The following is a 72089-nucleotide window of genomic DNA, read 5'->3' on the forward strand; positions in this document are numbered from 1 at the left end:
TGCTTTGTGTTAGGATTGTACCAGTCATTCCGCTGGTCCAAAATTGGATGTCCACACACATGACTTTGACTTAAATGACGATTTGACGTTCGATTTTACATGTACCCGAGGATCTGAAGAACTTTACGTCATACAAACTCAAGGAAACAAAAACTCAATGTCATCTAGAAGGACTCTTTATTTTGTTTTATATTGTTTTATTTTCAAAGGGCCCATTTATTTTGTATGTTAGTGTATGTATTATGTTCACATATACAATTTCCTAACTAAAGTTAGAGTAACTTTACCCTTGTTGTATGTGTTGCTTATTGCATCTGAACTCTGCTCCTCATGAACCGAGAGCGAGGTGTACTTACCAGGAGTGGGTTACACAGGGCTAGCTACCGACCCATACCTTCTGCCTCCTGATGTGTTTACGGAGGTGTGCAGGCATATGCCCACAACCTTAATGAAAAAAGAGACAAATGCCCACAACTTTATTTCATAATATTTTATTAGCAACAAAAGTAACAAAATTAGATACATGGTTAGGGTTAGGGGTTAGTATTTGCATGCTTCATTAAGTTCCCCCATTGGAATAATGCTTTTGGCGACTATCTAACAAAGTTCATGTTGCCGAGCAGCTGAACTGGGGGAAATTGCTCTACGCGCCTCAGTCCAAAAAACAAACATTTAAACAAGACTCCTTTATTTGGTATCACAAAAATTCTTCAGGGATCCAAGCATTATAAACATCTTGCGATTCTGTTCATTGGCATTAAGTTAATCCATGACAAAAATATACTTAAAAGGACAAAACAAAGCCGTCAGCAAAAAGTGAGCTTCCACCCATCACCCACTTGCCACCTAAAGTGAACCAGTGATGCATATCACGAACTGCTACCGTCACCAACACCACATGATCCAATTAAAATACGTCATTACATAGCTGCTATGTCACCGTGCCTGCATCAGTCTCCTATAAATGCCATTCTACAAACTGTGGGCATTTGTCTCTTTTTCATTAAGGTTGTGGGCATTTGTCTTGTGGGCATTTGTCATGGAATCGTTTACGGATCTAGCAAAATCTTCCAGTTTAATGCACACGATCTGTACCATTCTGTTATAAATGGAGCATCCGCATACACAGGTGCTGATCTAAAAGCACACAAAAGTTTGGATGATCCCAGTTCTTAGTCTCAGGTTAGATTACCCAGTCGCTGTACAGCGCTCACGGCAGAGGAATGTACTCATAATGGTAAAGGAAAGATACAGCTAACGTTAGCTAGCTAGATGTGTAGGTTTTTAACATGTTTCCCCCAGCATGCCATCCAAACTCAAATAGACTGGAACCAAAAGCAGCTCTAATTAACTAACATTGTGTAATAATGTTAGTGTCTGTCATCAGTATCCTACAGTATTAGCTCTGTTGTTGAAGTGTCTGCCTTTCTACTATCTACACACTATAATATGTACCGTTCCACTACTAGAACAGATGGAACAGCATCAGGACAATAACAGTATTTCATAGAACATAGTGTAGCTGGTAAAAAACAAAAAACAAAGGCCACCACTACAACAGAGCTAATATTGTAGGCTACTTATGACAGCCACTGGAACAGAGTGGTTCGTAGTAGTTAACCCAGTCTACCACCTAGCTAGCATTTGGTGGAGCTAATATGCTATGGACAGAAACAGAGCCTGCTCTATCTGTAATATCAGGTCCATCATATCCAGGCTCTGTCTGGAACCAGCTGAAACAGGGGTGTCTGTGAAGAAGGATGGAACTGATGTGTGCGACCACAATATGTGTAAAGCAGGGTTAAAAAATGAGAACGTTCAGATCAAATTTGATATTAGCCGGTTTGCTGCCCAGTGTGCAGTCCAGCACCTCCGCCGTCCGTCTTGGCGCTCATTTGCGGCGCGAACAGAGCATGACGTAACGTGCAAAGGGTCAATAGGGACAAACAAACTCTGTCATGAAGATAAAGAAAAAAGAGAAAAAACAGAGTGTAAGTCCCGCCCCTTCTGCTGTGCCACAGTGGGACATTACGAGTGGAGGTCCATGGTGAGACAAATAATTTGATGCAGTTTGAATTTTGTCACTATTTACACATAGAAAGTTTGTCAGTGCAAATGATAATTTTACAAGTCAAGAAATTCAGAGTTTATTGTAAAGATAGTAAAGTAAATAAAAGTAAATGTGTGACTAGTTCAGTGGACTGCATGTTTCACCAACACCAAAACTTTACCTCATTCTTCAAGAGCGAGGTGAAAATGTATTAACAGGTGAAAGTCATTGAAGTGTACCTGTACTACGCATGCTTACGACATTAATTGTTCTTTGTTTATTATTATAAGCAAGAGAGGCACAAATTCAGTAAAAAAAAAAAAAAAAAAAATCACCATAAATGCACCACACTGGACCTTTTTATTATGTGAAATACATGCAGGGGCAGAGCCTATGGGGAGCAGCCATCGCTGGCCAAAAGTGACCGACCTGTCATTGTTTCTGGGTGATGAGTGCGAGTAAACGAGCAGCTGTAAGTGAGCCAGATTGAGTGGAAAGTGCACATTTGCACTTGTTTTTTGTGCAGCCGTAAGCTTTGCACTCTACCATTGTCCTAAAGATGTGACCAGTGACCAGTCCATCACAGCCCAGGTAAGTGCATAGAACGAGTCTGCATCATTATTGGAGCTGGAACAGCCTGCGAAGGAGGAAAAATGTCTCTGACTATGTCTGACAGATGGAGCAGTTACTCGGTACTCACTTGAACTTGACAACGGGCTATAATGTAAGTTACCTGATGAAACCGTTATTATACATGATTTTTTGAAATAGCTAGCAATGAACATTCACTACAGGTACCCTGTAAATCAAATCAAGTCTGGTCATGTTGAATCTGCAGAGACATCATCAACTCTGAGCAGATCGTGGACAGAGACAGTTATGATGACATCATCTCTGACTTTCTGGTGTGTAGTTTTTACATTTATGTATTTTCAAAGCAGAGGCAACTTCTCAAAGACTGCAAGGGAAGCTCACCTTCCCCTAAAATTACGAAATGCACTGATACTGGTTAATCCTAATTGGTGTGAATGTGAGAGTGATTGATTGTCTCTATACACAGTTCAGTTTAATACTGTCGCGCAATCTGCTGTGAAATCGAGAGAGAAACCACTACAAAATTACCTGTTCATTTTTTGCACTGTAAATATAACAGTCATTGTACTTCCTTGTTTCAATTTGACATAATTTCAGTGTTTTCTTGTTTAGTTCATACGATAAGGTCACTGACCATTTTCTTGAAAAGGAACGGAGGGTCGAATTTATGTTTAAATAACTTGAAATTTTATTTTTTGAAGTAAGCTGACAATGAGCTTCCCCTCTCTGAAAGACGAGCAGCTGCCACTGTTTCAAAGTCTGGAAATACATTAAACTGGTTGTTATATATGGAACTGTCGGTTGTGGTGGAGTAGTGGCGTAGCAGTTTGCACTTCCTCCTCACAGCTACGAGATGTTGTGGATTTCAGGCCTTTATGTTGAGTTCCCTATTCTCTCCACACTGTACAGGTTCTTTTGTGTCCCCTGCCATAAAAAATAAATAAAAAATAAACAAGACCAAGGTGCTGATGAAGATCTGGAGCTGGTCCTGATGCAAATCAAAGTCCAATGCTAGTGCTGAATGTTTTAGGATGGGTAAAATTAAGAGATTGAATTTCCCTACTTTTATATCTGACAGCTTTATGATGAGTATATAATCATAAGGAAATCACAAACCGGAGCTACTCTTCAACATGTGTTTATTTTAGCTGTTCGGCATTTTTCAATAGACATCACAACATCCGGTTCTCCCATCATACATTGCCCTTATAGTTACGGCCAGCAATAATGTCCAAAATACCTAACACCTACAGACATAATAAAGTGTGTTAACCTTTAACCTTTGGTAGTTTAACAGTTTTACCACAAACTGCAACATCATATTTGCAAATGATGGCGTTATTAAAAAGGAATAAAAAGATTACGCTTTCAGTACTGTCGATAAGTTATCTTGGTATAGGAGGGGAAGGAAACGATTATAGGAAAGTACACAAGAAGTTGAAATTATAAAAAATAATCTTTTAATATAAACTACATATTCAGTGCACATAGAACATGTAAAATCATAATCTTTACAATTTGATTTAAACATAAGGTAAGCATGTTTAAACAATTAACATAGTCACATGAGTTAATATCTTAATTAGTTAAATTGGTTGGCATAAATAGAGCTGTAAATAAATTATGAGCCTTTGTTCTCTGCCTCCAGTTGAGCAGGTTGTCATATTCTACCCCCAGTGGACTTCTACTTGCATCTGTGAATAAAAGAGGAAACGTTTAGAGAAGTGAAATATACATATATGTATATTCACTGCAGATTTATGAACGTTTAGGAATGAATTGGAAACCAGTATTTCCACAAGGTTATAATAGTTTTGGATTTTTCATTATAGTTAAGCTTTAATTAGTTTTGACTTTTTTTTTCTCTAATTCAGTTAGTTTTAATTAGTTTCAGAGCAGGTTTGCTAGTTTTATTAGTTTTCATTATTTTCTAAATGCTTAGTTTTAGTTTAGTTTTAGTTTCTTTATATCTTTTTTCTTCCTCGTCATTGTATTTAAATAAATCCCAGACAGGACTCTGCTGCTTTCTCCCAACTTTAGTCTCCATGTTTCCAGAAGATGACTAAACGACATGTGACGACAAGTGATGGATCGTTAAATATCATATGGTGCCGCTAGCTAAAATTTCTTGAGGGAAATAAATCAATTTCATATCAATCCGACACTGACAAAGATGAAAACGAAGGGAATTTAATCCATAATTTTTATAAGTTTTAATTAGTTTTATAAGTACACAATTACAGTTTCAGTTAGTCATTGTTTTATTCTTTTAGTTCTAATTTTTATTTATTACAGTTAACGAAAATGTTTTTTCAATTCTAGTTTTCGTCATTTCGTTAGTTTTCATTAACGATAATAACCTTGATTTTCTGCTATTGAAAAACTTAAAAACTTGAAACTTCTTTTTAGCATTGGATTCTTTTACTTTAAGTCCTCTCACTGCTCCTAATACCCTGTATCTAGCAAATAACGTTAAGTGCAATAAAAACATTTCACCTCAATTTGGGGTTTCTTGATAATTATATGAAAATCTAAAGGGCATAAATAAGTACGATGATGTATTAGGACCACATAAGAAAATAAAAACACTTGTCACTATGAGAATAAAGACAGAAAATACTGAGATATGAGAATAAAGTCGAGAATAAAAAGAGTCGTCATTTTACGAGAATTAAGTTGTAATATGAGAATAATGTCATATTTCAAGAATAAAACACTAGTATTATGAGAATAATGTCGTAATTTAAAAACAGATGGGAAAAATATAATTTACGAGAATAAAGTCGTACCCACTTGTCGCATAATCGAGAGCTTGAAACATTTTGTGAGGTTATACTTTCATTTGGGGTTAACGCAAGGTGAAATACTGAGCCTATTAGCCCCGCCCACCATCAGTGCAAACCCTCTCTGCATAGCTCCACTGATAGCTCTGCAGCTGACCCCTTCACTCAGTTCCTCTTCTGCTGAAGAGGTAATTGGCTCCAAATCCATTCGGTTGTTATGATGAAACAAACCCAAACGTGTGCAAACTTGCTTCAAAGTCCTTCAACTAATGCTAATGTGCTGACGGTGGGCTAATAGGCTCAGTATTTGGCCGTGCATAAACCACAAATAACTTCACAAAATGTTCCAAGTTCATTATGTAACGAGTGGGTATGACTTTATTCTCGTAAATTATGATATTTTTCCTGCCTGTTTTTAAATTACAGCATTATTCTCGTAATATTATGGCTTTATTTTCGAAATATGACAACATTATTCTCATAATATTATGACTTAATTCTTGTAAAATTATGACCGTTTTTGTATTCGACTTAATTGTCATAAAATTACCAGTTTTATGTTTTTATATTCTCGCAGTGACAAGTGTTTTTATTTTCTTATGTGGCCCTAATACACTGTCGTAAATAAGGATTTCAGTGGATGACAATTTTTTTTTGTTTAGTTTAATGTCACAGGTCAAGTATAAATGAGAAAAATGTAGTGTCATTTGCAAAAACATGATAATTACAGTATATTAACCCTTTCATGCATGAATTATGAGAACCTTAGTCGAGATTTTTTTCCTGAGTGTTTTTATTCCTCTTTAGGCATGAAAAAACAATGCAATTGTTTTTTTTTAATAAACCCTTTTTTTTATGAAGGTAGATTTATTTCTTTATTGTTTTAACTAAAAAAAAAAAAATCAATAAAACAGTTGTTTGAATGAAAATAAATTTACAATCCAAAAAGTTGCATTTGAACATTTTTTTTCCTTGACTGAAGTGATTTTTTTTTTTTTTTAAAGCAATAAAGAAATAAATCTACCTTCATAATTTTTTGTGGTGTTCCAAAAATGTCCACTCTGCTGGACACCATATGTTTAATTTTTGAATATCAGAAAGTGATATACAAAATCAAAATATTTTTAATGCAGCTAATCTGATGTTTTCCCGCATTTTATCATATTCCCAATTTTTTATTAGCAATTGATTTACACTCAAACATGTCACTGCAGATCAGGTTTATCAAGAACAGGAATGTTACAGTCATGGTATGAATGTCAGTGTATGAGATGGTGCACAAGTGTCCACTGTGTTGGCTGATATGGAACTAAAACAACAAAACCCATAAAAATACAAGAGAACAGCTGGAGAAGAACTGTCCACTGTAGTGACCAGTATGCATGAAAGGGTTAAAGTGTCTCACCTGCAGGAGGTCGGATCAAACCGTTGGTGCTTTTGGGTACAGATGGAGGAGTTGAGGTGACAGCGATGGATCGGCCTCGGTTGGGAAGTTGGTTCAGGTCTAGGAAGGCAGTCACAGCGCTCCACATCTATCTCACAGTCGGGCAACCATGAATTGATTGGAAACTCTAAGATGGAGACAATAATAGTGTACACAACATATGACATACACAACTCTAGGAAAAATGAAGATGCAATGGGCAAGAATATTTTTTGGGTATTTTTTTTTTTTTTAGAAACCACTAACAATATTTTTTCCTCGCCCAAAAAAAAAAAAAATTATTACCATTTGGAGCAGGGGTGTAACACGCATTTTATTCCAATGTGATCTAAAATGGGCTGGACCAATAAAATAATAACCTATAAATAATACATTCTAATTATACATTCTTATTTATCAAATTAGAACAAATTATGATGTGTTATGTATTAGAATCATAATTAAAAAGTAGCACATTTTCCTCTTTGCTTTTTTGTGTGAAAGTGAAATTACATTATGAAAATGTGAACCAGAACAACTATGCACATCATGAAATATTGTAAAATAAGGGGAATTTCAATATTATCTCAGCTTATTATTAACACAGTTTACAGATCGCAGTGGAGCTACAAATGCAGAAAACAGTAATTAACAAGTAATATATTGTTAAAATTGGATATATTCTCAAGACATTTCATGTGGTTCCTATTTGTTCAGGTTATTCACATTTTATTGTGACAGCATAATTTGGAAATGTAAATAATTTCATACTGTGATTTACATCTTTTTTTTCACATTACACCAAGGAGTAAAGTTGGAGTTGTCATTATTTATAGGTTATTATGCTATTATTTCACTTGATATCACACTGAGTTGTATGTTGCCCCTGAACACCCTTGACTGTTAATGTTTTCAGTATAATTTTTGTACTTTCCAAATTCATCCCACAGGCCACAGTGGAGTGGCTAGTTTTGACCCCCAGGCCTTATGTTTGACATCGCTGATATAGAGCGTTTATTGGCATAAAATGTAGTGTACAGACTGTGAATTCATGCACGTCAGTATCTCTGATATTGTAGGGTTTTTGAAGAGTCCCTTCTCTGTGTTTGTACATGTCCAACTCCATATCCCAATGTCAGTAACTCACATAAGACGTTACCCTGGTATTGAGAAGCCTGGACACTGAGGGATTACAATTCAGGTGCTAAACTGCATAACAGAAACATGGCAGCATCTCACTATTGGAGTGATGAAGACTCACTGTTTGGTTGTGCAAAAATGGAATACCAGACTATGTTGTGCTGCAGGAGATAATACCTCTAATACCTAATATCACCATAATCTTTAAATTTAGAATTACATTTTAAAATCTAGCAAACTAAAATAAAATTAATTTAAGGTCAATGCTCATTATTCATTTTCCAAAGCCACAGGGAGCCGCGGCAGAGGAATGAAACACCCACATGCAGCTCCGGAGCCACTTGGTAGGTTATATAAAAATAGGACCAATGCTCCTGTAGCTTACCGGCCAAATTAAAAGCTTTGGGAAATGTATCCAGATGCCATTTATTCTCACCCAGTTCTGTGTATTTATTCTATTACAGAAATAGCCCATGTTTTGCTCATATTCCAATCAGATCTGTAAAAGATTCAAATTCCAACTTGATATCATTGATACTTCCTAATTTTTTGGATCAATCCACTTCCTGTCTCTTATAATGGGAACATTTTTCAAAGTGGCACCAAATCCAGAATCAAATCCAGATGGAAATAATGTCAATCCCTTGTGCTGACATCATCATACAGAAGCTGTATACCAAGTTTGAAGTCAATCAGAACTGGAGTTTGGGAGAAGAAGACGATTGAAATGTTTTCCCCATAAGAGCCCATGTTAAATTTTGCGTCAGTTCCAGATCCAGAAGAAGATCCTGATCAGCATGTGGACATTATGTTTGGGTCATCTCCCCATCAGGGCTGGACTGTAGAAATTTGCACTGGATATCATTTATATTTACTGAGTTATTGTATCCATCCACTTCCTCTCTGTTATAATGGGGACATTTTTCAAAGTGGCACCAAATCCAGAATCGGATACGGATCCAAATAATTTCACTAACTTTTGTTGACATCGTCATAAAGAAGCTGTATACCAAGTTTGAAGTCAATCGGAATAGTAGTTTTGGAGAAGAAGACGATTGAAATTTTTGTAACGGACGACAGATGACTCATGACGACAGTAGCTTATGGCCTGTCAGCCGGTAAGCTAAAAATGGGGTTGACAGGAGGGTCCATCAGTACTCCTCAAGATTCCGTGGTCAGCAGAGAGATTTTTCATTTTAATGGCTACGACACAGACAACACGCTGAGCTTTTGTTGGTATAGGTTATCTATAAGTAAAGAAACATTCTATGTAAGCTACTGTACGTATACACTCAAATACAAAAAAAACCAAAAAAGTTTAGCTTATCCCATCGTTGTAGAGAAAAATTGATATGTCAACATACGCTGCCTAAATTGTCAAGGCATGACAGCGCCTTTAGGACCCATGGTTAGAATAAAGAAATTTGTTAAAATAACTGCACAAAAATACAAAACATGAGCACAACACAAGAGATGCTTTCATGGCAAGGTAACCATATGAAGTGAACAAGTGAGATGCAGGATGCTAGCGGATGTTATGTCCATGTATCGTCACATATCTGAGGCTCACTCATAAATCGGCTTTTGGCTCACAACTCAAAGCAAAAAATCAACCCAGCGACGGCTCATAACTGGAAAACCTCGTAAGTTAGTGCACTTGTAAGTCAAGGTACCACTGTACTTGACAGATTGGTGAAAAATGTGGGAACCTGAGTAATTAATGTCAATGTTAACGAACACTGGTCACCCCCCATTATTATTTTGTTTAATTGTTTTATTTATATACAGTAGCAGCTATCATATTTTAGGCATATTTTTGGGCACACTAATATACAGGGGTTGGACAAAATAATGGAAACACCTTCACCTCAAGATGATAATGCCCTAATCCATACAGCTAGAACTGTTAAAGAATGGCATGAGGAACATTCTAATGAAGTTGAGCATCTCGTATGGCCGGCACAGTCCCCAGACCTCAACATTATTGAGCATTTATGGTCAGTTTTAGAGATTCAAGTAAGACGTCGATTTCCACCGCCATCGTCTCTAAAAGAGTTGGAGGGTATTCTAACTGAAGAATGGCTTAAAATTCCTTTGGAAACAATTCACAAGTTGTATGAATCAATACCTCAGAGATTTGAGGCTGTAATTGCCGCAAAAGGCGGACCTACACCATATTAAATTATATTTTGTTGATGTTTTAAGGTGTTTCCATTATTTTGTCCAACCCCTGTAGTTTGATACAGGCATCGTAGGGGCGGTAGTCCCGAGGGGGTCCTCAGGTGGGACAGGAAGAGAAGCATTGGAGTTAGCAGAAAAAAATGTCTGTATGTGTAATGTGCTGCACGGAAGTAAGTCAAACTTTTTGGAAAAACTCATGCATGCCTGGAACTCAGTTTGTGTCCGAGTGTGCAACAAGAAGCATCAGACAGTATCAAAGTGTAGATGTCAGGTTACCCAACATAAACAGTGCAACTCCAGAAACATAACAAAGTGAATTAATATTATATCGCAGTCACTGAATACCACCATGATAACCGTCTAACATCAGTCCATGAAGCATATCTTAGACCTCGAGGACATGTTTATTTGTGGCTGACTGTAGATGAATAGCAGTAAGACAAATCCAAAACAAGATGTTGGCATTTTGTGCTAAGTCTACTATAAACCAAAGTGACTCCATTTCCTGTACTCGAAGTAACATTAATGTAAGGCAGCATCTGTACTGAAAAGTCAGAAGCAGGATAAACCTCATAATCAAGACACTAGTGTGCATGTGAACGCAGAAAGATTACAGAAATCAAGCTGTCATGCATTCATCTTTCACAGCATATAACATGCACCTGGTGTGGAGGAGGGATAGTGTATGCATCTGTCTGCTGAGCAATCCCAAATCAACCCACTGGCACAAAGTCTCCTGGAGTCTTGCACCTCTGAGAGCTGGCCCATTGGAGAGCAGCTGCAAATATACAAGATGGATTAGATCAGAATTGAAAAATATTGCTGCCAAATCCAGCTGAGAAATAAGGCTGACTGACTCACCTACTGCTCCTATGAGGCTGAGCATTACGGCGTATTATAGCTGGCTCCATGCACCTGCACTCAGTGTGATTAGCTATTTTTATTAGCACAGGTTCAGGCACAAAGTTGAATGGAATCACACTAAGAACCTGAAATGCAAAAAAAAAAAAAAAAGAAAGAAAAAGAAAACAGGCAATCAGATAAAACAGTCAAAATGGTACCGCCCTCATATAATCAGAGGGATGGTGACACTCACAGTTTTATTGACATAAACAGTCGTCGTGTTTCGACAGGTGACTCCCTCTTGGTTACAGCAGCCACTGCACCTGTCGACCAAGGTAAAGGAACAGGTGAGAAACGAGCTGATCCTCCAAGTCAAGGATCCTTCTTTATTAGACAATCACTTCCTTCGTCCACCAGACTAGAGTCCTTCCTACTGGTTAATACCCTCATGAACAGACCAGTCTAGTGAGGCTCCACCCTGACTCAGTGGATCACACACATACACACATGGATTTAGTGGAAAACTAATCAAAGTGTACCTGTACTGGTAGGGATGGGAATCGAGAACTGGTTCTTTTTGAGAACCGGTTCCCCGTAGCTCGATTCCTTGGAATCCTTTGCCTGCCTGCTTAACGATTCTGCTTATCGATTCCGCCTTCGTTGTGCATGTGCAATGACGTCACATGTACGCTGCATTGTTTTGGTCAGAACGTGGCCAACATGGCGTTGAGGCAGAAACGGTCTAAAAAGACGACACCAGGTCCACTGGAACACTGTCAAAGCTTCCATGTCTTCAAAAGGGTGGAATCCCTCCAGTATCCTCAAACATTTGTCCACAGCATGTGAATCATTTACAGGAATGTCACATATTTGATATGCTACCCAGTGGCACTTGTGAATGTAGCGGCAGAGTGAACACCGGGCCGGTTCCGGTGTGGGCAACAAACGTCGTAACTCCTCAAACACAAGTTTCCGAAGGTAAGAAGGGAAAGGAAATGAGGTGCACAACAACGAGAGACAAGCCGAGCTGAGTTGAACCGGTTCCACATAGTAGAAATGCAGCAATAGAGGAATTAGTAAAGAGTCTTTAGTTTCACTTTCACTACACCACCCCCCCGAACCGGGCCCAGCGTCATCTGTTATTATTATTTGTACATACCGTATATGTTATATTTTCTGTGCAGAGATGGAAATATAAGACAGTTAATGCAAACACACCCGTTTGTACTCCTTTATTCCCTCACCCAGTGAGAATCGATAAGGAATCGGATCGATAAGCAATATGGATAATGGAATCGGAATCGTTAAATTCTTTAGGATTCCCATCCCTATGCACTGGTCATGCTTCTGACATTATTTGTGCTTGTGTATTACTTACAAGCAAGAGAGGCACAAAATTAAAAAAAAAAAAAAAAAAAAGTCATAAATGTACCACATTGGACTTATTTACGTGAATTACATGCGTAAACCCCCTCTTGATGCCTTAAGAGACATGCAAGCTCCCATAGGATTTACTGTCATTGCTAGCAAGCCTGCTATAAATGAATGGGTTCAAGGACTGTAACAGTAAACAGCTTGGGGGTTTACATTATTTATTGCTGGATAATTTATATTATCAGTCAGCTTATTCAACATAGCAATCTGACTTACACTAAAGGTAGGGCTCGACAATTAATTGAAAAATAATCGTAATCTACATTCATATCTGTTTATCAATGATCTTGCACATGACTATTATGTTATTATATTTAGCCAAGGGCTAGATTCCTAACCCTAACCCTAGGGTTAGACTCAGCCTTGTCCAGTCAATTAAACATGAAATTGAGTTGAAATTTCATTGTCCAAGCCTAACTAAAGGCAAATTCCTCCCAGGTCGATAAAAATATCTATGTATTTTTATTTTATCCTTACATAAATATTCCATTATACAAATTAAAACTATGTAGGCTATATGACCACTCTACACCACCTCTTACTTATTGTCCACTATATTTACAAAAAACATTATCATGTCTTTTTCCTTTTAACCTACATCAGACAGAAGGGCTGTGGCAGGGTGTGGCTTCTTAACTGGTTTGTCCTCTCTCAATTTTGGTCTAGTCTGCATTCGATTTCTGTGAGGTAGAAGAGACCTAATTGATTTAGAGGAACAGGAGATTTTTTTTTTTCAACAAACAGCTTTTTTCAAGGCTTTCTAACATGGCTTTTGTGTGTGTGTGTTATTTGTTTGGAGAAAAGCGGTTGTCTGAGGTGTCCAGCTGATTCTCTCCAAAACAGTGGTGCGCAGGTCTATGGGTTTTTCCTGAAGATAGTGGAAGAATTTAGAGAACTGGATGAAAAGCCTGTGAAAATAGATTTCAAAGGCTGTAGCACAGTTAAGAGTTTTCTGGAAAACAAAGCCAAATGCCACAAGCAAGCTATTCAGTCGGTGTCTTCTCCAGAAAAATATGGATGGACCAAAGCAGATAATTCTTGGACACCTTTAGGGACGCTTTTACCAGAGGCGGCAAAAGTATTTGGAGAACCTCTTAAATGTGGCTGCAAAACTGAGCTTCTCCGCTCTCAGAGGTGCAAATACAAGAAGGCAGGGTTGCCGTACACAGCATTATGCCACTGTGCTGGAGCATGAGGGTAGATACTTTTTATGGTTTGATAAGGTTTGTTTGAGGTGCATGAGGTCTTCTTTGAGACAGATGGCATATAGGTAGCCATTTCATGTTCCTTTTCTTTTATAAGGTGCTGTCAATTACCTGTCAATTATATAAGCCGCCATTTTGAATTTTATAAATCTCACTTCCTGTTTGAGATTTTTGGGACTCATTTTCCAGCATGTCTTAGGGCCACCCAAAGAGTATACACACCAATTTTCATGCTTTTATGAGGTGGTTTTTGGTGCATTTTGAATCAGCCGTCAATTGTATGGGCGGCCATTAAGAATGTCTTCAAAAACTCACTTCCTGTTTGAAATTTTTTGGGCACCCCTTCTAGGATGTCTTAGGATCACCCAAGGAAAATCTGTACCAAATTTCACACTTTTATCCATCGTGTAATGATTTTTCCACTTAATTCACTCTATTATTGGACATTTTGAAAAGTAGAAGAAAAATTTAGGGTTTTTTGTTATTTAGCTATTTTTATTTCACGAGTTTCTCCCTAGCCACTACCGGTTCTTTACCACTCTAAAAAGGTGCAAGTTTAAGGAAGTTTTTAGATTATACAGATCAAAACTGACAAATAAAACAACAATGCCAGTACAGGAAGTACAAGTATATATATTTTTTCTTTACTGTTTTTAGTTATATTCATATTCGACCTATATTTGACCATATTTAACCTGTACACTGAATGCCAACAAGATATTGTTTTGTTCTTTTCCATCGTAGTGTAAAGTTAAACTTATTCATGCATAAATCCTTGGACCCTGGTAGGTGTAGTATATGGACTGGAACCTTTAAGTTTTCTGAGTGAACAAAAGTGATTGGAATGGTGTCCAAATATTCACCAACTGCCCGGTGAAGCCAAATTAGAGAGGAGTTTTGTCTACATGGGTTTACATCCCCTCTCAGATTCATTTGCCATTTTTAATATTTCAGCCTGGGATTATACTTGAAATACTTGAAATATTAGAAACTTGATATTTTTTGCTGGAATGTGACATTTTGTGTTATGTTTAGTTCACATGAAAACTAAACCTGTCCTTTAAAAGCCATTCAGTGGCTTTAATTTAACAAACTAGAGTTCTTTCTCTGGTTCAAGTTCAATTTATACTGGTTTTTAGTTGATTATTTGCAAATTTATGCTTTGCTTCAAAACTGGAGACAGGATATTAAATTGTATCTGATTTATATGACAGTGTTTTATATTTTCCACAGTTCCCTGAAAGCCTCACAATTGTTTTACACTTAGTTTTCAACAGATGAAGCATTTGGAACGTTGACCCGTTTTGTCTTACAAACCTGTGGATGGACACACAAGGAGGTTTGAAAAACATGGAGGGGTCAGTGCCCAGTTCTTTGGCCACATCCACACAGGTCTCCCTGGGCATACACTGTGTCCGCTGCCACTCTTCATCTATGGCTAAACAAGAGACACACAGCCTTACAACCACACACAGTTAGAGCAGAATACAATACAATACACTACAATACAATACAATAGCCTTTGTTGTTATTATGCATGCAATGAAGTCAAGAGTGCAACTCCAGTCAGTGCAACAATATGAATTAAAAATCCAATACGTCAGAAAATAAGAATAGAGCACATGTAAAATGGCAGAAACTAAGAAATAAATTAAGAAAATAAAATATAAAATTTTACAAACAGCAAAATAATAATAGAACTAAAGTAGAATAAAATAAAAATAGCCATAAAATATGAAAAGGCACAATATTAACAATATCAACAGTATGTATATCTGTGAACTAGTCTAAAAATAGTGCAGACTCATTCACAGATGTACACTATATTTATAGTAAGACTGGTAAGAGTATTGTGTAGCATGTGTTGTAGAAAACCTTTCAGTATCTCCAGGCTGTAGGACTCAGCGGCGTAGCGTGTAGAACGGTGTGATCCGGCTGAGGGGGGAGGGGACAGGGTCTCAGTCTGGGTCTCTGGCTGCTGCAGCCTCAGACGACACTTCCACAGCTTCCAGTCTGGAAAGTCGGCGAGTCGCAGCAGCTCGTCCAGGCTGGAGGCGGCCCTCACCTTCCTCCCCCACTGTTTCATCACCTGCCAGACAAATACGCTCAGTTACTGTTTCATGTTCACATTAGATTAGATTAGATTAGATTAGATTAGATTCATCTTTATGGTCATTGTTGTTTGTTGTTGTTTTTAACCCTTTCATGCATAGTGGTCACTACAGTGGACAGCTGTTCAAAGCTGTTCTCTTATATATTTATGGATTTTGTTGTTTCAGTTCCATATCAGCCAACACAGTGGATACACTTATGCATCATCCCATACACTGTAATTCACACCATTACTGTAAATTTGCTGATCTAGATAAACCTGATCTGCAGAAGCTTGTTTGAGTGTAAAAAAAAAAAAAAGAAAAAAAAAAGGGTAATTGTTATTAGACTGTGATTAACTAGTTTGTTTTTTAACGAGACAGGTTGTTTTTGTTTGTTTTGTTTTGCAAATTATCTCCATGCAGGTATGCTAAAATGTGAAAAAAAAACATCAGATTAGCAGCATTAAAAATGGTTTTTATTTCATAGTTTTCATGCAGTATATCAGTAAATACATGTTTCTTTGCTTCTTCAGCTGAGTGGACATTTTTGCAACTCCATGAAAAATAGGCTCATAAAAATTTTCCTTTTTTTTTCATGCCTAAAGAGGAATAAAATCACTCAGGAAAAATATCTTGATTAAGGTTCTCATAATTAATGCATGAAAGGGTTAAATTGTTACTGTGGCAGAAACAATTGCCCCCCAATAACGGTCTTGAATCTTGAATTCTGGTTTACACATGCTCAAGTACAAGGTAACGAAATGCAGTTCAGCATCCAGCCAGAAGTGCAATCAGTAGATAGTATGTGCATAAATATACATGATAGATTTTTGGGGTGCTATAAATATACTATATGGATTATTATACACATATGTACTGAAACTAACATGTGTAAGATGAAAGCAACTTATGAGTCCTGTGACTTTCTGATGAAGTGTTTTGAGTGAAGTGTCTTTGGAAGCACTGCCATGAATCTGTCATATAAGGACATTTTCTGATGCTTTTATATTTAACCTCCTCAGACCCAGCTATGGGTTTTCTGTCCACATTTGTGGACAAGAGTTTCACAACTTTATACAAAAAAAGAAAAGAAAACTGTCCACCACAAAGGACATTCCATAAAAATGTTAAAAACTGCATCTGAAAAAACTGTTGCATCAGGATGTTTCCAATATAGGCACTTATTTAATAAAAAACAAAAAAAGCTTATACTTTGCTGACATTTCCTGGGTCTTAGGAGGTTAAAGGACTGTATGGTAATATTTTAATGGAATAGTCCATCTACAGAGAGTTCACAGAGGATATGTGGCATTTCATTTACCTAATCTGCCATCTGTCTTGCCTAATACACACAATTTTGTAAATAATTAACATGCATTTTGTTTTGAGCATTGTTCTGAATAACAGAAACTATCCTCAACTGTCCATTTGCCTAACTTGTAGTTTGACTTTAATAATCATTAGTAAACCTTTGCATAGAAAGAAAGCTGAATTAACCCATAAAGACCCGAACAACCACTGGTGACCAACAGCATCTACAGATATAAACTGTTTAATACCTGTTGATCCACTTATCCTATCAATACAGTCCATGTAAATAATTGGTGTAAAATACAGTTTGTCATCTTTTCATGGTCATCAGATATGACCCATTTGGACGTTCAGAGGCTCCGTAGTGAACGTGGAAACACCATGTGATTGATTCACCAGTAAAACCCATAGAGTTGGATCAATGACAGTGGATGGAAACACTTGTTTTTGCATTCAGTTATTGATATGTTTGATGAAAATGTCACTTTTTCCTCTGTTTTCTGTTTTGATAATAACACTGAATTCACAATTTATCAGAAAATATTTACTTAATATCAGAAAATACATGATTTATAGTGAAAAATGCAAAACACAGAGGATAGTATTATAATAAATGGTGACAAATCACTTAAGAAAGGTTAAATAGAGAGAAAAATTCATTTGGGAACTGACATAAAAGTAACACTGGGTCCTTATTGGTTAAGATAATGTCACAAGTATCAGCATTATACCGCTGTCACTGTGAGCATGACAGCATTAGCATTTAGCCTAAAATGCCATATACCATAAAATACCATATACAGTAGTCTGTGTCTGAATCCAACAGATACATTGATTGTATGTATAACAATTTCAAGTGGTTTTTGAACACTTTTCCTGATGTTTCATATAATCACTCCTAATTTTTAATTGAAAATGTATGGATTTATATACAAGAAAGATGCCATGCTGGCAGACTTAAGGCCCCAGTATCTTAATGCTCCTCCTACACAACCTGATTGAATGATAATGTGGTTTTAAGAAAAGACAGCGACACTATCAGCTCACAGAAACTCATGTAGAAAGTTTGAGGTGTAAGTACATACGTCTAAATGCGGTAGATACAGCCTCAGCAGTTCTAGAAGTAAAGCTATGATGCAGCTGTACCAGACACCACAACGCACACCTGTCCCTTTACCACATAAACGTCTGTCACTGACATAAAAAGGACAAAATGCCACAACATCTAACATACTGTTTGTGTCTTACATGAAAGAACTCATGTTTACAGCTGTGCTTTTGCTTTAGCTGGATGCAATTTTAATAGACTTTAAAGATCCAAGGGGTGTAATCCGTCTGAACAGGAAAGGGGAGGGGGAGAGGATTTCCCAAACTCATTTTTGAGAAAAGCCAAAGCCTGATACTGACTGGTAGGTCTACAGTGAAGCTGGGCTGAAGGATAGTCATGCACTTGTCTCCACAATGTTTGCTTTATGTCCTCTGGACTCTCTAAGCTTTCTGATGTGTTCAATGTGTTACAGAACAAAGGGTGGGGCAGATTGGATGACTGACTGCTTCCACTTAAATCAGAGAAACAACAACAGAAAACAGGGAGGTTTCCCCTCCACAATTTACCAGGGAATAGACCCACTAATGGGAAACAGAAAGGAGAGTCAGCAACATGTCATATAAATGGGAGGTAAAGACAGAGGAGCGTAGAAGAGAATTAATGAAGGTGGTGATGGATGATAATGAGAGAATCAGAAAAGTGCAACTTTAAAAGCCTGGGAGTAATGGAGTTGAGCATTTTATTACCTGTGACGTACAATTTCTCTTACAGTCATTTACAATTTTAGGTTGAGCTAAGTTAGGTTATAGTGGACTGAACAAAATGTGCACATGCGTCAAATGGTCAAGAGTAACGATGTAAAAAAAAAAAAAAAAAAAAAAAAAACAGGAAAGAGGCAACATGCAACCACAGTAAACAGAAATATCCACCCCTAAAGAATAGAAATAAATGAGTTGCTTTTTTTTATTTGTAAATGTTAATAATTGTTAGTAAAAGGGAGAGCAAAGTCTACCCTCACAGATCACATACACAAACTCACAACAACCTTCAAAAACCTTCTCTGTTTAAATATCAGACAGAAGCAGCACTTGCAGACATAAAGGTTCATGCTACACTTACTCTACTTCCTCCCTCTCTGTGCATGCTGTGGCCCACGTTTATCCAGCTCAGCTCCACCACCAGAGTCACCAAGCAGCAGATTCTGCACAGAGTCCGTTTCATCGTCATCATCTTCTCTTGGCTCTGCAGTTTCTGAGTAGATCTCAGCCGTATGAACTTGTCTTTTTTTTTTTTTTTTTTTTTTTTTTTTTACTGCTGGGAGAAACTACTTACAGCTTCTCTGACTCAGTTTCCCAGACCAGCTGAGCACTTCAGACCACACACACTCAGTCCTCTCAGAGCAGGTATGTGCAACGCAAACTCTTGATCTTCCAGCTGTGCGCAAGTGTATGTGTGTGAGAGAGTCAGACGTAACCTGTCACAGCAACCCAGACGCCCGCGAGCCAAATGGAGAAGCTTTAAAAGATACACCTCTGACCGCTGCAGCTTTGATGCAAAGGTGTCCAATTAATGAGCAAAGCAACCAGTAGTAAAATAGTTGAAATCTGCCTAAAAAATACTAGAAAAAAAAAACAACTACAGATTCCACTCAAGATGCCTTATCAGTACACTCATTTACCCCAACAACTGAAAGCATGTTATTTATTTCTGGGCTTTATACTACCCTTTGTTTTCTTCTTTATAACCCCACCTACTTGTGGCTTCCCTAAAAACGCAAATTTCAGTGGTTACAATGCATGTCACTCTTCTGTTCTTCAGTTCCTACTGTGGTTGTCCATGTAAAAAGGCCCTGAGGCGCAAGAGTAGCCTCACAATGACTTCCTCTAACTTGAGAACAAATGCTGGGTAATATTCTGTGAGAGGCAGATGCGCTCTAACTGTCCTTCTGTCTGTCCCACTGCTGCTGGTCCGGCCTCCTCTTTAATTTCTTGTGTGTTCCCGTCTTCCTTTTGAACGTCTGCCTGTCTGTCTGTTAAGTAATCACGTCCCCTCACTCTTAAATCCCCTATCAGTGTCTCTTCCTCTGGAGCTGCCAAACTGCACACAGCCAAGGAGCAGTAACATGTGTTTTAAATGTGATCCAGACCTCTGTAACGTGTGAGGGGAAATAAGGCGCCAGCACCACCCCATCCCACCGACACCCCACCCACTTGTCCGTCCAGGCCCATTTAACTCTGTACTAGGAAGGAAAAATGGAATAATATTTAGAACTGGCCTGCAAATAATGCACAGCAGGTTGGACAAGTCCAAAGCAACCATTATAATAATTAAGAAAAGGTAAATAATATGTTAACATTTACAATCCGGGTTATGTGTTACCAAGCCACTATAAACTAATCATTTGTAAAACCTTCCTACTATTAAATATTCTTCCCAACAACAACTGAAAACAACACACAACACTGTTTCTGTTATAGCCATACTAAAAAGCTAAAGGAAAATGTGATAAAGGTTCAATTTTACAAGGGGGGTGGAGAGCAGTTCGAAGCAAATTTTAACTCAAATCTATATTTTACAAAGGAAAATGGGTGAACTACAGGCAGCGTAAACAAAAGGCCATGTTGTTCACTCCCACATAAAACACTTGGAAAGGTAACAAAGACGGAGCTGGAAAGTAGTAAAAGTTATGTTAAGACATCCATGTTTTGTAAAGGTTAAAAATGCGTGTTCACATACATTAGTTTACAAATTTTCCATACTGATAATAGCAAATGTCACTAGAAAGGTCATACAAACACTTCCAATAGCTGGAGGAGTTAGTTCATCAGATAGGAGCTCTGATCTCCATTTTATTGCCCTTTGAATGTAATTTTTGCTGCTCTGTTGTTGCTGATAGCTGGTTGGAACTCTTTTTCACATGTCGTTATAAATGGACCTGAAGGTAGGAATAGCACACATAGGTATGATGTGATAGGTGGTAAAAAAAAAAAAAGTATTGCGTCAAGAATTTTGCCGTAACTTTAACCTGCAAGGAGGGAATATCACTTAATATGATTATATGTAGTATTTAACCCTACAACATCAAACGCATCATATTTGATTCATGAGTTTTGAAACCCTCTACATGATCAATGTGATATATATATATATATATATATATATATATATATATATATATATATATATATTTTTTTTTTTTTTTTTTTTTTTTTTTTTTTTAATTGAAAAACCAGATGTATACAATTAAATACATGCAATACACAGATAATCCACCAGGGGGAGGAGTTTGTTCTCCAGAGGCCTTTCCAGTGACACTACAAGGTTGTCATTAATGAGGAAGGAGGCAGAACTTTGCCAATTTTAAAAATAGGACCAATGGCCCTGTATCTTACCGGCCAAATTAAAAGCTTTGGGAAATGTATCTAGATGCCATTTATTCTCACCCAGTTCTGTGTATTTATTCTTTACAGAAATAGCCCATGTTTTGCTCATATTCCAATCAGATCTGTAAAAAAAAATCAAATTCCAACTTGATAGCATTGATACTGATTTATTGGATCAATCCACTTCCTATCTGTTATAAAGGGAACATTTTTCAAAGTCGCACCAAATCCAGAATCAGATCCAGATGGAAATAATGTCAATCCCTTGTATTGACATCATCATACAGAAGCTGTATACCAAGTTTGGAGTCAATCAGAACTGGAGTTTCGGAGAAAAAGACAATTGAAATGTTTTCCCCATAAGAGCCCGTGTTAAATTTTCCGTCAGTTCCAGATCCAGAAGAAGATCGTGATCAGCATGTGGACATTATGTTTGGGTCATCTCCCCATCAGGGCTGGACTGGAGACATTTATTCTGGATATCATTTATATTTACTGAGTTATTGCATCCATCCACTTCCTATCTCTTATAACGGGGAAATTTTTCAAAGTTGCACCAAGTCCAGAATCAGATCCAGATCCAAATAATTTCACTAACTTTTGTTGACATCATCATAAAGAAGCTGTATACCAAGTTTGAAGCCAATCGGAATTGTAGTTTCGGAGAAGAAGACGACTGAAATTCTTGTAACGGACGACGTACGACAACGACGGACACCACATGACGACAATAGCTTACAGCCTGTCGGCCGGTAAGCTAAAAAGGAATTATCAATTTGTTAGACATGCTTGTGTTATATTATGTTTTTGTTTGTTCAGAAATAATAATATTTGAGCATTGAGACCTGATGTATCAAATATGATACAAAATTGAAACTCAGAAGGACCAATAAAGGCTCCAGTTTCAAAGAACTGGAATTTTCAGTCAGTGATTTAATGATTCAGGCTTTACAGGGTTAAGTACAAATGAGCATTTTAATTACTTTTTGTACTTGAATAATCAAGTCATTTTTTTAGTCGATAAGTTCCAGTGTCATTGTAACTTATATGCCCCGCTCCTAAACCAAAAAACAAATAAACCACCCAAAAAAACACAGACCAGCCAGTAGTACTCCGGCTGAAACAGTGCCATAAACATTAAATCTGCATCTCTATGAAATAAAACATAAATTACCTACTGCCTCAAATGAAAATTAGCCAACTCTTAATGGGAAAATCCATATTTACCCACATCTGATTTATGGTATCAAGTTTTCTCCTTCCATCAAGATAATCCAGATGTCTTCCAATCTGCACATGCACTGTCAGCTGATAGTTTACATTATAGCTCTGTTAGCTTAGCTTTGTTTTTAAACAGAAAACAGCCACAGTAAAACCACAAATCACCTCCGTTTTCTGTGTGGTTTGTGTTGTCAGTAGCTGCAATAAAGATCTGTTTGGAACCTCCAAACAAGGTCAGAACTGGGGATCAACAAACGATGAACTCAGCAAAGATAATCACATCACACAATAGCTTTTATACAGTGGTGTCGTCCAGGGTATACAGAGTAGTTATTTTTCAGTCATCATTGCGTATACCCACTTCGAAATCCCCCCGATGTGCACCGTTCAGTCGTATCTGAGCCAAATTGCTCCTTTTTTTCTCCTAGGATGGTGAAGCCATGACCCGCCCTACTCTGCCTCTAATTGGCTAGTACTCGCTGCCTTCACTGATTAGATTGGTTAACTTTATGCATGAGGACTGATGGGCCAATCATAGGAAGAGTAGGGCGGGTCAAACCCCACAGGTGCCAGTTCCACCCCGGTTGATTGACAGGTCATCGCACGTCTCATTGAAAGATGCGCGATTATTGGAAATGCAAACAAGAAAGGCAGAATAAAAATCTTTGAAGTGAGTGACACATATCGAGAGAACCTACTTTCATGGAATACAGAATTCTGAGATAAGTTTTGAGGTGGTTTCCATATGAGTCACTGTTTTAAACTACTGGTCATATGACTGCACATTTAGAGGAGAAGAGATTTGGTCACCAATACTTGAACCATGTGAGTAGGCTAATATTATGAAAGGCTAATGTTTACCTATGTTTGCCTCATCATGAATCCATTTACATTCATGCAGCTGTTTGTGTGACCAGTAATACCTCCAAACTGCTCCCGATCAAATCATGACAATTTTATAACAATGAGCAAATACATACAGTATCATTTTTGGGTAAACTAAATACAGTAGTCTTACATGTCACTGTTTCTAAAACAGGGCTTTTTTTCTGGACTACTTAAAAAAAAGGCAAAACTTTAGCGTATACCCACTTCTCCAGGGACCACTACACCACTGCTTTTATACCTTCATAAGCCTCATAATCCAACTCACCTGTGCACAAGAAATACTGCAATTTCACCATTCTTCTCATTTATAGCTGTGTCCAGTGGTGAAAACAACACCACTACTTCTAGGTTTTATCACTTTGTCACTTTTGTTTGACTCTATAAGTTGTTTATAACAGCCTCTCCTCCTCATGTCGGCCTTGGTGTTATTTTTCATTCCAGCAGACTGACTCACTACTCCCTCTAGTGGCCACATACATTCACAGTGACACACTGACTCACGGCTGTGAATAAATTCAGTTTCCTAATGTCTGATCTCTTGTTTCTAAACACTGTAATGATACTTTTAATACATTTTATAGTGTTTTATTTTTTTAATGACCTATCATGCCGTACCACAGAGCTAATCGATTCAATACAGAATTTGAAACTTCTGAGCCCTGAACTTATGATAAGTCTGTGAAGTGGATTGACTGCATCCTTTTACTTGTCATATATCATGTCTGAGTCTGCGTGTCCTATTAAAACTCTGGAAACATTATTAAGAAACAAATGGTGCATTTTTGTCACATGGAATTTGACAATCCTGAGTATTTTTAACATTTTGACCCTTAATATCAATCGCCATTTGAAAAATACTTCAGTTTTCTGTCCTCACCATGACCCAGATAAATTATAATGTCTTAAAAGTAGAGGCTGCACTATCTATAAAAACTCCAAAAACACAGATGAATACAATGAGAGTTAAATGTTGTGAGCCAAGCAGGAAATATCTGGGCTGGCAACAAAAACAAAAAAGGAAGGATAAGAAGAACATGTAATAAATAGTGAACTCTAAAATATGTGGACATTTAAATATTTTTGGCTTCCACACGGGGGCGTGACAGAAGAAGTTTTGGAACCACACATGCAGTTACTGAAAACTTAAATCTCTTGCTTTGTTTTCAACCTCAACACAATCCCCATCTTAATTTTCTGCTGTTCCTTGAAGTCCAACTCATGGTCATTTTGATTCAAACACCATCCCTCATTCATATTATTTTATTTTAACCCATGAAGACCCAAACAGCCACTGCTGACCAAAACCATCTACTGATGTAAACTGTTTAATATCTGTTGATCCACTAATTCTATCAATACATGTCAATAATTGGTGTAAAACACAGTTCATCATCTTTTCATGGTCATCAGATATGACCAAGCCCGGATTAACCATATGGGCAACTGGGCAATTGCCCGGGGGCCCGCGACCTCTGAAGGGCCCTGGGTAGCTCGGGCATAACAAAAATGTCTGGTTATCTTTTGCTTATAAATGAAACTGTCCGCAAAAAGTGTTCTTAAATAAATACTGGATACTTTGGAAATGGTTTCTTATTTATTTTTTGTGAAAATGAAGGACACTTCCCTCTCTTTCTAATGTAGTGGATCAATTTTAGATTATACTGATGCTAATGTGTTTTGTTTTCATATCATCATATGCAAGTTGAGTGGCCTTGACAAGAGGCTATAGTGGTGCACTTATAGTTCTACGAGCATTTACACATTTGTACATCAAAATGCATTTGATGATAGTTAGATATTGAAGTATGGGGTATATTTACATATATTCCTGGAATTTATTCTGTATTTTGCCAGATTATAGGGATTCTGGGGTTGTGATGATGGGGCCCTTGAATATTGTTGCCCAGGGTACAATGACGTGTTAATCTGGCCCTGGATATGACCCATTTGGACGTTCAGAGGCTCCGTAGTTACCGTGGAAACACATCTTCTACAACATTCGATTCAACAGTAAAACCCATGGAGTTGGATCAGTGACAGCGGATGGAGACACTGGGTTTACGTTCATGATATATTTGACTAAAAAAGTTATTTTTTCTTCCGTTTTCTCTGTTTGATATAACTTTTGAGTTTACTGTGAGTTTTAATGAACATCTAAATTAAACAGGAAAGTAAATATAGGAAAATACATGATTTACAGTGAAAAATGCAAAATACAGAGAATAATATAATAAATGGGGATAAATCACTTAAGGCAGGTTAAATAAAGAGAAAAATAAATTTGGAAACTGCCTCAAAAGTAGCACTGGTTCTTTATGGGTTAATTTGAACGGCTAATGTTCTCTCTTCTGTTTCACTGTAATTGGACAAGGCTGCATGACAATCCCACAGCACTCTTTAACATCAACTCTGATCATTTTCAGTAATACACCGCATATGATACTGTGTCATCTGCTGTATAACATACACTCAGGCCCATGAGTGTTTGGACACTGACACAAACTTTGCAGTTTTTCTCTGTACATCACAGTGGATTTAATATGAAACATTCAGGATGTGGTTGAAGCGTGGACTAATTCAATGGGTTTAGAAAAATATGGAATTAACATCCAGCTGAGTCCAGATCACACTTGAAGAGGCAGATCTGTCATTATTAACGTCTATAATCAAGAGACGCCAACAAGGTGCAAACTGGTCACATTCAACAACAGGAGGGACAGATTTGAATCTGCCAGAAAACGTCTACAAACAGCCTTCCCAGATCTGGGCAAAGATACAGCGCACAGATGACACACAGACTAAGTTGGACCAGAGTGATGGGAAAAGTGTGGAGGAGGAGTGGAACAGCTCCTGATCCAGACCAGACCAGGTCATGTGTCCAACATGGTGGACAGTGTTTATGTCATGGACATGTGTGTCTGCCAGTGGAACTGAGTCACTGGTGTTTATTGATGATGTGACTGATGATAGAAGGAACAGGATGGACTCTGAAGGATACAGGTCTGTCCTCTGCTCAGATTCAGACAAATGTGAAACACTCATAGGACAGTGCATCACATGACAGATGGATAATGACTGAAAACACACTGGAAAAACAACCCCAGAGCTTTAGAAGGAAAAGAAATGGGGTGTTGTTCAGTACCGAAGTCGGTCACCTGATCTCTGAGGGGTTAGGATTAAATAAATTCATACTTCTTCGTGCTCCTTTTCGACCATGCAAAATTCAGACTTGTATGTGCTTGGAGATAGACTCTGTCCATTTGAAGGTTTTATTTTTTATTTTTTATTTTTTTGCATGTTCGAAATAAATAAATAAATCAAATCAAATCTCAGCCCAGTGGAGCAGCGTTAAAATTACTGAAGACTAAACTGAGGCACAACGACCCACAACCCAACAACTACTAAAGGCAGCTGTAGTGAAGGCCTGGAAAAGCATCTCCAGGAGGAAACCCACTGTTTGGTGATGTCCATGGGTTCAGAGTTCACTGACTGTAAAGGATTTTCATCTAAATACTAACCCATAAAGACCCAGTGTGACTTTTGTGGCACTTCCCAAGTAAATTTTCTCTAAATTTAACCTTTCTTAAGTGATTAATCATCATGTATTGGAATAATATTCTCCTTATTTTGTGTTTTTTCAGTGAAGATCGTGTATTTTCCTCTATTTAATTCACTGATCATGTAGATGTTCCAAAAAAGCTCACAATCAATTCAATGGTTGTTAAACAGAAAAAAACTGAAGAACAACTGAGGTTTTTTTGTTTTTTTTATCATTAACTGAACATAAACCAAGTGTGTCCATCTACTGTCATGTATCAAACTCCATGGGTTTTACTGGTGAATCAATGTTGTAGAAGATGACAGTGTTTCCACGTTCACTATGAATGTCCAAATGGGTCAAATCTGATGACCATGACAAGATGAAAAACTGTATTTTAAACCAATTATTTAATTAATTCAACAATGTATGGATAGGATTAATAAAACAACAGATATTAAACATTTGATATCAGTAGATACTTTTAATCAGCAGTGGATGTTTGGGTCTTTATGGGTTAAAAACAATCTTCATATTTATGACAACCTTAATTTGACCAACTTTGGAGTATTTTTGATTACTCTGAAAATTAAGGGTTTGTTTAAAATGGTTAATACGATATTTTTTCATAAACATTTTAAATTAAAGCTGAAAATTCACACTTTAATCATATTAAATAATACCTACAGTCCTGTCTGTATCATTGTGAATCAATATATGACTCATGTATACAGTTGATTATAACTCAACTATACAGGAGTGCATTCACTTATTTGATTCATTTCTGTTTTTGAGGTTTGTGACGTTTGGCTTCTATTCATTTAATACTGGAACAAACTGGATTGCTTTTATTGTCACGTTCAGAAAGAAACAACACAATAAACATGTTATTCAAAATGATCCATTAGGTTTGTGGGTTGCGAGCTCTTTTTGATGTACTCTTGAAAGCAAACGAGAATCTATGACCTCTGGGAGTATTGGTTTCTTGACGGGAAAATAAAACGAACGCTTGATGACCAGTGGAAACTGAGAAGGAAGTAACATTATTGTGGACGTTTAGTTTTCTGCCCAAAACCACCTTAAGTACACTTTATGAGCTTACATGTACCTCAGTATTCATGACATTTACAAGGCTCAACACATCGTGATTCTGTCTGATATGAGTAACAAAATAAAGCCATGCAAAGTTCACACATTTTGACATTTTGTTCGCACGCTGCACTTAACTGTCTCGAACGCTAAACTCTGAAAAAGCCTTTCCACTTCCACTTGTGGTGAATGCATTCATCAAAACCAGCTGGTCCTGATTTGGCCAGACTACATGTAGAGCTGGAGACTTTAGATTCACATAACTTCTTTAATCTTAGCAACCATTTTCATCCTCTCATGTCATCAGAACATCTTAGAGCAATTATAACTGGTATGATCCTACAGAGCAACGACAGAGCATAATCAAATCATAATGAAATTTTGTGAAAAAAATATTAGGGGGAATTCTGACTACAAACAGAGGATTTCTATGAACCAGCAAAGCCTTTGTAAATGAGGGTTTTTCTCATGCAAGGGGAACTCCCAGATCACACAATGTCGTCCAAAAAAGAGGAAATAAGATGTTTCAAGGGATAAATTCACACAGTAATGCAGACAGTAGTGTTTTATAGTAGTGAAGCCAATAGGCAGGGTGTTTAAAAAATAAAATAAAATAAAATAGAATAAAATAAAATAAAATCCGCTGTTTTGCATGGCCTAAAGTAAAAAAAAAAAAAAAAAAACAGAGTTGAATGACTACACATATCCATCAAACACATGAATGTCTTGGCTGAAAGTGTGATTGGACTCATTCATTTGCATGTTTTCAACAGAGATATGGCAGCAGGAAGACGGAGAGAAGGAAAGAAATTAATGGATACCATAATGCAATACATAATGTACTTGTCCATGCACTTAGTCATGTTATATTTAAGTATCTGAGTGACATACGCTGTAAAAAGGTTATGTCTCAGTTGTGGCTGAAGTGAAATTTTGAAATGAAACCACACCCCCTTTTCATGTAAATGTCATCATTAATTTTTGCATATCTATCTTTGGAAAAAAAGGTAAGTTCTTACATTTTAAACTTTTTAAATCAATTTGCAAAAAAACTACCAATGTCGGTGTTAATGGTTGGTAATAGTATTTCTTTTTTTTAGTGAATATAGTGCACAGAAATGATCAGATACGTGTTTTTGATATTTCTTTCACTGAAAATACACATCAAGGTTAAAACCTAAAACACTTTTTTTTCTGGAGCTACTCATAAGTGGTGAGTGAAGTAAAGCAAATAGAGTCCCACCCCTACAGGTTGTACCACATGGGACCTTATTTCAGAAGAAAAAAATGTTACATTATTGTCAATATCAATAGAAAAGTAATTATATGATTCTGCATGAATTCTGCCAACATTTACAAATATGATGATCTATCAGTTCAATTTACAAGTCATGAAAGATGTTTGTTGTTGAAGTATCAGACTGGAAAAATACAGAAATAGAAAGACTACACAGATAAAGGTAGTGGAGAGGATGTCATGGTCACTTTCCCTCTCTAGTGCTGTTTCTGATTCACTGAACATGTCTCTGCAGCTTCAACATGACCACAGTTGTAGGTTTTCAACTTTTTTCACATTTCTCTCCAAAAATGAGGTGAAATATGCTGAGGTAACAGCTGTTTTGGTCCGGCTGATGTGATGGTATCACAAGACAAGAGATGCAGTCCACTGAGCCATTTCATACTAAACTAGTTGTTGCATTATTTTCTCTGTAAATCGTAATAATTTAAGTTTTAAGAGTGTTTGTATAACAGTACAGAGGTGGCAAAAGTCCACATACTCTTTCATCAAGAACACTTGTACAGATGATGCCTGGGTAAAAGTAAAAATACTGATTTAATTTTAACAATCATGTTAGAGTACAAAAAGTACACTTTCTGAAATGTACTCAAAGAATAAAAGTAAAAGGTATTTCCACATGGTTGCTAACTGAATCTCATACCATCCATGTCAGTATTAGTCTCTCTCTCTCATCTGTTTTGTCTTATTATGTCTTTTATGTGTTTTTCATCTTGTTATGTTTGTCATGTGTGATATTTACCAAAGGATACATCCCATCTATAACGTCTGAAATCAGTTTTTATTCTGATAAGGCGAAAAATGGAACAAAATAAGAAAATAAAAAGATTGTTCTTCATGAATGCATTAAAATAGTCTGTTCTGAAAATGTAAAGACAAGAAAGTACATGTATTCATGTTAAAATGTAGACAGTAAATATAAAGAGTCAGAAAGATAAATTCTCAAATACAATAAGGACAGTTGTTCAATTTTTGCCACCTCTGAAAACAAGTCATTATGAGTCAACACTGGCCTAGCTGCATGTATTTATTCTGTATTTGGGTGCTTCTCTGAAACTGGTCCTAACAACTGGATGTGGGGGCAAAAAATTCAAACCAGATGTAGACTAATGTTATGAAGCAAGTTTGGAAGCACTTTGGGTCTATTTTAAAAATAAATACTTTCTGAGATAAAAAAAAGAAACTATTTTTCAAATAAAAGACATTTTTATATTATTTTACATTATTTTTTATACAAAAATCTGCATGTAACATGGCCTAAAGGACATGAAAATTACACAGTACAATTTTTAAAAAATCTCTTTTTTCTCTCACAGGTACATTTTGGGAATTGAACTAGTTATTCAAGGCAGACTGTTTCACAAAAATGACAACTGTTACAAAATCATTCGCGATTTATATGTCTAAGTGGGCAGGTTCTGCATGTAACACAAATGGACACGATGGGTTACATACAAAAAATGGAATGAGACTGAGATTCATGAAAACCCACATGTCTGGATTAGAAAAAAACACTAGGATCATCAAATTCAACACAGTGTCTTTATTTATAGCAGTATATAAGACCATTTCAAGCCATGTGGTCCAGATAAAATGCACCTGGGTAGTTTTTCGTGTCCCAGTTTTGGTCCTATTTTTGGCCCCAATATTTGATTAAAAATTCATTAATTTTGGGATGGCTCAGAGCAAGAGTATAGTTTTTTTGGCATTTATCTGAGGTCATCATTAGGTACATCCTGGGGGGAAATATGTCTACATTTCTCTTTTGTTATTGGGTCTAAAAAAGCTGGCAAAGTGCCAGGTACCAAAATGTACCCAGTTTCACAGGAGCACCCATTTACACATTTACAAAACTATGATGTGTTTAAAGAGTTCTAGGTAAGATAATGTCGTCATAAGTTGCAAAAAAAAAAAAAGGGAAAACTCAATCTTGCGTAGTGTAGAGACTGGCTGTGATGAAACATCCTCTGATGCTAAGCCAGGGCATATCAGTGATATTCCTGAGATCACTGGATGTTTGGAACATCAAACACCCCCCCTCAGGCGACCCCACTGACAACGATCAGGCCTCGACGTGTGCCCTTGCAGAACCCTCCCATGGATCCACTCTGTCGATGCAGAGCCATCCAGAAGCTTTTTCTGCAGTTTCAGTGTTGTTGAGGAAGGCTCCTTGTCATGTCCAATATCAGACCAATGTGAGTGTAGCTGTTGCTATGGGAACCTCAGCTGCCAATCCTGTGCCATGTTCAGCCTGATGTTCCTGATGTTCCTCTAGTTGTCCTCCTTGGCTCTGACACAGCTGATGATCTACTTTGTGGGATTTCCCCTCTTACAGCTGATGGTAGCACCACAGATACTCTCCGCTATGCTCTTAAATATGTGGTCATGTCACCAACATTAGCAGTGTAAACCCAAAGCCTTTGTACTCGTTCTTTCTTCTGATAAAGTGGACATACTGGTGTGTCGGCCCAGCCCCACTGGGACAGCTTAGACGGGCTGTGGTGGACACTGTAGACAGACTGGACTAAGAACTTGATGTGGTGAAGCTGAGTCATCTAAGTGAAGTTTGTTTCCAATACTAGAAAAACAAAGCAATGATCATTTTTGTGAACATAATAGAGCAGACAGGTACTTTTTACCATAATTTTACATCTTCGAACAAAGTGTCACGTGACCTCAGAGCTGAAGTTCGGAGGCTAACAAGTGGTGCCAGGCACAACAAACCCCACCTCTCACATGTATTGTCGCTTATTTTGGCATCGATCCAGCTGATTTCATCATGTCTATGCGGGTGCAGATGTCAGTATAGACAAATTTCAGCCATTATAAGTAAATGGAAAGAAAAAAAAAAATATCTAAAAAATCTATTAAAAATCTGAACTTTGAACTACTATTCCCAGAATGTAATTACATCTATTCTGGGTCACTGGCAATCAATAAACCCAATTTGGTATGAATTCAACCAATAGTTTTGCCGTTAGAGTGTTAACAAACAAACAAACAAATCGAAACCTTCGGGGGCGGGGGCGGGGTAATAATTAATCACATGATACACTCATTTACGGTTTCTGTATAAAATGATCACAACTTTTATAGTAACTATGGGAAGATTAACAAACAAACAAACAAACAAACAAAGGGGTGCCAGGCACAACAAACCCTGCCTCTCACACATATTTTTCCCATTGTAAGTAAATGGGAAGATTTTTAAAAATTAATAAAAAAAAAATTTTGAACTTTGACATATTGTTCTCAAGATATAATGAAATCTATTCTGGGTCACTAGTGATCTATAATGTCAATTTAGTATGAATTGAACCAATAGTTTTGCTGCTACAGACATGTGAAATTTATAAGAAAATGGAGAAAAAAAAAAAAAAAGATTGAAAAAACTCATTAAACATTGAACCTTTGACCTACTTTTCCCAAAATGTAATCACATCTATTCTGGGTCACTGGCAATCTATAAACCCAATTTGGTCTGACTTCAACCAATAGTTTTGCTGTTCGACTGTTAACAAACAAATAAACAAACAAACTGAACCAAAAACAATAGCCCTTGCCTCCCCTTCAGGCTTCAGGGGGCGGGGTAATTAAGCAGGGAAATTACTCCATTAAAACAGTGTTTATTTATTTCACAAGAGTCTCTCTTGATATTGTAAATGTCTGCTGGTAAACCTTCTACATTCCTTCTCCCTCTCCAAAGTAAAGTGCCGCCGTTAATGATAAAAACTGAAGTGACCTTTGTGTAAACTGACCTGTGACTCGTGTCCACCTGAGGGGACAGGCTGGACATGTCTGTCTGCAGCATGAAGGCCACAAACAAAACCGCTGTCCTCAGACGATAAAAAAAAGCATTCAGGAAAATGTGTGTCTCTGAAATACAGACTCTTAATATGTGTGTTTTTATGAAATAGTTCACATATTTGTGCAGACCTTGTCACACTGACCATGAGCGTTTGTTTACAGCCTCAGAACCGTTTGTTCTGTTTTCGTTTCCTCCGCAGTGACTCCGCTTCTGCTTCTAACAAAGAATTTATGTGCACTGATTGCTTTTCAAAGAAGAAACATTACGGGAATGCAATGTCAGAGAAATGAACCTGCGTATTCAAACAATTTGTTATTCTTATTTTACACAGAATTCATTCTGTCCTTTGTATGACAACAAAAACCTTACACAGGGCATAGAAATGATTTCAGTTTTTCTAAGAATGCATCAACACAAACGTGACCCAGAATGTCATATCCTACCTATGGAACTGACATGAGGTTGTAACCCCTGTAACATTTAACATGTAGTGTAAAAAAAAAAAAAAAAAAGTGTGTTATAGAAAAAAAAAACACAAACAAGCTTCTCTTTGTGGGTTTTTTCTTATAAAGGAAGTAAATGAAATGGATGCTTGACTATAAGAGGAGGGGGAGGAGGCTACTTGAGTTCACTGAACTCTTTTAAACTGAGGCGTTGTAATGCTGAACCACAACTCGCTGTACGCTGCATGCACAGTCACTGAACCCCACACACAACTCCAGACAATCTAATTTACCTTCATCCTCTATTATTCTGGGGTTTGGGGTTTTTTGTCTTTTTTTTTTTTTTTTGTCATCAGTCACTACTTCCTTAACCTTTTCAAATAAATCCTATATAAAGACCTTCTGAGGCATCTGCTCCTCATTTGTTGTTTCTAATTCACAGACTCAACTGTGTTTACACACACAAACACACTATATTTATGTCAATAGAAGTTTTTTTCTTGTTTTCCTCAATTACTCAGCATATGAGCAATCACCACAAGATCAACTGCTGCCAGAAGAGTAAACATCAAGTTCAGTTTCAAAGTGCATAAACAATGGCAGCCATTTTCCTTAAAACCTCTGTTTGGTTGATCTCCTTTCCCTTTCATTTTTAAACCATTTCCTGCAGGCTGGTTATTGTCTAAGTAGCTCCTAAACAGCTTTGAGCTCCCGGTGCATTATAATTTAACTGAATTTTCACAAAATCAGTTTCTTAAAGTCGTGTCTTGAGAATGTAAAGAGTTAGATCATCACTGGTTTGAACAGGCGACATCATATAACTCCTATCCTCGCATCCCTCCATTGGCTCCCTGTGTGTTTTAGAATTGATTTTAAGATTTTACTGATTACTTTTAAAACCCAAATGGGTCTGGCCCCAAGTTATATAGATGAGATGTTGGTTACCTACGAGCCTTAGATCCTCGGGGGGGCAGAGGGCTCCTGGCTGTTCCAAAGTCGAGGCTTAAATCTAAGATAATTTAATTTAATCTAATCTAATCCTTTTCCATCAGGACCCCTCGACTTTGGAACAGCCTGCCCGAGGAGATAAGGCTTGCGGAATCAGTGGCATGTTTTAAGTCACTTCTTAAAACACACTTTTATAGACTTGCTTTTATGTGATGTTTGCCCCTTTTAATTTTAATTTTAAATTTAAATTTTTTTAAAGTTGAATCTTATCCTGTCTGATTGTTGGTTTATATTCTCATACATGATGTTGTTTTATCTCACTCCTTTATTTTTGCATTGATTTGACAGCATCATGTTACGTTCTCCCTGCCCTCTTTATTACGATTCATTTAATGTATTCGAAATGTCATGTTTCTGCATTTGTTGTACACATCTCTTCTATTGTGTTGCTTCTGTTTCAGTGTTTTTACTTGCATCTTCTATCCTGCTGTTGTGCCCTTTACTTGTCTGTCAAAAGCACTTTGTAAACTTTGTTTTTAAAAGGTGTTATATAAATAAAGCTATTATTATTATTATTATTATATTATTATCATCATCATCATCATCATCATGTAACAGTAATATTGTACATTTCACTCAACACATGAGCTTTTGCCTCTGCACTAAATAAACTGTTCTAGACCGTGTAACACTGTGTCAAACTCTTTCACAGGTTGTCAGACTTTGTGTGGCATTTGTTTCTTCAGCTGCAACACTTCGTTACTGTTTGCATGTGATATAAGATGTAGAATGTAGACTTGTTTCTTATATTTACCCAGGGTTTGTTTCAGATTCATTATTTGTTTCACATATGCCAATGTTGCGCTCTCCGCCCGGACGTTCGAGGGAGATGGCTGCGCTGTATGTGGTGTTGAAATAACAACGAACTCGCTGCGTTTTCGTCACTCGTACTGTGTTTATTCAACAGCCGCCATTACAACAACTCACCTCAACGGCGCACATGCGCACAACTGCTTCCTTCGAGACAGTATAAATCAATCAGGCACGAAACATTGAACAAACTGTGCATAACTTGTTTTAAAAAAAACAACTTTTAAATACATTTGAGTTTTAAACAAAATATGTAATGATTTTAATAACAATTTTAAATGTAAAATTAAATTATATAAACCTATATTTTTCATCACTAATTAAATATAAATGTAATTACACAGTACCTTTGCACTTCAGCAACAACATACATAAATCTACAATAACACCTGAGAACAAATAAACATTAATGACCTATGAAGAACATTTTTAAAAAATAATGCGCTAAGGCATTTTAACCTGTCACACCAGCACACATAAGGTTTGTTCTGTACCTTTGCACTTATTTTCCTTTACCTTTGCTGATGCAACAACCTCTCCACTTTTTCCCAAGCAAAGAAACTTTTTTGCAATATTTCAAGAGTTTTTCAGTTTTTCAATTTCCATTCTGTCTCATTTTAATGTGAAAATAGAAAATGTGAATGAAACTACCCGCATAGTCTTTAGTGTGTCATATGTGGCCAGAAAACAGTTTAAATCACACACTTTATTAAATTTTCTCACAAAGAGCAGGCATTGCATGTGGAGTGTCCCAAGGTTATGTCCTGGGTCCTCCTATTTTTAACTGGATGAGAACTGTAAGCTGCATTTTGTGTTTGAGAAGGAAAAAAAAAGAATACAAATTATTTTCAGTTTATCAACATGCCTTTCTGTTTACGGCTTCATCGATTACGTAAATTTATGATGACATTTTATCGGGTAACAAAAAAGACAAAGTGGTAATCTCCTCCTACTATGTTCACACTCATCAAGGAATCACCGCGGCTGTAACTCCTCCCTAACTGGACCTGGGCAAGTCTGAACCAATGATCCATCATCTTAGCCCGCCTTGGAGGGTTCCCCCACAGCTGTGAACCCCCATCCTCTGAAATGGGCATGGATGTCAACCACTGAGTAATATTAAATGTTTTGTATTTGCATGTTTTTGCACACAGAAGAACATGGTATTGGACAAAACGCGACAATACAAAAGGCTGTTAGATGGAACAATTTTTAATAGCAACATGTATTATGTTTTTCTTATTTCATGCATTCATGTTTTATTTTTCAGCAGCACTCTGTGGCCCAAAAAGCGTCACATAAATCTTGTCAGTGAATACCGTCTAAATACATTTTGACATAAATTGTGGTTTACGTTCATGTATTTGCGCTTTGGTCAAAGTTTAAATTCAATCAACAAACATGGCTTATTAGCAGAGGGCATGAACCCCCAGTAAATACTTAATACCACACAACAACAATGTGACTGTTTTACTCTTTTTTGAGATAATAGTGTAAGGCTCAGAAGTTCTAATAATTTTTGTTGAAGGAATGTTAAGTTTAACAATGGAATAAATTACAGGGAATAAGTTAATTCATGTATTTGTTAAAAAATATATTGACAGTGTTTACACAAATAACTATTTACATTTATGTTTGTAGAATTATTATTTACACATATATACATTTAATTATTTTCATTTGTTGTACATAAGCAGCTAAAATAACCTGTTGAATGTGCCTTACATGTGCCTCACTTACATTTACCGATCTAGGTACTGTTAGTTCCTGATTGGCTGGTTCGGTCATGTGAGATGATGTTTTCAGGAAGTGTAGTGGTAGCTATGATGGTACATGAAAAGATGAAAAGTAAAGCACTGTTGTAAGAAGAAATCTGTCTCCATCCTGCAGTTTCATTTTATAAAGAATGAACTATTAGCCATGTTGAGCCGCATTACGTAATAAATTCCCATTATGTAATAAAAGTTCAAAATGTAATTCGAATCTCACATCATCTTGTAATAAAGCCGCATTATGTAATAAGCCGACGCATTTTGTAATAAACTACGTCAACACATTATATAGTAAATTTTTTTCACATTATGTAGTAAGTGGTTACACGGTGGTGCAGTGGTTAGCACTCGTGCCTCACAGACAGAAGGTCCTGGGTTCAATTCCAACACCAGTCGACGGGGGGTGGGACCTTTCTGTGTGGAGTTTGCATGTTCTCCCCGTGTCTGTGTGGGTTCTCTCCGGGTACTCCGGCTCCTCCCACCATCCAAAGACATGCATTGATAGGTTAATTGGTTAATCTAAATTGCCCATAGGTGTGAATGTGAGAGTGATTGTTTGTCTGTATATGTTCAGCCCTGTGATGAACTGGCGACTTGTCCAGGGTGTACCCCGCCTTCGCCCCTATGTAGCTGGGATAGGCTCCAAGCGACCCCCGTGACCCTAGTGAGGAGAAAGCGGGTTCAGAAAATGAATGAATGAATGAATTATGTAGTAAGTTATTGCAATTTGAGAAATTTATTACAAAATGCACTTGACACATTTTTATTAAAAAAAAAAAAATGTAATAACATGGTTCATGATGTAATAACAATCCAAATTAATATGATTTCAGAGCAATTTAGAAGAAATTAGTCACAGGAGCTACAGGTAATGGAATCAGAACTTTAACCACACAGTTTAAAGATTAATTTAGCACATTGTTATTCTATTGCCGTGTCAGTTGTGTCTGATACAGTATCTTATGATTTTGGAAATGAACCATGTTATTACATTTTCCTGAAAATAAAAATGTGTCAAGTGTACTTTGTAATACATTTCTCAAATTGTAATAACTTACTACATAATGTGAAAAAACTTACAACATAATGCATTGAGGTAGTTTATAACAAAATGCGTCAGTTTATTACATAATGCGGCTTTATTACAAGATGACGTGACATTCTTATTACATTTTGAACTTTTATTACATAATGGGAATTTATTACATAATGCAGCTCAAAAAGTCACCAACAAACTCTCACGTTACAATAGTTACTACAGCTCTGAAAAAAATTCAGAGACCACTGCAATTTCCTGTGAAATCAGCCTGTCTGCATGTATGACAGCCATTCCAGTCCTGTGTCTGTTGAATTCCAAAACAATCACACCTTATTCTACTGAATAAACACCTGATCCATGTCTTATTTAGGAAGGAGAAGTACAAAAACCACCACTGTGGACATCACTATCTTCTTAGAATGGACAAAAACAGTTCTATTAGTACTGCAAATGTAATTGGAATGCAAAAATAACTGTAGAAAACTGCTGGACTTCTGCTCCGACAATGTTCCTAAACTCTGAGGACTGGTTCCTCTATCAGGACAATGCTCCTGTCCTCAGCTACGTCCATAAAGGTGTGGATGATGGACCACCAGATGCAGACCCTGTCATGTCCAGCCCAATCTGCAGACCTGAACCCACTGTGAAAACTTCTGGAGGAACATGGATGGTCCAAGCCATGGAACATGTCTGAGCTTCTTGAATTTCTGTGGCAGGAGCTGCATAAAGTCATCCAACAGTAATGGTGGAGAGCCAAGACACATGAAAGCAGTCACTGAAAATCAGGGTTATTCCACCAAATACTGAAGTCTGAATTTTTCCAAGTTACAACATTATTATTGTGCTGTTTAGAAATGAATATGAACTGGTTTTCTTTGCATTATTTGAGGTCTGAAAACACTGCATGTATTTGTTATTTGGACCATGTGTTGTGTTCTGCACATGCATGCTCTAAAAAACAGTATTTTTTATTTATTTGGAAATGTTGTCGTAGTTTGGAGAACAAAACAAAAATGTTCATTTTACTCAAACACATACTTATAAATGGTAAAATCAGAGAAAGTGATAATTTTGCAGTGTTCTCTATTTTTTTTTTCAGAGCTGTGTGTGAAGCTGGCTTTAGAAGGGATTTGAAACATATAGAAATTTATGTTCTTCCTCATTTTTGAGACCAGTTGGAAATTTACTAATCAAGTTTTCCATGAATACAGCTGAACTCTGCTGTTCTTCATTGCTGTGTGGTGGATATTTAGTCAGAAGAAATACCTGAATAGTAAAGGATGAGAGAAAGAATAAAAAAAAAAAAACCAGTTTCAGGTCTGTAAAACCGGTTCAGGAATTAAATTAATCAGTGGCTCAAATAAGACTTAGAATCTAAATTACATAATGAATGATCTTTCTGAGTTTATTGGGTTTACTGTAATTGTCACTGCGAACGTGTTCAGCTCTCTGAGGTGGTTTTCACATTCACTCAAAACGCTTCATTTTAATATATTCCTGCTTTATTCAGAGACACTCTTTGAGCTATTCTGTAAAAGAAAGCATGTGTTTGAAACAGCTCCTGTGTGACATTAAAAAAACTATATGAGAAGTTGGAACAAATTCAGCTGAACTTCCTGAACCTAGAACCTAAGCAGCATTAATGTAATTTTACTACTTAAAAAACATAGAACACAACCCATGATGTGTAATTTGTGTGAGTGCACAGCATTGTCATTCATATGTAATGAGTTCCTGGATGTTTCTGAATGGTCCGGTATGTCTTGTTCATTCAGGTAATGACAAAGGCACAGACTGTTTCAAATGCAAAAACCTGATTAAAATGCATCACATTTACTTTCCCTATGACATGAGAGCGCAGACAGATAACTCTGTTAACCAACCTGTGTCCATGCTCGGAAGAAATAAAACATTTCATATTCTTAATTAATCTTCCCACAGTTATTGTAGAAGTTGTGATAGTTTTATACAGCTACTGCAACTAAGTGTATCATGTAATTAATTATTTCCCCTCCTTCCAAAGTGGAGGCAAGGGGTATTGGTTTATTTTTTTTCAATTTGTTTGTTTATTTTTTAACACTCTAGCAGCATAACTATTGTATGAATTCATACCAGACTGGGTTTATAGATTGCCAGTGATCCAGAATAGATGTGATTACATTTTGGGAAAGTAGATCAAACTTCAAATTTTTAATGAATTTTTTAAATCTTTTTTTTCTCCCATTTACTTAAAATGGGCAAAATTTCAAATGTCTATAAAAAAAAATCAATTTTGTTTCAGTTTACTTCAAACTTGGCACATATATAGAGTCAGTTAATATGCTGACATCAGCACACACATAGACCTGATGACATCAGCTGGATCGATGCCAAAATAAGCTACAATACGTACGAGGGGCGGGGCTTGTTGTGCCTGGCACCACTTCTTTTATGAGTTAAGAGCAGTTCATTACTTTCTGTATCCTCCTAAGACCCAGGAAATGTCAGCAAAGTACCAGCTTTTTTTGTTTTTTATTAAATAAGTGCCTATATTGGAAACATCATGATACAACAGTTTTTTCAGATGCCGTTTTTAAAATTTTTATTGAATGTCCTTTTGTGGTGGACAGGTTTCTTTTCTTTCTTTTTTTTTTTGTACAAAGTTGTGAAACTCTTGTTCACAAATGTGGACAGAAAAACTATAGCTGGGTCTTAGGAGGTTAAATGTATTGTAATCTGTACAGCCCTGTAGTCTGAGAGACCTCTGGTTCCCACCCTCAATTATTCATGGTGGGACGGATATGAGTGCAACAGACACTGAGTCCTGGGGTAAGTCTGAGTCACAGGTCCAGACCCAGGTCCAGTACCAAAGTAAACCCTCGCGGACTCCCAGACTTTGACATGCGTTCCCTGAGGGCTGTTGAAAATCTACCATGTGATGCAGGTTTTTGTTTAATTACAGTTTTTTTCAGACAAATAGGGAGGTTGACTACATGATTGACAGCTGTTATTACCAATTGCTGAATAGATAGAAGAAATAGATAGAATAGATTCTATCAGACACAACCCAGACATGCCTGTACTGCTCGATTCTATGTCGAGACACAGAAGTTTGGAAAAGTGGTTTCACTTTTTTATGACAGTATGAAATAATGTCTGGTTCATCTTTATTTATATTTACTATGGACTGAGAGGAAAGAGCTGCAGAAAGGTGTCTGTTTTCAAATTCTGACATGGTTCTCCATTTTGCACCAGCAGGATTAATCTTCCCAGAATATACTGACCTGCAGTATCTATTAGTAAGTATGGAGTGGTGTAATTTATTGCTTTAAATGTACAATATGAATTTGTGCAGCCTGGGGTCTGACAGTCAAAGCAGCAGTAAGTGATATATCAGTAGATAAAACCATGCAGATGTGTGTGATCATGGGAGTTGTTGTGTTCACCATCATTGCAGATGAAAGTATTTAACATGGGTAGGATACATACTGAAGGTTAATTCAAATTCCATTTACTGATATATATGGATCTTTAATGAAATATTCACAAGTTACACCAACATTAACCCTTTTTGCATTAATTATGAGAACCTTAATCAAGACATTTTTCCTGAGTGATTTTATTCTTCTTTAGGCATGAAAAAACAGGAAAATTTATATCAGCCTATTTTTCATGGAGTTGCAAAAATGTCCACTCAGCTGAAGAAGCAAAGAAACATGTATTTACTGATATACTGCATGAAAACTATGAAATAAAAAACATTTTTAATGCTGCTAATCTGATGGGGTTTTTTTTCACATTTTAACATACCTGCATGGAGATAATTTGCAAAAAAAACCCAACAACAACCTTTTTGTTTAAAAAACAAAATAGTTAATCACAGTCTAATAACAATTAGCTTTTTTTTTTTTTTTTTTACACTCAAACATGTTTCTGCAGATCAGGTTTATCTAGATCAGCAAATTTTCAGTAATGGTGTGAATTACAGTGTGTGGGATGATGCATAAGCATGTCCACTGTGTTGGCTGTTATGGAACTGAAACAACAAAATCCATAAATATACAAGAGAACAGCTTTGAACAGCTGTCCACTGTAGTGACCACTATGCATGAAAGGGTTAATGTTAGTGAATGAGGTACAATGGATCAGGATTTGACAAAAATGTTCAGCTATTCTTGATATTTTCAGTTATTATGCAGAATATATTATAGCTTCAAGTAAAATCTCATGCTGCAGGTTTAAGTGAGTTAGGTCATGAGTTGCAACCTTGTGCTGCTTCCACACGGAAAGCACATGTGCGTTAGTTTCCACCGCCCCGTTGTTCAGGCTGGACAGGAAGACAAGTGCTGAGAGTAAGGTCACGGGTTCAAAGGTGAACATCTGTTTAAGGGAGGAAAGCACAGGCCTCTGCTGAGAGCTGCCTGTGATCTGTCTCCACAGCTGCGCACTTTCAAAAGTCATATGAGTGTGAGCAAACACACCTGCTGAAAGGCATGCTGGGAGTGTGGCTTAGGCCTGTCCTCCCATACTGAGAGATTTAAGTGGTATTTGCCAAATCAAATACACTTGCAGGATTTTTTGGCAATCTAATGGCAATATCTGTTATTTGTTCTAAAGTTTGACTTAAGTGCTGTATGCTGCCGTACAAACAAAAAAGAAAAAAACAAATATGTAAATAAACTTTCACTGTGATAAACTCTTAATACAAATGATCAGTGGTAACAAAGAAATACTGAAATTATATGGGTGGAAAACCTAAAAACTGTTGGATTTCATAAGCTGAAACCACCACAAAATCATATATTTCTATTTAACATGTCTTATCATCAATATTTGACTATATTATTTTATTTTTTTAGGTCCCTACAAATGCATGACAAAGCCTGACAGAATATAAATCTTACAGTAGGATGAATGGATGGTAAATTCTAAACTGTGTGTTATTGAGGTTTTAATCAGTGGTAACATTGTGTTGATTAAAGTGAAGAAAGATAAGTCTGTGTATGTTTGTTACCACAGTAATATGAACACACATTTTGGTCAAGCGTGTGTATTTGCTGTCTCATTTTTCAATAAATTGGGATAGACATCAAGGCTGTGAGTCAATAACTTTGGCTAAGGAAGACAAAGTATATCAATTTTATTTCAGGGGGGAAAAAAAGATGGGATTACAAAAAGACATCTGAAACTGGACCAATTCCACTCTTTCTAAACTGGGGAAATTTGTGCATTGTCTGATTTATTTTGCAAGACCAAGCATTCTGTTACATGTAAGATTACACAAGGGTAACAGTGAGACATATGGATTTACTATATGGTTTTAATGGTTTCTATATGATGTGATGTAATGTATTTTATCCATCTGGGCTTTGTCTGTATTGGCAGACACTATCAATCTGTCGCCATCTAGTGACAAATGTAAGATCTGCAGCTCTTTAATCGCTTTAACGTAGCTTTTCATCAAGTTTTGTCTTAAGAATTTTGTCAGTTTATAAACTCGGTCATGAACATGTTTAATATCTGAACAGAGGATACGGGACTTTCTCCAGTTTCCATCATCATAATCTGAGTATTTGGTGCCTCATTAACCCTTTCATGCATGAATTATGAGAACCTTAGTATTAAACATACACAGAAAAAAACATACATACCAAGGAGAATAAAGATATTTTAACTGCAAGGCTAGATATTCATATGTATAGCAAACGTTGACATGGTAAAAATATTCTTATTAGTTCATGTTTTTATTTTTGTATTTTTGCTCTGATTTGCTGTTATTTATACTGGTGTTAATCAATCATACATTTTACTGCTCTTACTTTAAAAGTAGTAGATCATAAGTGTAGAAAATAAGGTAGAGGTCTTGTTTGTTATTAGCCTGTGAGTAAAGAATTACCATCCACAGTCAGAGATTATTTTTCTGTATATCATGATTCTGTGTTTTCCTGCTCGGTGGGATGTAAATAAAATACCTGGAGGTTGTTGGAGGTAAACTCTTTTGTGTGGATGCAGGATCTGTAAAGTGAGCTGGCTGCACAAAGCATGAAAGAAGAGGGTTCATTTAGCTATTGTTAATTCAGCAACAAGTGTAGCAGTGCAAAATTAAAATTAACAAACTGGAATTAAACTGATTTATGTGACAATTCCAAATGCCAATCTGGCAAATAAATAAATAAATAAATAAATAAATAAATAGACTAAATGTGGAATTAGCCCCTTCACAGACTGGATCAAATCAAAGGCAGTTTTGTTTTGTTTCCTGCTAACAGCTGCTGAACTTAAGTGACAAATGCCAGGTTGTTGCAAAAATAGAACAAAATAGGGTTTATGGTGAAAAACACTCAGGAAGCATGAGCTGCAATTTTGTGGCATGCACCACAAACAAAGATAAACATTAAAATATGTAGAGAAATATCCAATTCAGTTTAAAATGTTTTGTCTTGCCTTCATAGGCAACTTCATGGATTTATCTGTCAACCCACAGAGAATGATGAAAAGCAGAAATGATTTATTCATTTATTACAGACGAATCGTTGTTTATCACCTCCTATAAGTTCATGTCATTTTATATTGACTGCTTTTATGTTGAGTGTATATTTTAATTGAAGTAAAGACACTAATTAGCTTTGTTACGGTGCAAAAGTGCTCAGTGATTAGAAGACTAAATTTATTAAAATGACCTGAAGTGATTTATATCTGCAAGAGACCAATGCTCCAGCTTTGTGCAAAGTAAATATACCTGTGTTCGTTAGAGGTTTTCTTGCAATCTGACGATTTCGGCTGCAGGTAAAAACATCTTTCCTCAAATCTACTTGTCTGAGCACAAGAAAACCTCTAATGAACATTTGGAACGGAAGATGCAATGAACGTAATCAATCTAAATATTTCCCTTTGTGCTATAGATAAATAGAATAAAGTAAAATAAAATAAAATAAAATAAAATAAAATAAAATAAAATAAAATACATATACTCAGATTTTCATCACCAACATTTCACCTGCAAGACTGAAGCAACCAACAACCAACAACCTCCAGAGCTGAAAAGTGAAGCTGATGCAGAAACATCCAGATCTGTAGTAAACTGAATGTCCAGAAGGAGTCAGTCCACACAGACTCCAGTGTTAAAATATGCAACGTTACAGCAGAAATAAATACAGCCTGGTGTAAAACAGATTTTTGGTGTCTAACGCTTTTTTTTTGTTTTAAATACTGTTTTTAACAGATTTTAATTTGTCTTTGTTTTTATGATAGTTGTATTTTGTTGTTCTTAGCCCGCTTTACACCCTGTGTTATCACTAGTTTTATTTACTTATTTAATCCCTTGTTTTATGTTTGGTGTACGGCACTATGGCCTGCTGTAAAGTTCTTAAAGTGCTTTATAAATAAAGTTGGTATGGTATGGTATGGTATGCTATGGTATGGTATGGTAACGTTCATTTCCCCCCTCATGACAGCTCCACAGGGGTGTGTTTTTATGTAACTCATCACTTCAGATTATCCAAATCCAAATTGTATATGTATGGTAGTGGCCACTGTGATTGACAAGTGAGCTTATCTCTGTCGACCATACTGGGTGGGTTTTACTAGTGTTAGCTCGGCGGCTGAGTATGAAATTCAGACTTCTTGTTTATCAAATATAGTCAATTTTTCTCTTTGAACAGCAGCTGTAGTTTTGTGAAGGAGTTAAAAGTCCATCAGAGGACTGAGTCATGACGTTCACCAGTTCTAATTACAGTGACTTCAGTAACTTTGCTTCTGCTTTGGCTGGTGTTAACACTGATACGTATAGTATTATGTAGGCCAGTGGTTTCCAGCCTTTTTTGGCTCATGACCGCATTTTAAAATCACAAATTTCTGGCAACCCCAGACGTTCAAAATGGAGATTTTTTTTGCTAAAATTATTTTGTTTTTGATCATGTAATAGTTTGCTATACTATGTTGCAAATAAATGTTAATTTTAGACGCATTTAGTCTATATAATGTATATTATTATGGATGGAGGCAGTAAATCCAGGTGTAGATGACTGCACAAAGTGAGAATTTTATTTTCCTTTGTCAGGATATGTACAGTCAGTCCAGCTGTGATTTACAAGGAGGATAATTAATACTGAACAAACAAGAACTGAAACTATGAATTATGAAAGAGCTGCAGCATCTGAAACTGACCACAATGAACATTTGACAGAGAAACAGAACCACAGTGCTACAGTTTCAGCTTCAGAGATTGTCATGTCTTTTATGGATTGGGATTGTCTCTCTCAACTCACCATATATTTTTTATTAGCAAGTTTTTTTGTTTTTTTTCAATCACTACTAATACTAGAAATTTCAGGCGACCCCATTTAAATTCCAGGCGACCCCACATGGATCCCGACCCCAAGGCTGAAAAACACTGACGCACTCTGTCAGCCAGGCTGCAGGTCAGCAGAGGCCTAGTAGGCTGGAGAAGCAGCTTGTGACCAAAGAGATGCTGGTTCAATTTCCTGGACCGGCAGGGAAATCGTTGGTTGAAGAGCCCATTTGCTCCCTGACGTTACTGTGAACAAACATAAGTGTATGTTTAAACATTTGACAGTGTTTGTTTTAACACAGTAAACAGATGTGGTCAGGCTTTCAGTTAGTTCCTGTTTCATCCTTTGCTCCTCTCCAACACCACCCACGTGTTTCCATAAAACCAACATGACAACATCCAAGCTGTGAAATTGCCGTTCACAAACCTATAGGTGATATCCCAGTGGGTTCGTCCCCTGTTTATATACAGACTATGATCTGAAGTTGACCTCTTGACCTTTGCGCTCAGACAGCTGAATACTGCAAAGAACTCCCACTCTGTTATTCTGTCCGATGTTCTCTCATCTCTACCTCCTCTACAGACCCACATCCCACATAAACACAAACATTTACCTTTTAAACACTGACTTAACTCACAGACTACCTCCATTTCTGCTGGAGGGTGGAGGTGATTTTTTTTTTAATTCAAAGTATTATTTAATAATGTTGTTTGTCTTCTTTTCACCCTTTATGTTTTAATACCACCATCTTGACATAATTATGTAACTCTTTTAAGATCTTGAAATAATGCCATGAAGAAATAATCACTGATACTACACTCTTGGCTTGATTATAATGATTTTCTACCATATATGTCAGTAAAGATAAGTTGGACAGATGACATACACCGCCAATGGAAGAGTTGTTGTTTGTTTTTTGTTTGTTTATTTTGAGCATTCACGAAATACATGCAAATTCAATATTCCAAAAAAAAAAATCATTCATTTATACTCGAAAAACTTATCTAATCCCACCCCCTTTCTCATCTTCAAATAACTGAACATAATAACTTTTAAATACTCACTCCTGTCCTTTGACTTCGAGCCAGAACAATGAACAAAATAGAACAAAATAGGCCTATACCAAATTAGAATAAACTCATTTGACAGTATTTACATTGCATAACCAAAATGTGTGTAAAAAATAGACACAAAGTACATTCCTGGTGGTGTTACCACAGGTAACAGTTAACCGTCAACTTACATGATAATAATTACATACTAGTAATGGTAAAAACAAAAAACTGCAATACCACAAGTGGTACAGAACAGCAATAATTACATACCTGCAATGGTAAGAAAAAAAACCCAAAAAACTACAATTATGCTAATGGTAAAGGGCAGCACATACCAGTGATGGTCAGAACAACAGCAGATGGTAATGGACAACACAGACCAACCAGATGAGGAACAACAAGCGCACATGAACATTTAAGACAGAGTATTTAAGACCCTCCATAAATACTGGGACCAGACCATATTTTTGTATAGCAGTTTAAATCGGTGGATATTTTGGCATTGCCTGTGTTGGATGTCCGGACTGTCCCAGAGTTTCACACCACATACAGACACACAAAAGCGTCAATGCAAACTTGAATTTTGTGTTTGAAATTCACAGAAAGGAAAAATCATGAGAATCTGCACAATGTTTTGACGTCTGCCTTACACTGGTTCTAATGTCAGAATGGAAAAAAACAAAGACATTAACAAATAATTGTTTTCAGTGTTCACTCATCACATTAACACAAGGAAATTTACATAAATATGTTCATCAGAAGTTTTAAATATGAAATTATAAGCAGTATTTAACAATAATAAGCCCTTCAAGTCCCAACTAGACAGTCTCACACTTAGAGCTACTTGAAAAAAGTGAAGAAAGGTCAGCATTATAGCCATAATAAGCCGTGCATTTGTTGGATGTATTCCTGAGTCGTAGATTTCTCACATGTCTCTCCATTCAAACCAGATGTCTGTGCTTTTTCCTGTTGTTGCTTGTGCGTTATGTCCTTGGCAATTCTCTTGCTGGCTGCTTGTCCGCCGGCCAGATTCACTGCATGAGGCCCAATCTGTGTAAGTGGGAAAGTGGGAAAAATTATTTAAAAAAAAAAAGACTCATAAGCTGTAACGTCCTTGGGTTCCTGGTCAGTCAAAGCTCCTTTCATGCTCTAAAACACTACCTGAAGTGCCGTGTACTGCCCCATTAAATATAGCGGACAGCCTTCTGCCCACTGTAAACTTTCCGATATGCACGGCCACCCATCGATCACCTTCATGGAGGAAGAAGACAAATCGACATCAGGACCGTCAATAGTGTCTGGTTTACATGATCTGTTTGCTCTGTCTGATTATTGACATCTGTTTATACACAACTGCCTCTCAAAATTCTGTTCATAACGTCTAACCTCCTGAGACCCAGGAAAGTGAAAGTTTTAGCTTTTTTTACATTAAACAATTGTGTTGATTGGAAACTGCATGATGCAACAGTTTTTTCTGATACATTTTTAAAACTATTTTTGTTTATTTATTTATTTATTTTTTAATGGAATGTCTTTTGCAATAGATGGCATTTTTTAAGTAAAACTGTGAAACTTTTGTCCCCTACAGAGGACAAAAATGCATTGCTGGGTCTCAGGAGGATAACAGTGTAGGTGCCACCGCTGCTCCCATTACACTTGTTTTCAACAAAATAATTAACCCTTTCATGCATAGTGGTCACTACAGTGGACTGCTATTCTTCAACTGTTCTCTTGTATATTCTTGGATTTTGTTGTTTTAATTATACATCAACCAACACATTGGACGCTTATTGGTCAAAACACAGTCATGTCCCATCAGAGAGCAAACTTTAATTAATTGCCATTCCAACATTTATTTCAGTATAAAGTAGCTCCTTGTTTTGGATAATCCCTTATGGTCCAACTTAAGCAAAGATTAATTTAAAAGTAAAAATGTAGGTCATTTAGCAACACTAATCTGTCAAATTGTCTCTAAAATGTCCTATCAGAGAGATTTTGAATACTGTGTTTTGACCCTTATGCATCATCCCATACACTGTAACTCATAGCATTACTGTAACTTTCCTGTTCTTGAAAACCCTGATCTGCAGTAAAATATTTGAGTGTAAATGAAATGCTAATTGTAATCAGACTGTAATTAGCACGTTTTTTGTTTTTTTTTGTTTTTTTTTGTTTTTTAACAAAAAGTGTTTTGTTTTTTGTTGTTTTTTTTGTTGCATATTATCTGAGTGAGTAATAAGTAGTATTATGGTATGTTAAGAATGTGAGAAAACATCTGATTAGCAGCATTAAAAAAATGTATTTCATAGTGTCAGTCAGTAAAAGCATGGTTCTTTGCTTCAAAAATTAAACGTATTGTGTCCAGCTGAGTGGATATTTTTGTAACTCCATGAAAAATAGATTCATAAAAAAAAAAATCAATCCTATTGTTTTTTTTTATGCATTAAGAGGAATAAAACACTCAGAAAAAAAAGAAAAAAAACAAAACAAAACTTGAATAAGGTTCTCATAATTCACACATGAAAAGGTTAAATATGTAATAAGTGTAACTGTTCATGATTAGGCTTCTGGACTGGACGCATTAGGGAAAGTTCACAAAGACATGATAAAAAAATAAAAATCACTATTTATGTAAACCTTAAACTTACAGCAGTTTAGATGTGAGCTCTGTTCTCTGGTAGAAGTCCTGAGCAGAGTCTGAAATTCCACTAACATACTAGTAATAGGCTAAAACAGTAGGCAAGATTTTTAAGTATGTTCAAAACCAGTATGAAACCAATAGTGCAGTGTTTTTCAACCTTGGGGTCAGGACCCCACGTGGGGTCACCTGGAATTCAACTGGGGTCACCTGAAATTTCTAGTAATTGATAAAAATGAAAATGAAAACTTACAAATAAAAAATATATGGTGAGTTGACAGAGACAATCCCAATACATAAAAAACATGACAAACTAGAAGCTGAAACTGCAGCACTGTGGTTCTGTTTATCTGTCAGACAGGCCCGGACTGGCTAATCAGGAGGACCGGGACAATTCCCGGTGGGCCGGTGTAATATTTAGGCCGCGAGGGCCGGAGTTCACTTTAAATATGTATTTAATATTGTATTTCTTTATTTATTTTTTGGGGGCCGGTGTTCAGTCATAGCACTGAGTTGATCATGTAATCTGCAGCCGCTGTTCCTGGGCCACACCCCCTCTAGTAGCAAACTGTTTTCTTCCTCTTTTTTGCAGACGCACCGTGACCTGACGTGATCTGTCCTTGCATACAGTTAGTAGCTCTGTACTGTAACTGTGGAGCATATATGATCTGTGCTCTGTAGGCTGTGGATGGTCAGTTGTGTTTACTGTTTGAAACATGGAGAATAGAAAGAGCAAGGGTGGTGTGGAGAAGGCAAGAATGAAAAAGAGGAAAGCTCTGGAAGCAAACGCAGCCAAATGTGACAAAATCTGCAACTTTTTCACAAAAACCACCTCCGGTTGGAAACTAAGGACGGTGAACCAGGTAAAGCACCTTTAAAGTTAGTGAATTATGGAGTCAGTGAATTGTGTGGCATTGTGGCGTGGAACAGAACGTTATGCAATTTAAATAATAGTCTGATGCGAGGCCACAGAACTGGGAAACTTTGTCTTGTAGCTCCTCAGAGTCAGAAAGCAGATCCAGCAGCAGACAGCAGCCATGAGCCCACAAGTCCAGAGTGGGCAGGTAGGACTGCTCAGAGAGGGAAGAGGATTAGAAGAAATAGGCTCCAATGAAGAGTATGGTGTAGGCCTGTTCAGTATGAAAGGTATCTGAGATGCTCCAGGATTCAGCACTACATGAATGAAACTGACACCAAGGCTTTGGAAACAGAAGATTTGTGCTGACAATTATGACCATTTTAAACTGTGCTTTAGTGTCAGAAGCAGAGCCAGGAGCCAGCAGTGATGAGGGGATTGTTCCTGTCAGGATGGAAGGAAAAGGTGAGCTGTTGGAACAGACTGTGTGAACAAGCAGTAGTTCCACTAAAACCACTTTCTAGACCCAAACCATAGTCCTGACCGACTTTATTTTTTGTTATTAAAAGTGAGACAGTAAATACACAAAGCCCACAACTGAAAGGCAATAGCATAAAGTAATATTAAATAAGCCTGCATATTTTACAAGATATTTACATTATATCTTAATTGGTTAAATAAGTCCAAATGTCTGTAGATATTATTTTTTATTGTGATCCAGGTGCAGGCGAGTCTAGGGAAACTGGAGGAAGTGTGAAAGGGAGAACAGAGTCTACTGATGACAGAGGAGCGGCTCAGCAGCACAACCCTGAACCACTAGGCACAAATGACAGATGAAGAGAACATGTAAGGTTAGAAGTGCATGATTTTAATAATAACTAGAAGCACTCGGAGAGCGCAGACCTCCGCCAAGGCTGATCAGTGGCCCCCCCCGTGGGCCCCCCCACGCCAAGGAGGTTATGTTTTTGCCAGGGTTTGTTTGTCTGTCTGTTTGTCTGTCCGTTAGTGTGCAACATAACTCAAAAAGTTATGGACAGATTTTGATGAAATTTTCTGGTCTGCGCCCCCCCCCCCGTGGGCCCCCCCACCCCCGATCACCACCAAAATTTAATCATTTCTTCCTTATCCCATTTCCAACAAACCCTGAAAATTTCATCAAAATCTGTCCATAACTTTTTGAGTTATGTTGCACATTAACGGACAGACAAACAAACAAACAAACCCTGGCAAAAACATAACCTCCTTGGCGGAGGTAATCAGTCGTGATCTAAAGTGGGCCGGTCTGAGGTATGAAACTCCAGGGCTGAAAATGAGTCTCAGTCCGGCCCTGCTGTCAAATGTTCATTGTGGTCAGTTTCAGATGCTGCAGCTCTTTCATAATTCATAGTTTCAGTTCTTGTTTGTTCAGTATTAATTGTCCTCCTTGTAAATCACAGCTGGACTGACTGCACAGATCCTGACCATGGAAAATAAAATTCTCCCTTTGTGCAGTAATCTACACCTGGATTTACTGCCTCTGTCCATAATAATATACATTATATAGACTAAATGTTGTCTAAGATTAACGTTTATTTGCAACATAGTATAGCAAACTATTACATGATCAAAAACAAATTAATTTTAGCAAAAAAAAATAATAAATTTCCATTTTGAATGTCTGGGGTCGCCAGAAATTTGTGATGTTAAAATGGGGTCATAAACCAAAAAAGGTTGAGAACCACTGCAATAGTGAATGAAATACATACTGCTTTTACAGTATAGAAGCTCAAGGCAATAGCATAAATATCCCATAATGCAATCAGTTGATAGAATAGAAATGCAGCTGAAATCCCAAATCAGACTACACATACAGCACAAACTTCACTATCATCATGATAATGCTGTCATCTTCAAACATCTTTCAGCCCACTACATTCCTCCTGTTTTCTATCCAACTGTACCTGAATGGGGAACTCCCTCATCACCTCTGAAAGCAGTGGATCCTGTTTGACGTCCAGTTTACATCCAGTTGCCAGCCATATCATATCTCCAGTCCAGCGGTCCCCGGAGCTGAGGGAAACACTCCACTCCTGGTTCCTGTAGCTCCAGCTGGCTTCACTCACCTGCTCAGGTACATGACGTTCACTTTGATACCTTCTCTTCTTCTGCTGATTACATCTTATTCCACATTTTTCTGTCTAATATTTACGTCTTGTCATTTTATCATGACCACAAAAGCACGGACTACAAGACTGGTGAACAGCTTCTACGTCAGAGTAATTATTCTACCTGGTCCTCCAGCTGTTGTCTGCTTGTGTGCATTATGTGTTGTTGCTTGTTTATCTTTTTGTATATCTTAGTTCACTTATGGAATTATGTTATTTCTATGTTTTTCTTTTTACCTCCGCCAAGGAGGTTCTGTTTTTGCCGGCTGTTTGTTTGTCTGTCTGTCTGTGTGCAAGATAACTCAAAAAGTTATGAACGGATTTGGATGAAAATATCAGGAAATGTTGATACTGACACAAGGAACAAATGATTAAATTTTGGTGGTGATCAGGGGTGGGGGGGGCACAGGGGCCCACTGATCTGCCTTGGCGGAGGTCTGTGCTCTCCGAGTGCTTCTAGTTTTTTTTTCGTTTTTCTTTTTTTTGCCTGCCAATGCGACTCGAGATGGAAATTAACTGTATGGCTATAATTTCTCGTATTTACGTGTAAATATTCATTAATACAAACTGTCCCATTTTGAAAATCAGTCAATAAATCAATGAATCAATACTGAACTCTGCAATAACCAATCACATGTAATAATCAGCAATGTGCAATAACTACTGTACTTCCTCCTCTCTGTCCTCTGCACCTAATTAGGTATGAATGTGGTTTGACTGAATAGGAGAGGGATGGGGTGTGTTTTTGTTTTTGTTTTTTTTTTAACTATTTAAATATTTTGTATTGTATATTTCCTTTTTTTTACTCAAGAAGTACTGTCTCTATAGAGCACATCAAAATTGTGTTGTATATGCTCTGTGTATACGAAGATAACACTGGGTTACAAAAAAATGTTTTTTGCAAGTTGTCTAGGTTTTTTCAACTGAATTAGGACCATTTTGCACCGCTAAATCCAAAACTGACATCTGTTTTTCTCAGTCAGGTCAGGTTTTTTTGCTAATTTGATTTTGAAAAATTTGATCTTCTCACAAAATTGATTACATTTTTGTGACTTTATCAGATGATTTTTTATATAGTTCTCACCCAAAATAGGTTTTAAGAGAAAAAAAAATCATTTTCTAACAGGATTCCTGTTAGGTACAATGGTGTATTCACTACAGATGTAGCAGAATACGTCAGGCTTATTTTTGCAAGATCTTCTAGTCAAACCCATTTCATTCACCTGTAATATTAAAAAAAACATTAATCATAAATTGGCAAAAGTAAAATCTTCAGAACTCGTTTATTGCAAGAAATATGAAAGAATTTAGTATCATATGATGTGAAAATGCCCATAAATGTAAGCAAAAATGTTAAAAAGCCAATATGTAGCATAGTTCAGAAAGTTGACCTGATTGAGCAAAATTAATGTGATTTTTGGATTCAGCACCAAAATGATCCTAAATCAGCTCAAAAAACTTAAACAATAAATTTGTTGTTGACCAGTGTAATTAGTCCTACTGTTCAGTTCTAGCCTATAGCCTATTCTCATGGTCTACACACAGTTTTTAATGCTGCAGGGTACCTTATAGTACACGTTTGTACTTTCCATAACTTTGGAGCCTTTTTCATAGTCTAAAGGTGCAATTCTGGCCTCCTACAGACCAATATTGTACTTTTGAGAGAATATTCTTAAAAAATGTACTTATAGGTACATAAATGTTCTGATCTCGTACCTCTATTTTTGACAGTGTATGTCTGATCTGCAGTATGAAAGAAAGTACACCTGTTTCTGAAAAACTCATGCACACTTGGAACTGCGTTTGTGTCCGAGTGTGCAACAATGGCACCACTTGTCATAACTGTTTTTAATTTAACTGGCCTCATATGATCGAACCTCCATCATTCTCACTATCTTCACCTTTTCTGGTCACACCATCTCTCCTTCCCTCACTTTCATACCTTACACCCCATGTAATGTACATCCATTTTTACCTGACAGTATGTCTTAACATCCACCTGACCGTTCAGTATGAAGGGCTGGAGGTGAATATAGGCCTCTGGTGTGACGGCTCCACCTTTCCTTGCCTGGTGAATCATAACCAGTCGTTTGTGGAGACTCCTTTCATTATAGAACTGTCGTAGGTAGGCTTGGCCGTCCATCTTGATGCCATGCTCTACATGAGAATACCGCCCCACCAGGCTCTCCACATCGCCCACATCGAACTGTTTTAGCTGCAGAGGAGGAAATAAATAAATGCAGATCTCTGTGTTGGTAGTAAACAGGTGTATCTACAGTATTGTTTTATGGATGGTTTATATTCAGTTTCACCACACCTGGAGATGCTTCCTCATGACCCACGTCACATGACTTGCACCTTGCTGCAGGGCAATGGAGACAACGTGAGCGCTGGTCAGACCTCCACCAACTACCATAACTCTCTGCCCGGCTTCACACACTACAACAATCATAGATACACATAAGCAAATAACAGCGGTGCAAGAAAAATTATGATCTCAAAAGCTTACGTGAGTGTGTTAGTATTATCAGCCAAATTTTAGTCAAATTTAAGTCCAAATTAATTTAAGTCAAAAGTCAGTCAGCTTTATTTGTCAGTTTGCCATATGCACAACCCATACAGAAAAACTGAAATTACAGCATTCTAAGGCCCAAAGTGTCATAAGGAACAGAGTAGAAAAAAATAAATAAAGAAATAAAATAGAAATACAGGGTGACCCTAAAAAACGGGAATTTTTGAAATGCGTATTGGCAGACATGAGCTAGTGGCAGCACTGCGAGACAGTGACCTTGAGCAAGTAAACCCACCCCCATTTTAGTAACCATGGATCAGTGGAACGGGCAACAGCGTGCGTTAGCCATAAAAATGTTTTATAAAAACGGTGATAGTTTGACAGCTGCGCAGAGGGAGTTCCGACGTTTTTACAACTTAGGACGTCATGGTGCTGTTCCATCAAAACACGCGATAAAATGTTGGATTAATAACTTTGAAGAGACTGGATCTGCCCTAAAGAAGAAACCAACAGGACAACCAAGCAGATTTCAAGAATGCGTTCGTACAGGAGGACGCCATCTACAGGAAGTAATTTTTTAAAAATAAAAATTCCATCATTGTTTCTTAAATGGCATGTTTTAAGGTTTCAGTTACTATGAATAAAACATTTTTCTTCCATCACTCTTGATTTTAGTGGATTGTTAAAAAGTTCCCGTTTTTTTGTGTCACGCTGTACAATATAACAATAAATTTAGAATATAACTGTAAACATATAATGTAACTATAAACAGCAGGGGTTGGAGAGAATAAATAAAACAATTAAGTGGCAGTAAAGTACCAAAAGAAGCAAAGTCCCTGAGATTACGTGTGTGTGTGTGTGTGTGTGTGTGTGTGTGTGCGCGCGCTTGGGGGGGGTTACCGTATAAGTATAAATAGTCAAATAGTGATTGTGCAGTCAGTGTTTTCCTATTATATTTGATATTTTTGGATTCATTCATTTTATTGGCCAAAATATGCTCATGTGAAATACTTTCAGTACTGTTGGCTTGTTTAATCTGCAGTCGTGCTTTATACTTTTAAGATGATCACACACTTTTGTGCTGCTGTGCTTCGACGACCACCTATCCCTAAAAGAAAATCTTTCAAGAACTCAGACAATACATTTTCTAGTAAATCCAAGAGGGTTTTAAAAAGTTTATTTGTGCTAAGGAGGAGGGGAATTTTCTCAGCTTGCAATCATCACACACATTTTTGTCACTGGACAGGAAGGGGATGAGAACTGTCATCTGAAAGAGATGAAAGCTGTCAAATCAATGCAGTGGTGGAAAAAGTACAGAATTTGCCACTGTGATGTAGAAGGATGAAGTCACATAAAATGGTACTACATATTTGTACTATAGTATTTGAGTAAAACTACTTAGCTACATTCCACCACAGCCATATGGGACTATTAAAAGACTGAGTAGGTGTGAGTAGAAACTGTAACCGCTGATGTCTGCAGAGACTTCGAAGGTTAAAGAAAGCCTTGAATTTGATGGCATATGTGCACAAGAAAAGAGGATGGAGTACTAACAGTTCTCCTGTACAAATGCAAACACTGGGTCCCTGCAAAGTCTGTCCATGTTATTATGAAATTCGTAAAACCCTCAGATCAGACTGACCTTGCGGTGGAAGATCATCCCTCTGTCTTTGATCCTCTGTTCCTTGGTGTTGATAAGCTCTTGGCAGGTGATGCATGAGGTGCACCGTGTGTTGTAAACGCCCCTCAGGGTAGCTCTCTCCAATACTCGATACCCACAAAGGGATATTTGCCATCTGGGCACGAGTTGGACCTGTTGCCATAACAACTCGGCGTGCTTTTATCATGTTGCCCTCTTGAAGTTGGACTTGAAAATGTTTCACCCTTTTCCTCGGCCCATTCTCTTTCCTCCTCACACCCGTGACTTCATCTTCTGCGTCACTCTCCTCTTCATTCTCTTCATTCTCCTCAGTCACAGGTATGATGCGCTCCACTGTTCCCTTAACCAGCACTTTGTCTAAGCTGTACCGCTCCACCTGTACATCCACAGTGATCACCTCAGATAACTAAACAGTGCACTGGTCAGTGTGCATTCAGACACAAACACAGTTACAACCAAAACTGTAGCAGGAACAGCCGTCGCATCAGGCATCATGCAGATTTCACACGTCTGTTAGCAGGAAGCAAACTTAACCCATAAAGACCCAGTGCTACTTTTATGACATTCCCAAATGATTTTTTTCTCTCAAATGAACCTTTCTTAAGTGATTTGTCATCATTTATTATATTTACCTCCGCCAAGGAGGTTATGTTTTTGCCAGGGTTTGTCTGTCTGTTTGTCTGTCCATTAGTGTGCAACATAACTCAAAAAGTTATGGACAGATTTTGATGAAATTTTCAGGGTTTGTTGGAAATGGGATAAGGAAGAAATGATTAAATTTTGGTGGTGATCGGGGGTGAGGGGGGCCCACGGGGGGGCCCATTTCCAACAAACCCTGAAAATTTCATCAAAATCTGTCCATAACTTTTTGAGTTATGTTGCACAGTAACGGACAGACAAACAGACAGACAGACAGACAAACAAACCCTGGCAAAAACATGACCTCCTTGGCGTGGGGGGGCCCACGGGGGGGGGGGCACTGATTAGCCTTGGCGGAGGTCTGCGCTCTCCAAGTGCTTCTAGTATCCTCTGTATTTTGTGTTTTTTCTGTGAAAATCATTCATTTTCCCATATTGAATTTACGAATCATATAGATTTTCATAAAAAGCTCAGATTAAAGTTGAGGGTTATTATATAAAAACAGAGAAAACTGGAAAAAAAAAAGTGAATTTTAGGGTACAAGTATCAGTAACTGATGGTAAAACCAAGGGTTTCCATCCACTTTCATTGATCCAGCTCCATGGGTTTTACTGGTGAATCAATGTTGTAGAAGATGACGGTGTTTTCACGTTCACTACACATCTGATGACCATGAAAAGACGACAAACTGTATTTACACCAATTATTTACATGTATTAATAGGATTAGTGGATCAACAGATATTAAACATTTTATATCAGTAGATGCTTTTGGTCACCAGTGGATTTTTGGGTCTTTATGAGTTAAAAGATCTATGACTTGTTAACCTTATAATTGTTTTAATGCAGTTGAGATTGTTGTAGTTCTTTGACTTTCATAACACTTTCATTTCCACTAATATTCTACTGTTACTCAACAAGTTACACCATCCAGAATTTGATTTAACCAAGATTCAACATCATGTAATATGTGCCAATACAATATAATGTACTGTATTAGGCTGTATTACGAATGCAGGGTTTCTGATTAAGATTTGTTAGATATGACAATATTATTCAGGCTTTAGAAGCATTCTTTAGACATATGCACACACACACACACACACCCACACCCACACCATTCAGAATATGAATTTCAGTTTGAGATTTTATGGACATTTCTGACACTCTCCATTTTAAAGAAATGAACCAAGATACTGATCACATCACTGATCAGGTTTTGAACTGCTGCTGTATGCGTATACAACCACCTTCCTTATTAGACTTTATGATACTGTACCTCCTCACTCACTGACTGCACACAACCAATTAATCAGCAGCTTACATGGATGGGTTAGAGATGTACACTGAAAAAACACACACCTACTTTTAGACACCATGGAAGGCCTGGATGTCAACAGGTTTGGGATACTGGTATGGTACTGGTGGTATCCCACTGGAGCATTGAAACACCAACATATCATTAGTCTCATAATGTAACCGCCAATGTCATATTTTTGGCCAAATTGTAATACAGTATAAAGTTAAGCAGCAGTGTTAGGAGGTTAAAGGTACACCAGTATCACAATTTGGCCAAAAATATGACGTTTATGTAATAAGGCTAACAATATATAGTCAGATATTTGAAAGACAGAGTCATAAGGGCCATTGTACGGGGCCCCCATCTGGTAGACTCCTGAGATCCCGGGGGGGGGGGGGGGGGGGGGGGGCGGCAAGGCTTTGTCCTCATTGATGTTACAAGTTGTGAAAATTCTATTTATGGATGTTAACCCTTTCATGTATAGTGGTCACTCCAGCGGACAGTTACTCTACAGCTGTTCTCTTGTATATTCATGGGTTTTGTTGTTTTAGTTCCATATCAACCAACACAGTGGACACTTACGCGCCATCTCATAAACTGCAATTCATACCATTATTGTAACTTTGCTGTTCTTGATCGGTTCTTGCGTGGAAATCAATTGTTAATATTTATTTTTTGCATATTATCTCCATGAAGTGAGTAATAACTAGTATTAGAACATGTTAAAATGTGAGAAAACATCAGATTAGCTGCATTAAACATGGTTTCATTTCACTGTTTTTATATCACCTTATGATATTGGGTTTTAAATACATGTTTCTTTGCTTCAAGAATAAAATTCATGGTGTAGCTGAGTGGACATTTTTGTAAGTCCATGAAAAACAGGTTGATTTAAAAAAAAAAAAAAAATTCAATCACTTTTTTTTTTTTTTCATGCCTAAAGAGGAATAAAAACACTCAGGAAAAAAAATCTTGATTAAGGTTCTCATAATTCATGCATGAAAGGGTTAAAGAAAAAAATACAGCCAATGGGATAATCAAAAGTCTGTATGAATCCACACAAAACATATTTTGTCTGCATTTAAAAATATCAAGCTATTTAGTAGCCACGCCCCCTCGACCTCTGAAACTGTCTGACCCCCACAGTCGGAGCAACAGTCTGGTCAGATCAAATAGATACCTCCGCCAAGTGTAACGGCAGAGGTTATGTTTTCATCAGGGTTTGTCTGTCTGTTTGTCTGTTAGCAAGATAACTCAAAAAGTTCTGGATGGATTTTCATGAAATTTTCAGGAAATGTTGATACTGGCACAAGGAACAAATGATTAAATTTTGGTGGTGATGGGTTGGTGGGGGGGCTGATCTTCCTCGGCAGAGGTCTGCGCTCTCCGAGTGCTTTTCTCGTTGTTGTTGTTTTTTTGTTTTTTTTTCTGTTATCAGTGTATCATCATATGTATAAAACACCATGTCTGAAAAAAGCTGAAGACTCGACAGTATCAAAAATGAAAGTTGAGTATTACTTTAACTTTGGTTTTAGTGAAGGACAGGACAGTTTCGATGAAGGGGGGGCTAGTTTGTCTTGAACACAAGTGTGTGGGTATGTGTGTGTGTGTGTGCGTGTGTGTGTGTGTGTGTGCTTGGGGGGGGGGGTTACCGTATAAGTATAAATAGTCAAATAGTCCAAGGAAAAAAGGCTAGGAGCCACTGTTCTACATTAACTGAAGTATACACAGCCTCAGATAATTACTCATTCATTTTCATTTGCTATGAAAAACTTTCACTAGGAATACTGACTTTTTCAGAATAAAGGTGAAAACTGAAAAAACAATAATAGAATCTGAATAAACTCTGTGTCTTCTACTTTATTGTCCAGTTTATAACACAAGCATAAATGAACCGCTGCATTTCAACAGAGGTTACTGTCCTGTAGTAGGCCATGCACTGGGAACTTTTTTATTCATTCAAAGTATGTTCAAATGTTTATAAGGTGAGGTTAGTTAGAGTAGTAACTGTTGCAGCATATGAGGTATGAAATCACAGATCATGTAAAAAGCTAATAATAAAAATACAAACAAAAGTTTCACAATGCAGTGTGATGTTATAATGTCCGGTCATGCTAAAAACACACACATATGTATATCCGACCTGATGTTTAAAGAAATCCACACTTAGTTTTGTTCCCGGAAGACTGAAAGGAATACTCTTCTTCAGAGTCGAGGTGACATTCAGACGTTTCTTCTCTTTTTTGCCAAGTCTCATGTCATTGAAGAACGCATTTTCATCCAGAATATAAACCTGTTCTGGGAGACTGTGAAGCTCTGCTGAACGACTGGTCTTTACAACGAAGTCCTGCAGTGATGTCTGCCCAGGGAAAACACACCAACCCATACACACACACACACACAGACACACACACACACACACACGCATATTTAATTACCTATGTAAACATAGTAAATCACAGGTATGGGGAAAATTACCATCCCTTTTCTACTTCAGGGGAACTCACTAGTGTTTACCTTGTTGAAAGGGTCAGTGTGGACCAAAACATGTGAGCGCAGGTGAGGGATGTTCAACGCTGTGAACTGACTTTCCCACAGAACAGCCCACTCTCCATAGGAATCCACTACCCTGAGACTTGGCGGGGGGCAATAAACCCCCTCTGGTATTATTGACTTTGGTAGCTGCTCGTCCTGTCTCAGACCTGATGAAAATGATGACAAATTACACTGGTCAACAACAAATTTGTTGTTTAAGTTTTTTGAGCTGATTTAGGATCATTTTGGTGCTGAATCCAAAAATCACATTAATTTTGCTCAATCAGGTCAACTTTCTGAACTATGCTACATATTGGCTTCTTAACATTTTTGCTTACATTTATGGGCATTTTCACATCATATGATACTAAATTCTTTCATATTTCTTGCAATAAACGAGTTCTGAAGATTTTACTTTTGCCAATTTATGATTAATGTTTTTTTAATATTACAGGTGAATGAAATGGCTTCAACTAGAAGATCTTGCAAAAATAAGCCTGACGTATTCTGCTCCATCTGCGGTGAATACACCATTGTACCTAACAGGAATCAGGTCACAAGTTTCATAAAGTGTGCTTACCAATCTTATTTTGGTATTAATTATTATATTTTGTGAGAAGATCAAATTTTTCAAAATCAAATTAGCAAAAAAAAAACTGACCTGATTGAGAAAAACAGATGTCATTTTTGGATTTAGCGGTGCAAAATGGTCCGAATTCAGTTGAAAAAACCTAGACAACTTGCAAAAAATATTTCTTTGTAACCCAGTGTTATAGATGAACACAAAAGTCCACTTATACTGTGTCACATTTATGTAACAAATCGTACCAGGTAGTTAAAAATGGTGACCTGTTGTTTTAACCCATAAAGACCCACACCTCCACCGGTGACCAAAAGCGTCTACTGATGTCAAATGTTTAATGTTGAGCCACTGATCCTATTAATACATGTAAATAATTGGTGTAAAATGCAGTTTTTTGTGCTTTCATGGTCATCAGATATGACCCATTTGGACCTTCAGAGGCTCTGTGGTTACCATGGAAACACCGTCATCTTCTACAACATTGATTCACCAGTAAAGCCCATGGAGTTGGATCAATGACAGTGGATGGACACATTAGTTTTTTATGTTCAGTTAATGGTAACTTTGAAAAAGACACTTTTTCTTCAGTTTTCTCTGTTTTGATGTAATAACCTTTGAATAAAATTTGAGTTTTCATGAACATCTAAATTAAATATAGTAAATTAATTAAAGGAAAATACATGGTTTACAGTGAAAAATGCAAAAATACAGGGGATAATATTACAATAAATGGTGATAAATCAGTTTAATTTGGGAACTGTTTGGGAAAGAGTTTATGTTTGTTTTTGATATGTCCATTATTGTTATGAAATTGACAGTTTATTTTTTGTTTGGGTATTATTACTGCTGTGAAAGGGACAGAGTTTATTTTAATGTGAAATGCGGTTGCAAAATGGACTGAGTCTATTATGTAAAAGCATTTTTATGTTTTGTGTTTTGTCAGAATTTAGTCTGATATGTGTAGGACTGGGTAAGGGGGCAGGAGATTATAAATTAATAGTTAAGGGTTAGTGATTTTTGAGTCTGTGATGTGCTGTGTCATTTGTGATTCTGTTGTATTTTTGTAGCTTTTCTGTTCTCTTCCGTGTGTGGGCGCGTGTTCTGTCTTTCCCTCCAAACAGATAGTGGTTAATGGAGGATGAGCTGCTGGTGTGGTACTGGTCTGCTGGCTGCTTCTGATTGGTTCCTCAGAGATGAGCTGGGAAATTTAAAAGCAGGATCACCCTTCCTCCCAGGAGACTCCTATCGTCCCATTTCCTTCATTTGTGACCAGCTTTCTGTTATTTCTGTTGGAACTTTGTGAAGTCAGATACAAAAGGAGGGAATCTTTTTCTTTAAGTTTTCTCCTGTTTTTCCGTTAGACTGTCGGTAAGATGGATGTATTTTGGTTTCCTTGGTTTGTGTTTGTAGATCAGCCTAGTGAGCTTGAAGTATGACTCTCTTTGTTACTTTGATTCCCTACCTGATTTAATTTTCTTTTTTGTAAATAAATATCTCAAATTGCTGTGGTGTGATTGCTGGTCATTTGTTTTTGTTTTTTTTAGTTTGCTCCTGTTTGTTAGGGGACATGGAGGGAGGGGAGTCTCACACCATGTTGCGTCTCAGCAACCCCAAGACTGAGTGTAACATTAATCTTCATCTCGCTCCTTTTTGAATGTTTCCCTTTCTTTTTATATAAATCTTTTTGTGGTTTGGTTTTAACCCTTTCATGCACAGTGGTCACTCCAGTGGACAGTTATTCTCCAGCTGTTCTCTTGTATATTCATGGATTTTGTTGTTTTACTTGCATATCAACCAACACAGTGAATACTTATGCACCATCCCATAATACACTGCAATTCATACTGTTACTGTAACATTCCTGTTCTTGATAAACCTGATCTGCAGCAACATATTTGAGTGTAAATCAATTGCTAATTGTTATTAGACTGTAATTAACAGGTTTGTTTTTTGTTTTTGTTTTTTTAAAGTTGTTGTGTTTTGTTGTTTTTTGCATATTATTTGAGTGAGTAATAACTACTATTATAGTATGTAAAAATGTGTGAAAACATCAGATTAGCAACATAAAAAAAAAACACTTATTGCATAGTTTTCACACAGTATGACAGTAAATACATGTTTCTTTGCTTCAACAATTAAATGTATGGTGTCCAGCTGAGTGGATATTTTTGTAACTCCATGAAAAACAGGTTCATAATTTTTTTTTTTTTTTTTTCAATCACATTGTTTTTTTCATGCCTTAACAGGAATAAAAACACTCAGGAAAAAAATCTTGATTAAGGTTCTCATAATTCATGCATGAAAGGGTTAATGTTATATTCCAAATAAGCAAACAAACAAACTGGCAAAAGTAGCACTGGGTCTTTATGGGTTAAGCAAATCAGAGCTCATCTCTGACTGGAAAACTAGAACCAGTGTGTACTTATGGCTCCAGGTACTCTCCTCTTCTTCTTGCTCTTGTTGGGTTTGTTGATGGATGTTTGCAAATCTGACTGAGCTGCGAGGGGAAGTGAGAGGTCTGACTCAGATGTGGAGTGTGAGTTTGTATCAGGGTTGGGATTGGACAACAAAGTGGCCAGGGTCAAAGCATGAGGCCCTCCCCCTATTATTAAAACATCAAGGAGCACCATCTGCAAGACACGTAGGAGAAACACATACACACAACAGGACAAGTCAAGCAGAGTGTATGAAATCATGTCACTTTCAAAAGCTCCTGAGTTGTTCCTCAAATCGTGTCACTCTCACTCGTGACAGTGATGGTGAAGTGAGAAACAAAAAAGGAGTCTGAAGATTTTAGTTGATTTGAGGTGTTTGTGTTGGATATTCAACCTCAAATGTCAAGAAAATGTCACTCATAAAACAAGTGATTAACAGTATCCTTCAACCATTCACTTATGTGTGCAACAAATCATTTCAAACAGGCACTTTTCCAGAAAATATGAAAATAGCTAAAGTAATTCCGATTTATAAAAATGGTGATAAGCACATTGTGTCAAATTATAGACCGGTGTCATTGTTACCACAATTTTGAATGAATGAATGAATGAATGAATGAATTCAGTTATATACAAAACACATACATATTAAAAAACAAACAAACATAAAATTAACACAATTATTAACTGAAAAAGGAAGAAGCTGAAGCCAAAGGCTTATTTCTGCTTGTCCTGTTCCCATCCTTTCTCCAACTCCACACCTGAAGTTGCAGCAGATTAAACATTATCACAAATTATTCTACATTCGGTTTCTTAAGTCACTTTGAAATCATATTACTGTCATAGCCCTTTAGAATTTGACAAATTAAAGCTTTTTTGAAACTCGACAGCGAGCGACACAATTTCACTTCATCCTTCAGTTTGTTCCATAATTTGACCCCAATAACAGAAACACAGTGATATTTAACATTTGTTCTTACTTTATGTGTTTCAAACACAAACATCTCTCTTAAATTATAATTCCCTTCTCTTAACTTAAAAATTTTCTGAATACAAACAGGAAGATTTTTACGTTTAGCACGAAACAAAAATTCCATTGTTTTTAAATATACAATATCAAAAAATTCTAGTAAACCAGATTCTACAAAAAGTGGATTATTTGATTGAAGATAACCAGCTTTGTTTATGACTCTAATAGCTTTTTTTTTTGGATTTTCCAAAATTCTTGAGAAACTGTAAAGAGGTTGGATGACTACGTTGATAAATATGGGATACTAAATGATCATCAGTACGGGTTTAGGAGAAATCGATCAACATCTCTAGCAGTAATGGAATTTGCAGAAAATACAGCAACAGCGGTGGATCAGAAACAGCATACTGTTGGTGTTTTTATTGACGTACGGAAAGTGTTTGACACAAATGATCACTCAGTGTTACTCCGGAAATGTGAAAAGTATGGTATAAGAGGTGTGGCACAAAACTGGTTAAAAAGTTATTTACAAAATAGGTTCCAGTAACAATTGGGAATGCAAATTCACAATTTAGAAAAGTACCATGTGGGGTCCCACAAGGTTCAGTTTTGGGACCTAAGTTATTTATACTCTATCTAAATGATATTTTTATGGCATCTTGTGAGTAAAAATTTACAATATTTGCAGATGACACCAATTTGCTTTATTCGGGAGCAAATATGAAACAAATATTAGAAACTATGGAAAAGGAATTGATCAAGTTAAAAAACATAAATAAGTTGACGTAAATAAGTTATCACTTAATGAAGATAAAACAAAATTTATGGTTTTTGGTGGTGCTAGGGGATATTACGATATAAAACTGAAAATTAATGGAGTTGAAATTGAAAGAGTGTATGAAACAAAATTTTTGGGAGTGATTATTGACCATAAATTCTGTTGGAAACCACAAATAGAATACATCAAACGTAAAATGTCCAAGGCTGTTGCGATTCTTTATAAAACTCGAGATTTCTTAAACAAAAAATGTTTACATATATTGTATTGTTCACTTGTAATGCCATATATGTCATACTGTGTGGAAATATGGGGCAATGTGTATAAAACTAATATAGACCTGATAATTAAACTCCAAAAAAAAAAGCTATTAGAGTCATAAATAAAGCTGGTTATCTCCAATCAAGTAATCCACTTTTTGTAGAATCTGATTTACTAAAATTTTTTGATATTGTATATTTAAAAACAATGGAATTTATGTTTCGTGCTAAAAGTAAAAATCTTCCTGTTTGTATACAGAAAATTTTTAAGTTAAGAGAAGGGACTGTGTTTCTGTTATTGGTGTCAAATTATGGAGCAAATTGAAGGATGAAGTGAAATTGTGTAGCTCGCTGTCGAGTTTCAAAAAAGCTTTAAGTTGTCAAATCACAAAAAAAATCACAAAACAACAACACTGTAAATGATTGAGTGTTGCTTATATTCTAAACTGGAGACTATTATTAGTTGTTTCTGTAGCTTGAAAAAGAAAGCCCTGCATTTTAAACCTCAGAATATTACTGAAAACAGGACAAAAACGCAAATGTTGTGTTTCCCAGATGATACAATGTTCATACCAGCATTTATGCAAGTGAAACCAATACAGGACTCAGTATTAGAACACCCTCAGCCACTACAGCGGCACAAACACCAACACATATGTCCGTGCAGCCTCATGCGTATCTGCTGTATGTTAAACTCATCACAGTACCTGTTTAAGGTTCGACAGTCAAAATACTCCAGTTCCTGAGGCACACGTGCCCAGTACAAAGTCCAGCTCACAGTGGAACTCCTGGACTTTATTGCGACAGTGGCGTGCATCTCCTTTGTAACTCAACCCACCTCACCATCTACAGATTTAGCTGAACTTCAGTGACTCGACTGGGAGAGCTGGAAATAGCTTTAGTGTGTGTGTGTTTATTTGTGTGTGTGCTCATTTATATTTAGTAACACAAATCATCTGAGTATCCAAGCAGCAAAGGTGTTGCCATGTGCACAGACATTACTCGTAACATGGGCATTTTGCCGTAAAAGCCAAGATAACTTATGTTTTTCTGGAAGTAGTTGGTATATAAATATCTCTATAATATAAATCATATAATTCCTGTTTGCAAAGGAAGGCATCACATGGTTCCGGGGTCAAAATCATTCACAGTCTGTGTTTGCCGGCTCCATTCTAAATTATTCACACTTTTCTTTTTAAAAAAAACGATTGCGGTAGATGCAGAGGTGACCAATTTGCCAGTCTTTATGATCTTTCTCTGAACTAATAAAGACCCAATACTACTTTTGTGGCCATTTCCAAATGAATTTTTCTCTCTTTTTGACCTTTCTTAAGTGATTTTTTACCAATTATTATATTTTTATTTTCTGTATTTTGCATTATTTAAGAGTACATCAGGTTTTTGGCTATATTTAATTCACTGATCATGTAGCTGTTCATTAAAACTCAGATTAAAGTTGAACGTAATTATATCAAAAACAGAGAAAATTGGAAAAAAGGGACTTTTTTAGAAAATACATCAATAACTGAGTATACAAACAAGCATCTCCATCCACTGTTATTGATCCAACTCCATGGATTTTACTGGTGAATCAATGTTGTAGAAGATGGTGGTGTTTCCACGTTCACTACGGGAACTCTGAACATCCAAGTGGGTCATATCTGATGACCATGAAAAAATAACAAACTGCATTTTACACCAATTATTATAATATAATCCTCATATTCCTCTGTATTTTGTGTTTTTCAGTTAACATCAGGTATTTTCCTATATTTATTTCACTGATCATGTAGATGTGCATAAAAAGCTCAGATGAGAAGTTGAGGGTTATTATATCAGAATCAGAGAAAACTGAAAAAAAAGTGACTATTTCAGCAAAATCTATCATTAACTGAACATAAACCAAGCATCTCCATCCACCGTTATTGATCCAACTCCATGGGTTTTACTGGTGAATCAATGTTGTAGAAGATGACAGTGTTTCCACGTTCACTACGGAGCCTCTGAACGTCCAAGTGGGTCATATCTGATGACCATGAAAAAATAAATATCTGCATTTTACACTAGTTATTTACATGTATTTATAGGATTAAGGGATCAACAGATATTAAACATTTTAGATCAGTGGATGCTTGTGGTCACCAGTGGATGTTTGGGTCTTTATGGGTTAAAATATGTTTATATGAAGCTAGAGCAAGATAGCAACACCAAGTAATAAATTGTAGGAGACAACCACAGTGTGAATTTAAAACCCCTTTAGACCTATCAGCCCGCCCGCGGGCCTAAAAAATTATATTAATATTCATCTACTATAAAAATATAATAAATCAGGACAATGGATGTTTTTTTCAACTTTTGCTCAAAGTTTAGACCCTAATGTTAATAAAAGTACATCAAAAGTGTATTTTAGTGCAAACTTTAATGTTCAAACATGATTTTTAATCTTTGTGGGGTGAAATATACGCTATTAAAAATCTCCAACACGAACAATTAATTTATGCATACATCGTCAATCCAGCCGAAAAAAAACAGGCGAGGATAAAAAATTCTAATTTCTCTTTTAGTTTGTTACAGGCATAGTAATAGATACAATATTTTAGACAATGAGAATAGATTCTGTGAGGTCTGTAAATGTCCACAGACACCAAGAACATCCATATGAACCTTATTATTGTGGAGTAATTCTTCATTTAATTTGGGTATGTCTGTTTAGGCATTTTTCCCCTGAAAATATGGTCAGGGTTAAACAGGTTAATGAAAGATTTAAAAAAAAAAAAAAAAAAAAAAAGTGTGTGTTTTTTGGCTTTGTGGTGCTGATTTCTTCACTGAAATTGCCAGTACTGATTTCATCTTGGCACATGTTAAGGCAACACAAAGTGACACTGAATTACTGGTACAAGGAAATGTCTTCATTGTAGAACCACACCCGAAATAAACCTTAATTGTTTACTATCCACAAGTCATTTACCGTCAGAGGAACTCATGTTTATAGTTCCCTTTTTACTCGTGAGCTATGGCACAACAGAGACCTGACACTTCCTCGCCCCAATTCTGATTAATTTTCCTCAATGAGTCACAGTGATGTAGCGGTGGCAGAAGGAGGAAGATGAAGTCTGGTTTGGTCTGTGTGTCCGCTCAGACTCCTGCTGATGTAGATATGTTCACCAGGTCATATTAAACACCTTTGTTGTTCATAAGCTTAATGGCTGTTCTTCCTTGTTATTCTCAAGTTCTGTTTTTATTTTTTTTGTTTTTTTTTTAACAAAATCACACAATGTCACCTTTTATTTCAGACTTACAAACCTTCATTCACTTCCTCTTCTGAAATCAGTTCCCCATCCATGACCCTTTCAGTGGCGCTTCATTCCTACTTCCTCTTCTCTTCATGTAAAGCAGAAGCATGAGCGCACACAGGAGGCTTAAAAGTCTGCCCGTCGCTGCGGTCGGCTTCACTCTGTGGTCTTAACGTCAGGGGACCCTCAGCACCATGGACCTCCAGGTGGGTCACAGCCTCCCAGTCTCTAACACTGACACCATAAACAAATGGCTTTTTATCCTGTTTCTGGTTACGATAAAAAAAAAAAAAAATGGCTGATTAATTCACACATTTCAGGAATCTTGGGTCAAAGGAGGCATCCTGATCACCCATGACGTCCAAGAAGGAAAACACCAATATGAAGTCAAAAACATCATCAAAAGCAGAAGAGGAATTGGAGATAAATCGTTTGTCAGGTATTAATCCGACTCTATTACACTTTTAGAGAAAGAATCTGCATTTCACTTATTTACCGTGTCGTTCTCTACTAAATATAGATGAAACTTTTTCTAATACATCCTGATGAGAGGATTTGTAAATACACAAATAACTGATGTTAATGATAATAATTACACGATTCATTCATTCATTACAATTAGACTGTTATATGTGATTTAATGTCAAGTTTTACAAAGTGGTGCCACCTGAGGGATTAATTCATGCTTTCAAATATAACTTTTCTTTCTCAGGAGAGGAGACAAACTGCTGCAGGTAAATGGCAGCGACCTGCACGACGTCGACCCTGAGGAGTTGGCACAAAAGTTAGCTGAAGGAAATCCCATGTTGGTGAGTAGATCAGCCTGTAAATGTACAGACACATAGAAATAAACAGAGTTCTATTTCATTTTCACAGCTTTTAATTACTGTTATTACTTTATGTTTCACTGTCAGCATTAGTAAAAAAGTAAAACACCAAAGGAAGAATTCGCTACTTTGTTTTTATACTTCAGATACTGTGAATCCTATGAGTATTTATTGTATTTATGATTCTGCTTATTTTGCTTTAACATCTGATTTGAACTTGATCGTGTCGACGCCTGTATTTATATCATCATAAACAGAAGTGGAGTCAGTCTGATAAGGCTTCTTTAAATAAAGGCTTTCAAAGATTTAACCCTTGAAGATTAAAAGTTGTTTTTGTGGCGACTTCCAAACAAATTTTCTCTACATTTAATCTTTCCTCTCATCTATTTTAATATCATCCTCTGAATTTTGCATTTGTCAGCCAAAATCAGGTATCTTTCTTTAATTTTCTGATCACGTAAATGTCCATAAAACCTCAGAGTTAATTCAAAGGTTATTATTAAAACAGAGAAAACTGAAGAAAAAGTCATTTTCTCATTAAAATATATCATTAACTGAGCATAAGACCAAGCATCTGCAGCTGCCATTTGTCAGTAAATGACAAATGGCAGCTGACCTGAATTGTTTCCATGTACCCTTCTGATAGGATTAGTGGTTGAAAACGTAAGCCGTTTAGATCAGCAGGTGCTTTGGGTTGCTGGGGGTCGTTTAGGTCTTTGAGGGTTAGCTAATTATTTCTTCCCAAAGAAATACAGTCTACTCTCGTTATACCGCCAACTTCCGTTCACGGCCAAATTGGCGGTATAGCGAAAATGGCGTTACAACGGGTTGCGTCCATAATGTGCATGTCTTTACTATATGATGTCTATGCTGCCCCCGTTAACCCGTTCTAATTGCGTTTCTAAATAAATCTTGATTCTGTTATGTTGTAAGG

At 36.9% G+C, this 72089-nt stretch overlaps 3 protein-coding genes and 1 long non-coding RNA gene across 5 annotated transcripts in view; 2 read left to right on the forward strand and 2 right to left on the reverse strand.

Moving 5' to 3' along the window:
* Positions 1 to 3829: 3829 nt before the first annotated feature.
* Positions 3830 to 20173, reverse strand: vegfd (vascular endothelial growth factor D). The gene is made up of 8 exons (XM_030160954.1): positions 19225 to 20173; positions 15529 to 15742; positions 14971 to 15091; positions 11268 to 11337; positions 11033 to 11160; positions 10834 to 10949; positions 6833 to 6998; positions 3830 to 4338 (listed from the first exon to the last, which is right to left on the reverse strand). The coding sequence occupies exons 1-8, from the start codon at positions 19333 to 19335 to the stop codon at positions 4329 to 4331; spliced, it is 936 nt and encodes a 311-aa protein (XP_030016814.1). The 5' UTR covers positions 19336 to 20173; the 3' UTR covers positions 3830 to 4328.
* On the forward strand, positions 7608 to 15463 carry LOC115437663 (uncharacterized). Its single transcript, XR_003937964.1, has 3 exons — positions 7608 to 7758; positions 9639 to 9649; positions 15451 to 15463. It is a non-coding gene; the product is annotated as an uncharacterized LOC115437663 (long non-coding RNA).
* A 28008-nt stretch (positions 20174 to 48181) lies between the features above and the next one.
* Positions 48182 to 67857, reverse strand: LOC115416124 (uncharacterized). 2 transcript variants are annotated; one of them, XM_030129844.1, is made up of 10 exons: positions 67743 to 67857; positions 65015 to 65222; positions 61992 to 62176; positions 61618 to 61833; positions 57519 to 57912; positions 55682 to 55803; positions 55340 to 55579; positions 53161 to 53322; positions 48888 to 48977; positions 48182 to 48776 (listed from the first exon to the last, which is right to left on the reverse strand). In XM_030129844.1, the coding sequence occupies exons 2-10, from the start codon at positions 65220 to 65222 to the stop codon at positions 48597 to 48599; spliced, it is 1797 nt and encodes a 598-aa protein (XP_029985704.1). In that variant the 5' UTR covers positions 67743 to 67857; the 3' UTR covers positions 48182 to 48596. The 2 variants fall into 2 exon arrangements, with proteins under 2 accessions (XP_029985704.1, XP_029985711.1); XM_030129851.1 differs by lacking the exon at positions 53161 to 53322.
* Positions 67858 to 70420: 2563 nt separating this feature from the next.
* The window catches only part of LOC115437597 (uncharacterized), a 10312-nt gene continuing 8643 nt past the window's right edge, over positions 70421 to 72089 (forward strand). Inside the window, exons 1-3 of the mRNA XM_030160884.1 lie at positions 70421 to 70534; positions 70649 to 70767; positions 71041 to 71137. Coding sequence (XP_030016744.1) covers positions 70523 to 70534; positions 70649 to 70767; positions 71041 to 71137 — 228 coding nt within the window. The 5' untranslated portion in view covers positions 70421 to 70522. The remainder of the gene's footprint in view (positions 70535 to 70648; positions 70768 to 71040; positions 71138 to 72089) is intronic.

This window comes from Sphaeramia orbicularis, chromosome 3, assembly GCF_902148855.1.
Source record: "Sphaeramia orbicularis chromosome 3, fSphaOr1.1, whole genome shotgun sequence".
In the NCBI taxonomy this organism is placed as follows: domain Eukaryota; kingdom Metazoa; phylum Chordata; class Actinopteri; order Kurtiformes; family Apogonidae; genus Sphaeramia; species Sphaeramia orbicularis.

Coding starts and splice junctions, on each gene's coding strand:
- LOC115416124 (XM_030129844.1), bottom strand. CDS start 65,222: ATGGTGCTCCTTGATGTTTTAATAATAGGGGGAGGGCCTCATGCTTTG. Junction 61,834..61,991: donor ACACTGACCCTTTCAACAAG/GTAAACACTAGT, acceptor TTCCCTGGGCAG/ACATCACTGCAGGACTTCGT. Junction 53,323..55,339: donor ATGTTAAGACATACTGTCAG/GTAAAAATGGAT, acceptor GTACCTGAGCAG/GTGAGTGAAGCCAGCTGGAG.
- vegfd (XM_030160954.1), bottom strand. CDS start 19,335: ATGATGACGATGAAACGGACTCTGTGCAGAATCTGCTGCTTGGTGACT. Junction 11,338..14,970: donor CCTTGTGTGTCCATCCACAG/GTTTGTAAGACA, acceptor CTTGGTCGACAG/GTGCAGTGGCTGCTGTAACC. Junction 11,161..11,267: donor CTGTTTATGTCAATAAAACT/GTGAGTGTCACC, acceptor TTTGCATTTCAG/GTTCTTAGTGTGATTCCATT.